The sequence below is a fragment of the Lepus europaeus genome, chromosome Y, assembly GCF_033115175.1.
Source record: "Lepus europaeus isolate LE1 chromosome Y, mLepTim1.pri, whole genome shotgun sequence".
NCBI lineage: Eukaryota > Metazoa > Chordata > Mammalia > Lagomorpha > Leporidae > Lepus > Lepus europaeus.
This window is the reverse complement of record NC_084851.1, coordinates 8,102,813-8,174,901: the sequence shown is the minus strand read 5'-3', so window position 1 is coordinate 8,174,901 and position 72,089 is coordinate 8,102,813. Positions and strand designations below refer to the sequence as shown.

The 72,089-nt window shown below is 38.4% G+C and overlaps 1 pseudogene; it reads left to right on the top strand.

Annotated features, from left to right (window-relative positions):
• The first annotated feature begins 43,456 nt into the window (after positions 1-43,456).
• On the top strand, positions 43,457-45,510 carry LOC133754068 (SRSF protein kinase 2-like; annotated as a pseudogene).
• Positions 45,511-72,089: the final 26,579 nt, after the last annotated feature.

The following is a 72,089-nucleotide window of genomic DNA, read 5'->3' as shown; positions in this document are numbered from 1 at the left end:
TTTTCTTTGTTGGGAGGGTCTTTATTGTTGATTGAAATTCCATCTTGATTTTGAGTCTATTTAGGTTTTCCATATCTTCACAAATCAATTTTGGTAGATTGTGTGTGTTCAGGAATCTATCCATTTCTTCCAGGTTTCCTGATTTGTTGGCATACAGCTCTTTGTAATAATTCCTGATGATTTTTTATTTCTGTGGTTCTCTAGTTAGATATATTTTTTTATCTCTGACTTTATTATTTGGGTCTTCTCCCCCCCCCCCATTTTTTTGTTATTTTGGCCAAAGGTGTATCCATTTTGTTTGTTTAAAAAAACAGCTTTTCATTTTATTGATGTTTTGTATTACTTTTTTCTTTCAGCTTTATATCTTCTCTAATAATAATTATTTCCTTCTGATAATTTGTGGTTTGCTTTGTTGTTTTTCTAGGTCATTGTGATTCATTGATATAATTTATTTGATACCTTGTCAATTTTTTTATGTATTCACCAATCGCTATAAACTTTGCTCTTAACACTGCTTTAGCTTTTCCCCTTATATTTTGATATTTTGTGTTGTCATCTTAACTTATTCCCATATTTTTACTTTCCCCCCTTTTTAAAAAAATTATTTATTTATTTGAAAGTCAGAGTTACACAGAGAGAAAAGGAGAGGCAGAGAGAGAGAGAGAGAGAGGTCTTCCATTCACTGATTCACTCCCCAGTTGGCTGCAATGGCTAGAGCTGTACTGACCCGAAGCCAGGAGTCAAGAGCTTCTTCTGGATTTTCCCCCCAGGTGCAGGGGTTCAAGGAATCTGGCCATTTTCTACTGCTTAATCAGCAAGAGCAGAGAGCTGTATTGAAAGTGGAGTGACCAGGACTTGAACCAGCACCCATTTGGGATGCTAGCACTGCAGGTGATGGCTTTACCCTGTATGTCACAGCACCAGCTCTTGATTTCCCTTTTGTTTTTCTCGATGGCTCACTGTTCATTCAGGAGTATATTGCTCATCCTCTATGTGTTTACATATGTTCTACGAATTCTTGATTTATTGTTTTCCAGCTTTATTCCATTGTGGTCAGTGAAGATGTATGATATGATTTGATTTTGTTTTTCAATTGGGTGTGATTCGCTTTATGTTATTATATAGTCTGTCCTAGAGATTGTTCCATGCACTGATGAAAAGCATGTTGTTTTGTAACAGTGGGGTAAAAGTTCTTAGATACCAGTTAGGTTTATTTGGCTCACAGTGGCAACTTTCTTGTTTGTTTCGTTCTTGTATTTCTTTCTAGTTGATCTATCCATTGATGGAAGTGTGATGTTCAAGTCCCCCATTACTATTATATTGGAGTGTATGTCTTCCTTTAGATCCATTAATATTTCTTTTAAATAAGCAAGTGTTCTGTAATTGGATGCATATACACTTATGTTAGCTCCAATTTCTGTTGGATTGATCCCTTAATCATCACATAATGTTCTTGTTCATCATTTCAACAGTCTTTGTGTTAAAGTCTATTTTGTTTGATATTCTCTCGTAGCCTACAAAGTTTCTGATGAGAAATCAGTTGTAAGTCCTATTTGAGATTGTCTTAAAGTAATCTGACATTTCTCTCATGCACATTTAAGAATCTTTTTCTTTATGTTTTACTATTGAATATTTGACTACAGTGTGTTGTGATGCAGCTCTTTTCAGGTCATTTTGTGTGGAACTCTGTGCTTCCTTTATTTGAATGTCCCTTTCTTTCTCCACATTGGGGACATTTTTTATAATTATTACAATATAGTGGCCTTCTAATTCATTCTCTTTTTTTCACATCTTCAGGAACTTATAAGACTTGTACGTTGGGTCTTTTTTACTGTCATATAAATCTGCAATGCTGTCTTTAATTTTTCTATTTGTTCTTTTTTTGGTCTCTTTGAAAACTTTCTGAGTATTTGTCTTTTAGATGTGATATTTCTTTTGCCTCCCTGAGAATTTTATGGCTTTCCACAACAATTTTTATTTCATCTTTTGAAATTTCTAATATTTCATTTTGATTTATTCTAAAAACCTCAATTTCATGGTCAACAGTTTCCTTCAGGAAATGCTTGAATTTCTTTAATTTGTTGATTTGCTTCTGATTGCTTTTGAATCATCCTATGCTTAATTTTTTGAATTGCATTTCAGTCATTTCATCAACTCTCCATGTTCATGTCCTAATATTGAGATGTTATGTTCCTTTGGATGACTCACATTGTCTTCCATATTCTTTTATGAATTGCTGCATTTCTTGTTAGGCATTTGTGGAGATATTTTTTGGTGTTTTCTTCTGATGCCTTCTATTTTTGATCTATGGCTCTGTCACTTAGTAGAATATCTGCACTTCTAGTAAATACCAAGAGATGTGTTCTGGGTGTGGTCAGAGAGCTCTGGTTTCCCTGGCCAGTGCTCCAGGGTGAGGAGAGTATTCAGGGTAACACCTAAGTTGGATATGCTATATCTCTGTTAACAAGAAGGGGGGAAGGTAACCTCTTTAGTATATACACACCCTCACTTAATCACCTCCATTATGATCAATGCCTGGATGTTAGTTTTCACTGGGTCCATGGTTCCCCTCTGGTCCCTAGATCTCAGCCATGATTCATGCCACATTCTCCTTCCAGCTATGTCACCATGACACCATGGGTTATTGCAGTCCAATACCTCCATCTCCAAGCTGCAATCCTCTCTATCAGCTGCTCTAATCTATCAGCTACTCTAATCATGTGTTGTGTCGGTGTTTGTGCTTTGCGTCCACACCTTCCACACAGGTCCAATGTTCCTCTTTCTTACATAGAATTTCCACTGCACTTTCCTCTGTATTTCATCTCTATGTGCACATTTCTTATGCTTTTTTTTCTTTTTCTATTTATCCCTTGCCTACTGTAGTACATCTTTCCCTATTCTGTCATCTTTAACCTCCTCCTTCAACAGCGTTTTTAGTTTTATAATTTCTTCTTTTTTTTTAGTATGACTGAAAAATTTCCAATAATTTGTATTCCAGCTCAGGTATTCTTTTTTCTGCCTCACTGGCTATTTTGTCAAGGCTTTCCAACACATTGTTTATTTGAATTATTGATTTATTCATTTCAAATATTTCATTTTTATTTCTAAAATCTCAATTTCATGGAAAAAATTATTAATGACATGTATGGATTTCTTTAATTGATTTGCTTATGATTGCTGTTGATTAATTCTATGATTAATCTCTTGATTTGCATTTCAGGCATTTCATCAGTCTCTTCCTATTCACATTCTAATATTGAGAGGTTGTATTCCTTTGGGGCAGTCATGTTGTCTTATTTTTATTTCTTGAATTTCTGTGTTTATTTTTAGGCATTTGCAGAGATATTTGTTGCTGTTTTCCTCTGATGGCTTTTATCTTTGAATTGTACCTCTGTGGCTTAGTGAAATGTCTGTACTTGCAGTGAATGTCAAGGGGTATGTCCTGAGTTTGGCCTGGGAGCTCTGATCACCACTGCTCCATGGTGAAGTGAATATCCAGGTTAACACCCATGTTGGGCATGGTAGAGTTAACAAAAGGGGCATACTGGGGACGGTGCTGTGGCTCACTTGGCTAGTCCTCCACCTGCAGCTCTGGCATCCCATATGGGTGCCAGTTCTAGTTGTGGTTGCTCTTCTTCCAGTCTAGCTCTCTGCTGTGGCCCAGGAAAGCAGTAGAGGATGGCCCAAGTGCTTAGGTCCCTGCACCCACATGAGAGACCAGGAGGAAGCACCTGGCTCTTGACTTCGGATCAGTGCAGCTATGGCCATGGTGACCATTTGGATAATGAACCAATGGAGGGAAGACCTTTCTCTCTGTCTCTCTCTCTCTCTCTCTCTCTCTCTCTCTCTCTGTAACTCTACCTGTCAAATAAATAATTTGAAAAAAAAAAACAGAAGGGGCAGATGGTCAGCTTTTTTGGGGTAATCTCACCCTCACCTCCTGTCTTCCAAAGTGATTGGGTGTCTGGGTGTTGACCCTCACTGGGTGCAATACTTATCTGTGCTTCATCGTAAACTGCACAAAGGATCTGTGCAGCCCTTAGTGTGAGTACAGACCCTACTGTATTGACCCACATCAGGCATTCAGGGAGCCCTGAGCATATGGAGTCACACACAGTGATTGACCAGAAACCCAGCTTCCACTTTTGCTCTCTCATACAGTCACAGAATTCCAATCATCTCTGCACTTAGGGGTCTCACAGTCTCAGGATGCAGAGGATACACTCTGCTCAGCTAGCCTGTCCTATTTACAGAGAGGCTGATTCATTCCCAGAGATAGCTGACTTTGGGTGCTCTGCCCAGGACATTTGATCCCCAGAGCCCTGGAGCCTGTGAGAAGCTGGAGGCCCCTCACAGTTGTATGTTGGTGCCCAATCTCCAGTTAGTCCTCCCAGCCAGACTCACAATTAGTGGAGAGTGCAGGTTTTTCCATCTGGTAAAATCAAAGGATCACACACCTGCACAATACCAGCTGACTGCAGCTTTCCTCATTTCAGAATTGTTTAGGGAAAGTTCAATAGTTTCTGCATCCAGTAGTAATATCAGATTTGCTCTTTCTCCCTGCCTATATTTGAGTCTGTGCATCCAAGTTGCTGTGTTTTCTTTTGCTGGCAAGATGGTCGGTGTCTCTGCCAGTTGCAGTCACGCTGCTGGGTTTTCCTCTGATGTCCAGATGCCAACTTTCCTTGCCAATGGATGAGTGTGTACATATGACCTGCAGCAGCTGCTATCTACTTATGTCCAAAATGGCTGCTCTGTCTCACCCATTTTCCAGGTGCCTCTTTTCATTTTCTCTAGGTGAGAACATTCTGTTCCCCTCAGGGCTCTGGACTGGACAAAGACAGTGTCCTGCTAGGCTCTCCCTCTGCACTGCAGTCTGATCATACCAGGCTCTCCAAAGCTGATGCTTTCTCTGGCTCGGAGTTGCTGATCTAGGGCATCTGCCCTTATTCTACAGCCTTATATGTATAGGTTTAGAATACTTGGAATAGAATTATCATACTTTTTAATTCCATCTTCCACAAATATATTCAAGTATGGGAGACATCAACAATCCATTTATAATAAGAAATACATTTTTGATTTATATTTTATGATAATCATAGTTGGTAGGAGGCCCAGGTTGGAGGCTTATGATGGAAAGCTAGAATAGCATTTTAAAGCATATGGCAATTACAAGTACTTCATGAATTACTGAACATTTGTTACAATTGAATGATCCTTAAAATGATTTCTGATAGGACGGTGAGTAGTTATATAGATCCTCACTGTCCTAAATTTGGTGAAGATCCCTTAAATACAAAACAGAAACCCAACCATCAAGATACTCTGTAAAAGGTCCTAAAGGCCTAAAAGTGGATGCAAAAAAATAAAAATCTGCTATGATTAAGATCATGGAAATTCTATGGCATTTGTATTTAGACCTTCTCTTTCTCTCTCCTTTCCTGAATCTTTTTCAGGAAACTGAAGTCCAAATGTGTGCAGCCAAGAACATTGAGCTTCCTTTTCTTCCAGTTGACTGAATATCTTTGGTGTGGCAAGTCCTCACTATTTCTCCTCCTTTTCCTGGTACCTAACGCTGTTCCCATGCACTGTATGAGTGCAGCTAAGAGGTGGGCCCCAGAACTCTTTTGTGCATATAGACTCCACATTGGGATTGAGAACTCTTGGAATTCTTCATCACATGTGATGTTCGTAGACAGAAATCTGAGAAAATTAAATAGATTTGTGTTTACTTAGGTTGCAGGGATGAGGCTATATTTATGGAACAGTTACAGGGCACTGTGTTCCTAGTTGAAGTGGTAAATGTGTTCTAAATTGGCAGTTATCATTGTCACTTGTATCTGTTAAAACTATGGAGGGGCTGGCGCTGTGCTGCAATTAGTTAACACCCTGGCCTGAAGCTCTGGCATCCCATATGGGCTCGGGTTTGAGACTTGGCTGCTCCACTTCTGATCCAGCTCTCTGCTATGGCCTGGAACAGCAGAAGATAGCCCAAGACCTTAGGCCCCTGCACACGTGTGGGAGACATGGAAGTAGCTCCTGGCTCCTCTCTTCATATAGGCACAGCTCTGCCCATTGTGGCCAATTGGGAGTGAACCAGCAGATGAAGACGTCTCTCTGTCTCTCTCTACCTCTCATCTCTCTGTGTAACTCTGACTTTCAAATAAATAAATAAATCTTTTTAAAAAACTATGGAAATGTACACTCTCAATGGAAAAATTACATGATAACTAAGTTAAATAATATCTCCTTAAGTGATTAATAAATTTATAATTTCAGATAATTTTAAAACATGTATAATTAATTATTTTGAATTTTTAGGTAACACTATATACAGTAAAATTCTAAACTCAGTGCTACAGAAAGTGGACTTCCCATCTTTGTGATACATTCTATATGTAGACATGTCTGAAAATGCAACATATAAACTGAAGGAATCGAATGAATGATTAACTCAGGGAGATCTATGTTTGATGAGGGGGAAAGTGATATGTATCCTACCTATGTGTGGATCAATATAGAAATAATATAAAATTGGCAGCTAATGTGGCCTAGTGAGTAAATCCACCACTTGTAGTGCTAGTATCCCATGTGGGCACTGGTTTGAGTACTGGCTGCTCCATTTCCAATCCAGTTCTTTGCTATGGCCTGGGAAAGCAGTAGATTGCCCAAGTCCTTGGGTCTCTTTAACAGTGTGGGAGAGTCAGAGGAAGCTCCTAGGTCCTGCCTTTGGATCCGTGCTGCTCCAGGGATTGGGGCCATCTGGAGAGTGAACCAGAGGATAGAAGACCTCTCTCTCTCTCTCTGCTTCTAACTCTCTAACTCTGTCTTTCAAATAAATTAAGAAATCTTTTAAAAAAATTATAGAAATAAACATAATCAGACTCTGGACTACATATTTTCATTAGTGATTAATATAAATTGAAATTATATTTTTTGACAGGCAGAGTGATCAGAGAGGAAGGTCTTCCTTTTCCATTGGTTCTCCCCACAATGGCCACTGCGGCTGGTGCACCACGCTGATCCGAAGCCAGGAGCCAGGTGCTTCTCCTGGTCTCCCATGTGGGTGCAGGGCCCAAGGACCTGGGCCATCCTCCACTGCACCCCTGGGTCACAGCAGAGAGCTGGACTGGAAGAAGAGCAACCGGCACAGAACCAGCACCCCAACTGAGACTAGAACCTGGTGTGCCAGCGCCACAGGTGGAGGATTAGCCTAGTGAGCCATGGTGCCGGCCAAAATTATATTTTAATTCTCATAAGATCATTAATCAATTCCACTCTCTGGTCATCATTCTCTTTATGTTTACCACAGTAACTGCATTGTATGCATTTCTGTAGAATTAGTACAAATTAAGAATTAGTAATGTCATTGAGAAGGTGCTTGGAATCATGAATTCCAGTCACTATTTGATCTAGATGGAGGAAGTGAGTTGCCAAAGGGAAGTCAACTACAATTCTGTGTGGGTTTCTCACTCTTTTTTTTTTTTTTAAACATTGAGAGCTAGATATTATACTGTAAAAGCAAATGGCGCAACACTCATGCTCATCACTGACTGCTGTGTATACTACCCCCAAAACTGAAAATACAAAACAGTAAAATGCACCTATGGTCTTATTTGTATGTACATCTATATATTACTTTATTTATATTCTCATATTTACATTTATAAAATGTATATTATACATAATAGAAATGTTATATAAAATATATTTATATTTATAAAATATACATACATTTTAGATATTTTCAGATAGATATTCATCATTATCTTCAAAAGAAATTTATAGCAAGAATACTGAAGAAATGAAAGTCAGATAAGCACAAATATTCTCACAAAGTTCATTATCAGTGATGCAGCTCAACTCTTCCATTTAGTCATAACTAAAATGGTTATAAAACTAAAAATTGGCCAGTGCCAAGGCTCAATAGGTTAATCCTCCACCTGTGGTGCCAGCACAGGAGGTTCTAGTCCCAGTCGGGGTGCCATATTCTGCCCCAGTTGCTCCTCTTCCAGTCCAGCTCTCTGCTGTGGCCCAGGAGTGCAATGGAGGATAGCCCAAGTCCTTGGGCCCTGCACCTGGATGGGAGACCAGGAGAAGCACCTGGCTCCTGGCTTCAGGTCAGCGTGGTGCGCCAGCCTCAGCGGCCATTGTGGGTGTACCAAAGGAAAAGGAAGACCTTTCTCTCTGTCGGAAAAAAAAAAAACTAAAAATTTAGCATAATAATTATCTGTTTAGTGGCTAAAATTGCTAAACTTATTCAATAGAAAAATACTCAAGGTCATTGCATCACATATGTTAAATATCTGCCTATGCTTTCAGTAGCAAATGACTTATGACAGTTGAGAGGGGTGCTGCAAGATCCCAGAGACGTATCCACATCATATGAAAACAAGGCAGGGACCCACATCTCCTGCTGATTTTCACACTATTTCAAAACACTTTATCCAAAATATTTGCAAGTCAAGAATTATGAAAGTATTTCAGTGACTGAATCTTGAATTTGTTTATTTTGTGAAATTCCAGTAGGCTGGAAAAATCAGATTTATGTATTATGTAAATCAGATTATGTATAATGTATATGTTGGACATCTACTTTGGCTCTTTTCTAGGCTGACAGCATACAATGCTAGTGAAGAGTCTTTCTGTTTACCATCTGCAATGGTACATTACAAGCTTTCTAAGAAATTTACAAAAGTTCCACCGTCTGCCCAGTTTATGTATTCATGGCTTTTTCCTACTACCTAAAGGAAGATTAAAAACCATGAGGCATAAAATGAACAGTGGAAATATACAGGAAATTTGCCTGTATACTGTAGAATTCTTGAGGAAGACAAGTAGAAATATTAAAGAAATATTTTCAATTATTTATCCTCATCACACCAGAATATTTTTTCAAGGAGTAAATGTATATACGTATCATTGTCATGACAATGGAATAAAAGAGAATAAGAATGTAGAAACTTTCAATAATATAAATACTTATGGGTATACATTTTTAAAAATCTGAGACCATATTATGAATTTTGGTGAAAAGTTGGATATTAATGATTTATTTCTTTTTTTAATTTTTATTTTATTTTATTGGAAAGTCAGAGTTACACAGAGAGAGGAGAGACAGAGAGAGAGAGAGAAATCTTCCACCCAATGGTTCACTCCCCAATTTACTGCAATAGCCAGAGCTACACTGATCTGAAGCCAGGAACCAGAAGCTTCTTCTGGGTCTCCCATGGGGGTGCAGGGGCCCAAGGACTTGAGCAATCTTCTACTGTTGTTCCAGGCCATAGCAGAAAGCTGGATGGGAAGAGAAGCAGCCAGGACGAGAACCGGCACCCATATGGGATGCCAGAGCTTCAGATCAAGGCGTTAACCTGCTGCGCCACAGCACTGGCCCAAGTGATTTATTTCCTATTTCCTGATTCATTGCTGTGATTTGGAACAAACAGAGGAATGTGTATGAGAGGAGGCATGACAGCTGTTAAGAAAGGTCTGTATGATCAGGGACTTGTTCCAGGTAGTGGGATCCTGGGAATCCCAAAATGTAACCACACACGGTTACAGGTAATTTTTGATCAGAGAAACCTGATCACTGTGCATTAAAACATGTATTCTGATTTAAAAAGGAGGAAGGATATGGACAAAGGCAGAATATTTTTTTTTTATTTTTGACAGGCAGAGTGGACAGTGAGAGAGACAGAGAGAAAGGTCTTCCTTTTGCCGTTGGTTCACCCTCCAATGGCCACCACGGTAGCAGCCGGCGCTGATCCGATGGCAGGAGCCAGGTGCTTATCCTGGTCTCCCATGGGGTGCAGGGCCCAAGGACTGGGCCATCCTCCACTGCACTCCCCGGCCACCAAAGGCAGAATATTTTAGCCAATGTTAAGTATTGAATGATTTCATCTAAATTCTCAGGAGTTTCTTCTTTATATTTAATAGAGGATTTCTTGGATACAAAACATTTGCTTAGCCAGTGCTGCGACTCACTAGGCTAATCCTCCGCCTTGTGGCGCCGGCACACCGAGTTCTAGTCCCGGTCCGGGCGCCGGATTCTATCCCGGTTGCCCCTCTTCCAGGCCAGCTCTCTGCTGTGGCCAGGGAGTGCAGTGGAGGATGGCCCAAATGCTTGGGCCCTGCACCCCATTGGAGACCAGGATAAGCACCTGGCTGCTGCCATCGGATCAGCGCGGTGCGCTGGTCGCAGTGCACCAGCCACGGTGGCCCTTGGAGGGTGAACCAACAGCAAAGGAAGACCTTCCTCTCTGTCTCTCTCTCTCACTATCCACTCTGCCTGTCAAAAAAATAAATAAATAAAAAATAAAAAATAAAAAAATAAAACATTTGCTTTATTTAATACTTCTCCAAAAGCAGCTGCCTGAGGTTAACCATTTTCTTTGGATTATTAAAATAATCATGATTAATTACTTTTTGTAGATGTTGGATAACAGGAATATGAGAAAAAAATGAAGAGATCATAGGAAGTATCTCTATGTGGGTGTTGATAAATGAATAGTAAATAACACCTTTCATTATGCACTATAAATATGAATATTATATATAATATTTTTTATTTTAAATTATTATAGAAATATGCTCTGTTTGCCCATAAAAATAAAGAGATCTCAAAGCTGAATAAGTTATGTCCTTTAGTAAAAGCAGATTCTGTTGACTATTTGTTATAGTGAGTGCCCGATAGGTAAATTTTCTCTTCTCAAAGCTTCCCCATGGAATCTGTATCTCCAATAGCAAAATGAACAATTCCTCCTGGCAGAGGTATGTGATAGCCATCACAAGAAAAACTATCTTTGGGCCGGCACCTTGCTCAACAGGCTAATCCTCCGCCTTGCGGTGCCAGCACACCAGATTCTGTCCCAGTTGCCCCTCTTCCAGGCCAGCTCTCTGCTATGGCCCGGGAGTGCAGTGGAGGATTGCCCAAGTGCTTGGGCCCTGCACCCCATGGGAGACCAAGAGAAGCACCTGTCTCCTGCCTTCAGATCAGCACTGTGCACCAGCCACAGCACGCCAACCACAGAGGCCACTGGAGGGTGAACCAATGGCAAAGGAAGACCTTTCTCTCTGTCTCTCTCTCTCACTGTCCACTCTGCCTGTCAAAAAAAAAAAAAAAACAAAAAACAAAAAACAAAAAAAACCATCACTGGGAAAGCATATGAGTATTCATAATTCCTTGATGTTACTCTAGTTATTTGATCACTACAATTTCATTTATTATTTAAATTAATAGGAATTTGAGACCTAAGTATTAGGGATACAATTGCTAGTATGTTCTGATATAAAGGTACTTGGGTCAGGAATCCGAAGACTGAAGTCTCTTGAATAAAGTCACTGATGGGCATTTATAAGATCTGAAAGGATAAAGCCAGGCAATTCATACCTTATGCAGAGAGCAAATATGTGATTACTGTGGGCCAAGAATCAGCTTCCCAATCACATTACCACACAAGTCTGCATCAAACTGTTCACAGAATCGATATCACACTGACCTGCACTCATTTGACAGAAACAAGAGTAACAGTAGCAGGTTTTTGAAATCTTGGAATTCACCTCTATATAACTTCTGGCTGAAACCAGCAAGGGGAAATCAGATTTCAAGTCAAGCTCTTAGAAATGTAATTAAAATTTCCTTAGATATATGGGCAGAGGGAAGAGAGGAAAGATGACATAGATTTCAAAATGTTATAGATAAGCAAATACTATTCGGTGGAATTTTAAATTTGCAGAGTGATTTTGAAACACACATACCATATTACCCAGCTATATTTTGTGAATAATTACACTAGAATACTTTGCCTATTTGCAGAATCCATTGTAGTTACCCATTGATATCTCACAAGTTATTTTAGTTAATGGGACCACACATCATTTTAAAGAATCAGACAAGAGATGCCAAACAAACATTAGTTTTTTAAGAATTTTAAGTTGGAAAAAAACCTTTTTGATTTTTACCCTCTGAAGTATCTGTAATGAATAAATGTGGGTTGTATAACTGCAATGCACTCATAACAATTAAAAATAAATAAAGCTACAAATATTCTTGCATTTCAATTTATCCATTCATAGCACATTTTTAAAAATGTGAACTGGTCATATCAGTATTTAATACATAATCAAAATTTCCCATGAGTGTCATATGTGTAGAGTTGAGTTCTGATGAACCTACTCTTTTCTTAGGAGGTTGATTATCCAGGAAATATGTAGATCACCATTTGTATACCTGATGGAGATGTGTAGCATCTTGTGGAATGCAACCCAATCTTCCCATGATAGTGGCAGTGCAGATCACTGAGAAGCAGTGCAGGTCACTGGTTAATGTGAGCATGAGCTCCTCCACCCATTCATACCAGCTTCACAGAATTACTGGCTCCAGGGCTCTACTGATGCTTCTTCATCACTCTGGGATATGAGTCATTCCTGTGAGGATTGGTGAGAATGTTGGAGAGGTGGTCTTGGCTTCAGGGTATACTACAAAGTGGGCCCCTGCCTTGAAGAGAGCAGAAATTTTCATAGATTTGGAGTGTCAGGATCAGATATCCAGGTACATCCTGTGGACCTGGATAGGTCCATTGTGTACAATAGTTCAGATCCACAAGTGTGTGTCTATGGATGGCGTGACACAAGATTGCTTTCACAGATTGCTTTATCAACAGGGGCTGCCCTTCCAGAAGGTCACTGTATGCTGCCAAGTGTACAAAACTGGCTTGAGAAGCTATCTCAATAATGTGGCTGATTCAAGATTAGGGGGGTTCAAGTATGTATATCATGGGATATGTGAGTTCAAAGAGTTGGTTCCAAATCCTGTGTAGATAATGTTTCTGATTATAAATGGCTATATGGTGTTGTTGTACATGTGAGATTAGAGATGTGTGTGGGTGCGAATTCATGTTGTAGTTCCATCTTAGCTTACTAATTTCTTCTCTGTATGTTTCCTTTTGTTAAATTTTTATTTAAGGAATACAAATGACATGACTTTCTTTTTTTAAGATTTATTTTACTTATTTGAAAGAGTTACAGAGAGAGGAGAGAGAGGTCTTCCATCTGCTGCTTCACTGCTGTTCCAAAGCCAGGAGCCAGGAGCTTCCTCTGGGTTTCCCACAAGGCTGCAGGGGCCTAAAGACTTGGGCCATCCTCCACTGCTATCCCAGGCCACAGCAGAGAACTGGATCAGGAGAGGAGCATCTGGGACTAGAACTGGCACCCATATGGGTTGCCAACACTTCAGACCAGGGAATTAACCTGCTGCACCACAGCACTAGCCTCATGACTTTCATATATACAAATTTAGAAACATAGTGATTCTTCCCACCCTTCCACCCTCCTGCTGGTACTCCAACTCTTCTTCCTCCTCCCTCTCCTATTCCTGTTATTTTTACAATGATCTATTTTCAGGTAACTTTAGACTCTTAAGATTAACCCTACACTAGGTAGAGAGTTCAATAGTATGAAGAAAAAACAAAATAATACAAAAAACATTGTTCCTCAATAGTCAAGAAAAAGGCTGTCTAAAAATCACTTCTTCACAGTATCTAAGATATATATACAATACTAGTGAGCTGTTCCCAAATTCCCAGAGAAATAATTGTATATTGTGTGCAGACTGACTTTGTGCTCTATAGCAGTTGTATTTGTATAGTTTCATGGTGTCTCTTCAAGTAAAATTTGTGATCTCCCCCTGAAATATGTATCTTCTCTAGGCTTTCTTTCAAGAAACAGGGAATTCTACCAATTTGGAAACAGAGAATCAATTTATGAAACTATTGCAGTCAGATAAGTGATAGATTATGATGGTTTGTGGAAGAGCAGTACCATTGGTCCTGGAAAGGACTGTTTCATTATTAGATATGTTTAGAGAGTACAGCTACTAAGATCATGTTTAACCATCGTATTACAAAACAAGGTATGGAAAAACATTTTTAACTTCCAGATATGTAATGTGAAGCAATATATTTAAGTGTAATTTGTGTTAATTATTTCAGTCACAGTTTGACTATATTTCCATATTTTAAAAATATTTTTGCTTCCTTGAGAACAAATAAGTCTTATCTTTGCATATTTTTATATTGGCATATCAATTCTCTCCATATTTTTATATGAATGTCTAATGAATCTTATTAGATAGGCAAGTTTTCTGTGATAGGATTTGCCATTTTCTTTTAACACTCTTTCTGTGTCATTGAATTTTTTTTTTTTGACAGGCAGAGTGGACAGTGAGAGAGAGAGAGAGACAGAGAGAAAGGTCTTCCTTTGCCGTTGGTTCACCCTCCAATGGCCGCCGCGGTAGCGCGCTGCGGCCGGCGCACCACGCTGTTCCGATGGCAGGAGCTGGGTGCTTCTCCTGGTCTCCCATGGGGTGCAGGGCCCAAACACTTGGGCCATCCTCCACTGCACTCCCTGGCCACAGCAGAGAGCTGGCCTGGAAGAGGGGCAACCGGGACAGGATCGGTGCCCCAACCGGGACTAGAACCCGGTGTGCCGGCGCCGCAAGGCGGAGGATTAGCCTGTTGAGCCACGGCGCCGGCTGTGTCATTGAATTTTAATAAGAAGCTTTGATAATTATGTATTCAGATTTCTCAGATTTCACTTATATAGTTTCTAGGTATTGAGTTGCAGATAGAATAGACATTCTATTCCAAAATTATAAACTGAACAATACATATAGTTCATATTTTTGTGCATTTGGTGTAACTTATGGGTTCACATTTAACTTGCTCTGTATATCTCTTCAGTATTATTTATTTAGAAATCCGTAGGGCTACCCTGTAAACGTGTTGTGTCATCTGACTTTGAAGGTATTTTTAGCTTTCTTTATAATGAGGTTCTTAGGATACCAGAGACATTGAGCTTGGTTATGATTTGATAACCAATGACTCCAACCTCAACAGGGTTTCTATATTTAAGGTGTGCATCAAATCTTTTGAGCTCACAATGATGAAATGGTCTTTACTTGAACTTTTCTGTTTATTGTTGCTACAATTAAAAGATGGCAGTGAACCAAACATGAACTCTTCTGAGAACTGAAACAAATTTTCAGACTTCTAACAGTCTGAATTTTTTTTCACAGTAAGAGAAAGGATATTCTCTCTCTCTCTCTCTTTTTTTATATCGGGCTTTCAAGACAGGTCTTTCTGGTTTTCAAATGTGTGATATTTAAATCATATATTTTTAGGTATACATTATTTATCTTTTAATTGGGTCACATTGAGAAATGTAAAGTATTTGGGACCAACTTACATCATTTTACAGGTTTCAACAATAGTTTCTATGTCCTTGGGGCTGGAGCTGTGGTGTGGTACATAAAGCCTCCACCTGCAGTGCAGGCATCCCATATGAGCACTGCTTTGAGTCCTGGCTGCTCTACTTCTGATTCATCTCTCTGTCATGGACTGGAAAAGCAATAGAAGACCCAAGTCCTTGGGTCCTTGCACCCATGTGGGAGACCTGGAAGAAGCTCCTGGCTCCTGGCTTCCAATCAGTTCAGCTCAGTCCGTTGTAGTCAATGGGGTGTGAGCCAGCAGGTGGAAGACTTTCTCTCTCTCTCTCTCTCTCTCTCTCTCTCTCTCTCTCTATCTATCTATCTATCTTTCTCTCTTTCTCTCCCTGCCTCTGATTCTCTAGTGTAACTCTTTCAAGTAAATAAATAAATCTCTTTTTCAACTTTTATTTAATAAATATAAATTTCCAAAGTACAACTTTTGAATTATAGCAACTTTCCCCCCCATAACCTCCCTCCCACTTGCAACCATCCCATCTCCCACTCCTTCTCCCATCCCATTATTAATCAAGATTCATTTTCAATTATCTTTGTATACAGAAGATCAACTTAGTATATACTAAGTAAAGATATCAACAGACAGCACCCACACAGACACACAAAGTATAGAGTACTGTTTGAGTAGAAGTTAATAAATAAATCTTTTAAATAAATAAATAAATAAATAAATAAATAAATAAATAAATAAATAAATGAAATTTACCATGTGATGTGTTAATATTAAAATGAAGATCTTCCGCCGGCGCCGTGGCTCAACAGGCTAATCTTCCGCCTTGCGGCGCCGGCACACCGGGTTCTAGTCCCGGTCGGGGCACCGATCCTGTCCCGGTTGCCCCTCTTCCAGGCCAGCTCTCTGCTGTGGCCAGGGAGTGCAGTGGAGGATGGCCCAAGTGTTTGGGCTCTGCACCCCATGGGAGACCAGGATAAGCACCTGGCTCCTGCCATCGGAACAGCGCGGTGCGCCGGCCGCAGCGCGCTACCGCGGCAGCCATTAGAGGGTGAACCAACGGCAAAGGAAGACCTTTCTCTCTGTCTCTCTCTCTCTCACTGTCCACTCTGCCTGTCAAAAAAAAAAAAAAAAGAAGATCTTCCATGTCCATGTTTCTTTGTTAAACTCAGCAGCCTGGAGCAACAGGTGCTGCTTTTCCTGTGAAGCTGGTTCACTTACAGGAAAAACAGGCTTAATTTTTCTGAGGGATATGGAATAAAGATGAATATGAATGCAGTCCTTCAGATTCCCAACCAGGTTCCAGAGAAACAGATACTTTATAGTCACAAAAGCACTCTTGGATAGATGCCACTTTCATTCAAAATAGAATTAAGAGACATCAGGAGAGAGAAACTGCAGATTCTCACATGCAGAGAGGACAATGTGCCTGGGAATTCTCAATCAAGACCCTAAAGAAGCAACTCTGGGATTCCCTCACCATGGTACTGCAGGTGTCCTGTCTTTCCACTGATATGGTGATTTTATACCCTGAAATCTCTATTTGTTTCTATTTTATTGCAAATGAGTTTCTAATTTGCACTATCTGTGTCAGGAGTACTTTCTTGCCTATTGATTTGGTTCACCCTCCAATGGCTGCAGCAGCCAGCATGCTGTGGCTGGTACATTGTGCTGATCAGAAGCCAGGAGCCAGGTGCTTCTCCTGGTCTCCCATGTGGGTGCAGGGCCCAAGTACCTGGGCCATCCTCTACTGCATTCCCGGGCCATAGCTGAGAGCTGAACTGGAAGATGCAAAACTGGGACAGAATCTGATGCCCTGACCGGGACTAGAACCTGGTGTGCTGGTGCCACAGGTGAAGGATTAGCCTATTGAGCCATGGTGCTGGCCAAAGTAGCTTTCTAATTCTATACCATTCAGTGTTATTAATGGTCTTGATTTCCAAAGGTGTTCTTGTCATATCATTTCTAATAATTATAAGTTAACCTTGCTAACATTAAGCAATAGAATGCAATGCTTTTAGATGCCTTAAATCCTGAGCATTTGTATTTCTGTTTTCTCTGTATTCTCTACATTTCTTGCTTGCATAAATGGTCTTTTCATTGTAAGCTCAAATTCCATCTATAGTACTGCCAAATTTAGTGAATAGAAGAAAAAGCACATTACTAATATTCTGTTTTCCAGCTCATTTTCTTAAAACTATAATTTTATGAGGTACACTTCCACGTGGGTGCAAGGACCCAAGGACTTGGGCCATCTTCTGCTTTCCCAGGCCATAGCTGGATTGGAATAGGACAGCCGGGACTTTAACCGGCACCCATATGGGATGCTGGCACTTCAGGCCAGTGTTTTGACTCATGGCACCACAGCACCAGCCCTTCTGATCCAGCTTTCCTAGTACCTGGGAAAGTAGTGGTGGATGGCTCAGGTGCTTGAGTCCCTGCTGCATGTGGGAGATCAAGAGGAGGTTCCTGGTTTCAGATTGACCCAGCACTAGCTGTTGTGGCCATTTGGACAGTGAACCAGCAGATGGAAGATCTTTCTCTCTGTATCACCTTCATGCTGTCTTTAACTCTACCTCTCAAATAAATCAAAATTTTAAAAATTTATTGGAAATGTTCATTATATAAACCTGTAGTTTTTGTAAATTTTTCTTTTTAAGATTAAATAAAATTTAATTTAATTTAATTTGATTTAATTTAATTTATTTGAAAGTCAGATACACAGAGAGAGAAGGAAAGGGAGAGAGACAGAGATATCTTCCATCCACTGATTCACTTCCCAATTGGCTGCAATAGCCAGAGCTGTGAAAATCCAAAGCCAGCAGCCAGAAGCCAGGAGCTTCTTCCATGTCTCCCACATGGGTTCAGGGGTCCAAGGACCTGGGCCATCTTCTACTGCTTTCCCAGACCATAACAGAGAGCTGGATCAGAAGTGGAGCAGCTGGGACTCGAACCAGTGCCCATATGGGATGTCAACACTGCAGAAGGTGGCTTTACCTCTTACACCACAGAGCCAGCCCCAAAAACTGTAAATTTTCAATGAATTTAAAATTTTGTGCAGTATAAATGTGTTAGTCAATGTGATGAATTAAAGTTAAAGGAACAATCATTTCCAGGGTTTCAAAATCTGCAGCTTCCTATTTCACATAATTTCCTAACTTATTTCATTTCCAGCAGATAATCTACATAAATGTTTTATCAATTTGTTATTAGGGTAAGATAGCAAACATTAAAACTTTACTTAGGAAAAATGTCTATATAGATGCACATAGCTTTCAGAGTACATAATGTGAATTAAAATGAAAATTTTCATTTTTTATTAAGGTTACTTGATTCTGGATCTGAATCATTTAAAATCTTCTTATTCTCAAATACATAATTAGAAAAGTATTTAAATTCACTGTGAGTTTCATTTAAGGTATAGTGGTGTAAAATGAAGAACTTTTACCAATTGGGAAGTGAACAGTCACTGGACTGTTACTATCAAGTGAAAAATATTTCCTAAGTAGAACAAAAACATTAATCATAAAGTTTAACTCTGTGGTCAGTGCCATGGCTCAATAGGCTAATCCTCCACCTGCAGCACCAGCACCCCAGGTTCTATTCCCGGTCGGTTCTCCAGATTCTGTCCCAGTTTCTCCTCTTCCAGTCCAGCTCTCTGGACTGGAAGAAACAGTGAATTTTAGCCAATTGGGAAGTGAACTTTAATAATAATATTCACCCCTTAATCATTATTAATAAGTTGAACACATAATTTTAATCTAAATCCTCACAAAGTTAACCTTTTTTTTTTTAACAGGCAGAGGACAGTGAGAGAGAGAGAGACAGAGAAAAAGGTCTTTCTTTTCCGTTGGTTCACCCTCCAATGGCTGCTGTGGATGGTGCATCTCGCTGATCTGAAGCCAGGAGCCAGGTGCTTCTCCTGGTCTCCCATGCGGGTGCAGGGCCCAAAGACGTGGGCCATCCTCCACTGCACTCCTTGTCCAAAGCAGAGAGCTGGACTGGAAGAGGAGCAACCAGGACAAAATCCAGAGAACTGACAGGGACTAGAATCCGGGGTGCCGGCGCTGCAGGTGGAGGATTAGCCTATTGAGCCATGGCACCGAAACCACAGAGTTAAACTTTATGGTTAAATTTATTGTTCTGCTTAGGAAATATTTTTCACTTGATAGTAACAGTCCAGTGACTAAACATAGTAGCTAAATTTGGATTATTTTTAGATTTTGTAATCTTACTTGATTAATTGAATTTATTTTTATATATTAATTTGAAAGGTAGTGTTACAGAGAGAGACAGAAACAGAGAGATCTTCCACCCACTTGTTCACTCCCCCAGTGGCCATAATGGACAGGACTGGGCCATTACAGGAGTGAAGAACACCTTTCAGGTCCCTCACATGGTTACCAAGGAATCAAGAACTTGGACTATAATCCCCTGATTTCCTATGTGCGCCCAGGAAAATGGATTGGAAGTGGGACAGCCAGGACTTGAAGTAGTGCCCATATGGGATGCCAGAACTGAAGGTGGAGGTTTAACTTGTTGTGCCACTGCACTGGTCCCATTAAAATTATTTTTAAAACATACACATGACTGCTGTTCAGAAGGGGGACATTAGCATCCCTGTCAGAAAAAAAAAATATGTTCATTTTCAAAATAGACTTCAGAAGAGAATACTGAATCATATGAATAACCTAATACCCTAATACCAGTTGGTCAACAGTATTGGTAGTAGCTCACTCTGTTATGACAGTTGTACTAGTGAATTTTGAAAAACATCTCATCTTAGATATGAGGAAATATTTGATGTGGGGTTGAAGGAGCAGTGTATTAGTACCTGTCGTATGTTCCTTGCAGCACTGCTGAATCACACGAATCTCTCAAATTAGGTAAAGGCTGAGTCAATATAGTAACTGCTTCTCTTCTGGGACTTGTGCAGCCAAATGTGGAGATAGTTACATACCTAGAGATGAAACTGGGTATTTTCTTGTATTCAGCAGGATCTAGAAGAAGAAATATAATATAAGATGACTCTGTACTTACTGGGAAACACAGCTCTAATAATACTCATTATGGTGCTTGAAACCTGGAGAAGATGTGGAAGATCTATCCAGCACACTGTTCCCTGGACAGCAGGGCATAGAGATGAAAACATGGTAAAACAGGGAGTGTAAAATGATCACAGCAAGGTTAATTGAAATGGTAAAGAGCCATTCCGATGTGTACAAATGGATACACAGATTGCAGCCTTCCCCTAGGAAAGACAGGTGTTGAGAACCCTGAATCAGAGAGCAAGCCTGGCTCAAAGTTCAGGACAACCTGAGAGATCTGGAATAACATCCTGAGGGATTATAAGTGCCTCAGGTGGTTTTCCCACAGTCAGTCATGGCATGGAGTGTGAATATGACAGGGCCACCAGGATAAAACCTGCTCTTAGCCATGATTGTATTCTATGTCTCCCATTAACCTTACACACATTAAATAGGAGAGAATGGCACTCCCAATTGCAGGCTCATAGTGATGGCCTGCCCCTGGGAAAGCTATCATACATCATTCTTTGTTGCCTTTGGGTGTGTTCTGGAAAATGTTTAAGGGATGTGCAATGGCAGCCAAAAGTAACTTCTGAAGTAAGTGTTGGAAAAGACTCTTACCCCATGGCCTCCTGAGGCTATATTGGTATATATTTTGTTGCCATAGAGAATATGTTTTTTCTTGAGAACATGTATGTTTTCTGTTACAATATTATCAAATCTAGCCATGAAATCCAAATAAAGTATTTTCTCACCAGGAATATCTCCACTACCAGAGTATCTTTCTGGGTTTTTAATCCACGTTGTGTTTTGCAACTCCCAACTCAGAATTACTACAAAATTCTTTCTGTGTTTCAATCCATTTTATACCTCAGCAGATCTTTTTACCCTTTAAATTAGTTTGAGGAGTGCAAATTATGTTGCTTTTTGAAAGCCTACCAATTGTCAGCCTTGTTTCCTGATAGTAATTGAAGTACAGTCCAATAAAGGGTCTTTTTTATAAAAATATTTCCCAGCCTACACAAGTTCACTGGATCCTAGCATAATTATTTATATGAAAGCCTTGAATGTTGGTACAGTTTACCTCTCACATTCTTAGACAAGCTTTATTGAGGTTTGGAATATGTCATTTAGATCTTGCCTATTTGGTGTAACTCACATGGTGACAGTAATTGAATGGAATGATGTGTTTTCTACAATAATTAGAAATGAAGTTTTTCACATGAGATAAAGGAGAACAACCAGCATCTTTGGTTACACAAATACTTGTATTATTTGACACAGAAGAAGGTCTGCTATTTATTTGAAGTTTCATTTGGTTTAAATATATGTTATGGATTCAGTATTGATAAGAAGATCATTGTAATCAACAACTCAACTTGGTCAACTTAGTTGCACTATTGTGCTGAGTTTGACAAAGCTCTGTTATTGACATTGTGTAGATATTTTGTAGATGTTATTTACTTCTGCCATCAACTAAGTTAGGGAGATTATACTCATTAAAGCAAATTACTCTGTTATGAACCCAGAGTGAACCAATAAATAAATACAGACAAGAAAATGTAAAATTAAATTAGTAATATGCATATCTGCGTGCTCTCTGAGAAATGGAATGTGGGCATAATTAGAAAGCTTATGGGCCCTTTTCTTAAAAATGAGTTTATGGGGTTGGTGCTGTGGCATAGTGGGTAAAGCTGCCACCTGTAGTGTTGGCATTCCATATGGGCACCGATTCAAGTCATTGCTGCTTCACTTCCAATCCAGCTCTCTGCTATGGCCTGCAAAAGCAACAGAAGGTGACCCAAGTGCTTGGGCCCCTGAATGCAAGTGGGAGACACACAAGAGCTCCTGGTTCCTGACTTTAGATCAACCCAGATCCAGCCATTGCAGCCATTTAGGGAGTGAACCAGAAGATGGAAAACTTCTCTCTCTTTCTGCCTCTGCCTCTCTGTAACTCTGCTTTTTAAACAAAAAATAAACAAATCTTAAAAAAGAATGAGTTTATGAAACTGGCACTGTGGCAAGGTGGCTAAACTCATAGCCTGCAGTACTGGCATCCTATATGGGCACCAGTTCGAGTCCCTGTTGCTCCACTTCTGATCCAGCTCTCTGCTATGGCCTGGCAAAGCATTAGAAGGTGGCCCAAGTGTTTTGGAACCTGAATCCATGTGGGAGACCTGGAAAAAGCTCCTGGCTCCTGGCTTTAGATCGGCACATCTCCAGTTGTTTGGCCATCTGCACAGTGAACCAGTGGATAAAATATCTCTTCTTCTGTTTCTTCCTCTTTCTCTTTCTCTTTCTCTTTCTCTTTCTCTTTCTCTTTCTCTTTCTCTTTCTCTTCCTCTTTCTCTTCCTCTTCCTCTTCCTCTTCCTCTTTCTCTTTCTCTTTCTCTCCCTCTCTCCATCTTTGTAAATGTCTTTCAAATAAATAAATCTTTTAAATGATTTTATTATTCAATTATTTAAATATTTGTACTCCGTATAATGAAAATAAATTTTTAATAATGCATTCTAGACTGTTGCTAGAACAGTGCTGTTCATACCACCTATAGGAAAGGACAAGCATTTTCCCCACCACATTGTGGATTGGTATTTTGCAAAATAAAGTAAAATGTAAATTACTAGAAACATGAAATTCTGAAAGGACAGAAAATATATAATCCTGCTTTTTCATTTTAAATCAGATGCTCCTGCAAAATGATTCATTGCTTCACATGATAATTACTATATTTTATTTTTAAACATCTGCAACCTTTATGGTTTGTTGAAGTCTTGGAATATTTAACTACCTATACAGATATAATGTTATTTTATGGGCTATTTTTAGATAACTTCCCTTATCTCCTGGCATTAGTATTGTTTCCAACAAAGCACTCATTCCTTCTCACAGTAAAGATAGCATATTGTTTTTCAATTCATATTTGCAGCACATTTGAATTTTTTGTTCTTTGACTTTCTACCTACCACCTATATGTATCTTTAATATTCTAGTTTAAGTCAGTATTTGCCCATTGCAGTGGAGGGCATCTTACTTGGGTTTTACATTGTGAGGTCACCAGCTTCCTTAAAGTTCTATAGGTTGTCCTGGCAACATTCAAGTACACAGTTTCTGAGAGACCTTAGACTGGGGTAATCATTCACCACTTCCAGGTAATATATTTTGAACATCTTATGGATATTTATGGGACTCTAAATTTCCCTTTAATTGTGAAAGCTAAAGAAGTTGAAGCTGCTTCTGGTGCCATTGACTTTGATTTTTTTCTTGAATCTTTATTTACCTTTTTAATGTGTTGTAATAGTCTACGGCCAATTTCCCATATGTCTTTCATCATTCTATTATATTTCCCACTGGATTTAGTCACAATATATTTTATTTCAGTAAACACCCATTTTTATGTGTCATCTTTCAGATTACTATTAGCTTGATTTTAATATAATAATCTAAGTTTATACTTCCATTGTGAACCTTTGAACAAATTAAATTTTGAATACGAGATCATAAACAATTATGTTCATATATTTTGAGAAGTCTGCATTCCTGATAATTCACAGTATCCATGTAATGAATTTTTAAAGCCATTTTTTCTTGTTTTCTTTTTTCAAGATTTGTTTACTTATTTAAAAGAGTTGCAGAGAGAGGAGAGACAGAGATCTATCATCTGTTGACATACTCTACAAATTGCTTCAATAGCTGGGTAGGTCAGGCTGTAGCCAGGAGTTTCTTTTCATCATCTACATTAGTCCAGTGGGCCAATCACTTGGTGTATCTTCCAATGCTTTTCTCAAGCCATTAATAGGGAGCTGGGTCAGAAGTGAAGCATCAAGGATAGGAACCAGCACCAATCTGGGATGCCTGTTTCACAGAGGGAGGATTTACCTGCTGTACCATGATGCTGGCTCCCATGAAACATATTTTTAACTTAACTGAATTTATGGGACTCTATATTTACTTTCAGTGTATGAGAGTTTCAGTAGAATTGATACGACATTGGCTTCTTTGAATTTTCACTGCTAACTTATTTGATCTTTGACTTCCCTTTTGTATTTTTTTCACCCATTTTCCTTTTTAGGGCAATTGTAGTCATATAGTTTCCAGCCAAATACTTATATCTACTTGTTGTTCTACTATTGTTTCTCTGAAATGATTGTTTCTTACAGTAATTTGATTTCATAGCATCTCTATCTTTAATTTTTATGTTCTTGTAACTATCACCTACGTATATCTTTTTTAAAAGATGTATTTATTTATTTGAAAGTCAGAGTTACATACAGAGAGAAGGAGAAACAGAGAGAGAGGTCTTTCATCCATTAGTTCACTCCCCACCCCCCTTGGTCGCAACTGCCAGAGCTGTACTGATCCAAAGCCAGGAGCTTCTTCTGAGTCTCCCATACATGTGCAGTGGCCCAAGGACTTGAGAGCTGGATTGGAAATGGAGCAACCAGAACTCAAGCTAGTGCCATGTGGGTTGCTGGCATTGCAGGCAGCGGCTTTGCCACAGCACTGCTCCTGCTATGTATCTTTAGTAATCTATTTTCTGCAAATCCTACCACTTTGAAGCTTAAGCTATCCTGCTTGGTGTTTTAATTATGAGGTTATAAACTATAACAAATTTGTATAAATTGTCTCGGCACTTTCAGGTATAATTTTCAGAGTCATTTTAGGAGAATCTTGTCAATACCCCATTCAAGGTATTAGAATCCTGGTAACTGTGAATGTTCATGGAACTGTAACATTGCCTTTGATTTTTTTTTTTGAAATGTCCATAGGTTAGTTCTAAATAGTGATGTCTTCCTGGTGTTTTTATTCTGGCATTCAGTGTTTTCTTTGATTTACATTTCATGAAAGGCTTTCATTTATTTTTCTTTTCACATTAGTTATAATAGTATTCTTTTAAAAATATTTTATTTATTTGAACGTCAGAGTTACAAAGTGAGATGGAGACAGAGAAGCGTGAGAGTAAGAGAGAGAGAGAGGGATAGAGAAAGAAGAGAGAGATCTTCCATCCTGATTCACTCTCTTAATGCCTGCAATGGCCAGGGCCAAGCCAAACTGAATCCACAGGCCAGAAGACTTTTTTAGGATTCCCATATGGATGGAGAGGCCAAGGAATTGATCCAGCATCTATTGCTTTCCCAGCAGGGAATGCTGGATCAGAAGTGGAGCAACCAGGACTTGAACTCTTACCATATCAGATGCCTGCTTTGCAGTGACTTTACGCACTATGTCACAATGCCGGCCCCAATAATCTAGTTTTCAACTGCTTTTTATCTTCTTGTAATTCTGTCATTGCTACTAAAAACTGTTTATTTTTTCATAGTAATCATAAGATGTTTTATTTCATAACATTCTTTTTATTTGCTTTTGCATTTGAGTTCATAACTAACACCTATGTATCTCTTTAACTTTGTACTTTAAGGAGCACTAGCACTGTGAATGCCTGGTCATCCTGGTTGGCTTTTTCATTATGAGATCATCAACTCAATCCAAATACTACACTTTTTGTGTAGTATTTTGTGGACACATTTCTCAGAGGCATCCTGGAGTCCTCTGATAATTTTGATAAGTCATTCCTGCAGATAACACAGTTTTATCTTTTCTGATTATTTGAGACTGCTATGTTCAGTTTTTTTAAAGTCTCCATAGAATAGTTCTGGATACATATTTCCTTTAGAATGATTGTGGTTAAAAAAGAAAAAGAGACTATTGTGGTAAGTTACACAACCTTTGATTTATCTTTCCTGAGATATATTTTTTGTTTTCCCTTTTCCAATGTACTTCTATTGGTCTACTTTAGAGTAATGTCTCATATCTCCTTTTTCTACAGTGTTCCAACTATAATTACTCATTAATTTTAAGAGTAATGGCAAATGAATTTTATTATTTTACTATAAAGATAATAATTTTGATGCAGTTTATAGGTACAATTTGAGGAATACAACCACATTTTCTTTCCTCTCTCCATCTCCCTTCCTTTCTTCCCTTTTTTTTCTTTTGTTTTTGCAATAAGTATTAAAATGTCCTTTACAATCACAGGCTTCATGCACCTCTAAACATAAAGTTCAACAAGTAAATAGAAAAACCATTATTGCACAGGAAAAAGAGAAGCAATATAAACAATGATTATAACATGCTGTCAATTTCATTTTTATGCATTGTGGGTTTTGTATTCTATATTAGAAAACATATAAAGGAAAATACATAATCTCTTTTGTCAGTGGGTTATTTCACTACACATAATCATCTCCAAGTACATCCATTTTTTTAAAAAAATTTCATTTAATAATTTAAAAAATTATTTAATAAATATAAATTTTGAAAGTACAACTTTGGATTATAGAGATTCCCCCCACCATAATCTCTATCCTGCCTGCAAACCATCCCATCTCCTAATCCCTCTCCCATCCCATTCTTCATTAAAATTTGTTTTTAAGTATCTTTATATACAAAAGATCAGCTTTGTATATACTAAGTAATGATTTCATCAGATTGCACCCACACAAATACACAAAGTATAAAGTATTGTTCGAATACGAGTTTTACCATTAATTTGTATAGTATAACACATTGAGGACAGAGATCCTACATTGGGAGTAAGTGCATAGTGACTCCTATTGTTGATTTAATCATTGACACTTTCATTTATGATGTCAGTAATCACCCAAGGCTCTTTTTTTAACTTGTATTTAATGAATGTAAATTTCCAAAGTATGGCTTATGGATTACAATGGCTTCCCCCCCATAACTTTCCTCCCACCAACAACCCTCCCCTTTCCCGCTCCCTCTCCCCTTCCATTCACATCAAGATTCATTTTCATTTCTCTTATATATAGAAAATCAGTTTAGTATATATTAAGTAAAGATTTCAACAGTTTGTACCCACATAGAAACACAAAGTGAAAAATACTGTTTGAATACTAGTTATAGCATTATATCACAATATACAGCACATTAAGGGCAGAGATCCTACATGAGGAGTAAGTGCACAGTGACTCCTGTTGTTGACAGGACATTCTTATTTATGGCATTAGTAATCTCCCTAGGCTCCAGTCATGAGTTGCCAAGGCTATGGAAGCCTTTTGAGTTCACCAACTCTTATCATATTTAGACAAGATTATAGTCAAAATGGAAGTTCTCTCCTCCCTCCAGAGAAAGGTACCTACTTCTTTGATGACCTGTTCTTTCCACTGGCATCTCATTCATGGAGCTCTTTCATTTAGGTCATTTTTTTTTTCGCCAGAGTGTCTTGGCTTTCCATGCCTGAAATACTCTCATGGGCTCTTCAGCCAGATCCAAATGCCTTAAGGGCTGATTCTGAGGCAGAGTGCTGTTTAGGACATTTGCCATTCTATGAGTCTGCTGTGTATCCCGCTTCCCTTGTTGGTTCATTCTCTACCATTTTGTTCTATCGGTTAGTATTTGCAGACACTAGTCTTGTTTATATGATCCCTTTGATTCTTAGCCTTATCATTATGATCAGTTGTGAACTGAAGTTGATCACTTGGACTAGTGCGATGGCATTGGTATATGCCACCTTGATGGGGTTGAATTAGAATCCCCTGGTATGTTTCTAACTCTACCGTTTGGGGCAAGTCAGCTTGAGCATGTCCCAAATTGTACATCCATTCCCTCTCTTATTCCCACTCTTATATTTAACAGGGATCACTTTTCAGTTAAGTTTCAACACTTAAGAATAACTGTGTATTAATTACAGAATTAAACCAATAGTATTAAGTAGAACAGACAAAAAAATACTAAGAGGGATAATGTATTAAGTTGTTCATCAACAGTCAAGGCAAGGGCTGATCAAGTCACCATTCCTCATAGTGTCCATTTCACTTTAACAGGTTTCCTTTTTTGTGTTTGGTTAATTGTCACCTATCAGGGAGAACATATGACAGGCACATGAAGAAATGTTCAAGATCAGTAGCAATCAGAGAAATGCAAATCAAAACTACAATGAGGTTTCACCTCACCCTGGTGAGAATGTCTCACATTCAGAAACCTACCAACAACAGATGCTGGCAAGGAAGTAGGGAAAAATGGACACTAACCCACTGTTGGTAGGAATGCAAACTGGTAAAGCCATTATGGAAGGCAGCCTGGAGATTCCTCAGAAACCTGAATATAACCCTACCATTCAACCCAGTCATCCCACTCCTTGGAATTTACCCAAAGGAAATTAAACTGGCCAACAAAAAAGCAGTCTGCACCTTAATGCTTATTGCAGCTCAATTCACAATAGCTAAGACCTGGAACCAACACAAATGCCCATGAACAGTAGACTGGATAAAGAAATTATGGGATATGTACTCTATAGAATACTATACAGCAGTAAAAAAAATGAAATCCAGTTATTTGCAACAAAATGGAGGAATCTGGAAAACATTATGCTGAGTGAAATTAGCCAATCCTGAAGGGACAAATACCCAAGGATCTTGTCATGAGCTGCCAAAGCTATGGAAGACACTTAAGTTCACAAACCCCGATCTTATTTAGACAAGACCATAATCAAAGTGGAAGTTCTCCCCTCCCTTCAGAGAAAGGTACCACCTTCTTTGATGGCCTGTTCTTTCCACTGGGATCTCACTCAGAGAGATCTTTCATTTAGGTCATTTTTCGCCAGTGTCTTGGCTTTCTATGCCTAAGAAACTCACATGGGCTTTTTAGGCAGATCCTAATGCGTTAAGGGCTGATTCTGAGGCCAGAGAGCTGTTTCTGGTATTTGCCATTCTATGAGTCTGCTGTGTATTCTGCTTCCTAATTTGGGTCATTCCCTCCTTTTTAATTCTATCAATTATTATTAGCAGACATTGGTGTTATTTATGCAATACATTTGACACTTAATCCTATCTTTATGATCGATTATGAACGTAAACTGTTCACTTTAATTAGTAAGATGGGATTGATACCTGCCAACTTAATGAAATTTGGAGTCCCATAACATGTTTCTAGCTCTACCATTAGGGTAAGTCTCAGTAAGCATGTGCCAAACTGTATGTCTCCTCCATCATTTATTCCCAGGGATCAATTTTCAGTTAAATTTAAATAACTAAAAATAATTATGTGTTAATTAGAAAGTTTAACCAATGGTATAAAGTAGAACAGAAAATACTGAAAAGAATAAAATAGTTAGCTGTTCCTCTACAGTCAGGACAAGGGCTAATCAAGTCATTGTTTCTCATAGTGTCCATTTCACTTCAACAGGTTTTCTTTTAGGTGCTCAGCTAGTTGTCACAGATCAGGGAGAACATATGATATTTGTCCCTTTGGGACTGGCTTATTTCACTCAGCATGATGTTTTCCAGATTCCTCCATTTTGTTGCAAGTGACCAAGATTCATTTTTTTTACTACTGTGTTGTATTCTGGAGAGTACATATCCAATGATTTCTTTATCCAATCTTCTGTTGATGGACATTTAATTTGATTCCATGTCATAGTTATTGTGAATAGAGCTGCAATAAAATTTGAGATGCACATAACTTTTCTACTTGCCAAGTTAATTTCCCTTGGGTAAATTCCAAAGAGTGGGATGGCTGGGTCATGTTGTAGGGCTATATTCAGGTTTCTAAGGAATCTCTAAACTGACTTCCATAGTGGCTTTACCAGTTTGCATTCTCATCAACAGTGGATTAGTGTTTCTTGATCTCTGTGTAGATTCTGGTTATTAATTCTTTATCACTTGCATAATTTGCAAATATTTTCTCCCATTCTGTCAGTTGCCTCTTCACTTCCTGACTGTTTCTTTTGCAGTACAGAAACTTCTCAATTTGATGTAATTGCAATTGTTAATTTTGGCTTTGACTGCCTGTGCCTCTAGAATCTTTTCCAAGAAGTCATTGCCTGTGCCTATATCTTGGAGGGTTTCTCTGATGTTCTCTTATAAATTGATGGTGCAGCCCTGAAGGCATTTGGATATGGCTGAAGAGCCCATGAGAGTATTGTAGGCATGGAAAGCCAAGACACTCTGGAAAAAAAAGACGACCTAAATGAAAGGTCTCTGCAAGTGAGATCCCAGTGGAAAGAATGGGGCCATCAAAGAAGGAGGTACCTTTCTCTGAAGGGAGGAGAGAATATCCACTTTGACTATGACCCTGTCGGAATAAGATGAAAGTCGGCGAACCCTAAAGGCTTCCATAGCCTTGGCAACTCATGACTAGAGCCTAGGGAGATTATTGACGCCATAAACAGGAGTGTCAAATTGTTAAGTCAACAATAGGAGTCACTGTGTACTTACATCTCATGTGGGATCTGTCCTTAATATGTTGTCCAATGTGAAGTAATGCTATAACTAGTATTGAAACAGTATTTTACACTTTGTGTTTCTGTGTGGGTGCAAACTGATGGAATCTTTACTTAATATATACTAAATTGATCTCTGTATATAAAGATAAGTGAAAATGAATCTTGATGTGAATGGAATGGGAGAGGGAGCAGGAGATGGGAGGGACACAAGTGGGAGGGAAATTCTGGGGGGCTGAGTCATTGTAATCCATAAACTATACTTTGGAAATTTATATTTACTAAATAAAATTAAAAAATTAAAAAAATAAAGTAAGACTGAAAAAAAATAAGTTGATGGTGTTAGGTCATAGATGTAGATCTTTAATCCATGTTGAGTGAATTTTCTTGTAAGGTAGGGGTCTTGCTTCATGCTTCTGCACGTGGAAATCCAGTTATCCCAGCACCATTTATTGAAGAGACTGTTCTTTCTGCTAGCATTGGTTTTAGATCCTCTTGTCATGAGCTGCCAAGGCTAAAGGATATTTCTAGATACTAGCATGATCCCTTTAATTTTATTTTCTACAATGATGTTAGATCATTCCTTGATTCAGGATATTGAGAAATATTCTGTTTATTTTTAAAGATTTATTGTATTTATTTGAAAAGAGAGAGAGAGAGAGAGAGAGAGAGAGAGAGAGAGAGAGAGAGAGAGAGAGAGAGAGAGAGAGAGAGAGAGAGAGGTCTTCCATCTGCAGGTTCACTCCCCAGACAGCTGTAATGGCTGAACATATGCAAGCCAGGAGTCAGGAGGTTCTTCCATGTCTCTCATGTGGCTGCAGCGGTCCAAGGACTTGGGCCATTCTCCTATACTTTCCCAGGTGTATTATCAGGGATTGGATTTAAATGGAGCAGCTGGCACTCCAACCAGCTGGTGCTGCAGGCCAGGGCTTTAACAGCTTCACCATAGCACAAGTCCCTATATTTCATTAGATGTTATGGAATATCTTTTAACACCAAATGTTGGATTGATTTCTGGTGTTTCTATCCTGTTCCTTTGGTCTATCCATCTGTTTCTGTACCAGTATCATGCTGTTTTGATTACAACTGCCCTGTAGTATGTCCTGAAATCTGGTATTGTGATGCCTACTGCTCTGTTTTTGTGATACAAGATTGCTTCAGCTACTTGAGTTTTCCTGTGCCTTCATATGAATTTCAGCATCATTTTTCCAGATCTGAGAAGAATGTCTTTGGTATTTTTATTGGTATCGCATTGATTCTATAAATTGCTTTTGGGAGAATGGCATCCATTATGTTGTAAAAAATGGGACTGCATTATTTTTATGATTGAGTAGTATTCCATTGTTTATGCCATGTTTTTATTTCATATTTCTAATTCTTTAGTTTTATATTTGATAGTTTGTGTTTTATCTATACATACTAACATTCTTTTTCAATTTGAAAGCATCATTTACATCAGAACTGTAATTTGTTCTGGCAATCTTCATTTATACAAATCTTAGAACAAATTTAGGTCCCACAAATTATTCACCTTTATTGATGATGTTTTTTTTAATTACTTGATTAATTATTGGGGAGCTTTAAATTTTAGTATGATATTTAAAATATGCAATTGAGTACTTCTAAGTACTATCCTCTTGGATTTATTTTTATTCTTAAAGAAATGTGATTTTTTACCTTCTCTTTATTTTTCTCTTTATAAATGTAATAATGATTTATTTTTCCTCAACTGCCTTTACAATTGGTTGTCACTCTATAATTTCTCTTACCAGATTACTCATTTCTTCACAAATACTTAAGTTATGCACACATAAGAAAACGTTTTAAGCCTTCTGATAATTCACCCTTTTGTGTAACAAATTTTTGTTTGTTCTCAAATTTTTTTCTTATTTTTTTAAACTTTATTTAATAAATATAAATTTCCAAAGCACAGCTTTTGGATTACAGTGGTTCCCCCCCCCCCCCATAACTTCCCTCCTTCCCACAACCCTCGCATCTCCCACTCCCTCTCCCATTCCATTCACATCAAGATTCATTTTCACTTATCTTTATATACAGAGATCAATTTAGTATATATTAAGTGAAGATTTCAACAGTTTGCACCCACACCAAAACACAAAGTGTAAAATACTGTTTCAGTACTAGGTATAGCATTAATTCATTGTACAACATATTAAGGATGGAGATCCTACATGTGGAGTATGTGCACAGTGACTCCTGTTGTTGATTTAACAATTGGCACCCTTGTTTATGATGTCAGTAATCACCTGAGACTCTTGTCATGAGTTGCCAATGCTATGGAAGGAAGCCTTGTGAATTCGCCAACTGCAATCTTATTTAGACAAGGTCATAGTCAAAGTGGAAGTTCTCTCCTCCCTCCAGAGAAAGGTACCTCCTTCTTTGATGACCTGTTCTTTCCACTGGCATCTCATTCATGGAGCTCTTTCATTTAGGGTTTTTGTTTTGTTTTGTTTTGTTTTTGCCACAGTATCTTGGCTTTCCATGCCTGAAATACTCTCATGGGCTCTTCAGCCAGATCCAAATGCCTTAAGGGCTGATTCTGAGGCAGAGTGCCTTTAGGACATCTGCCATTCTATGAGTCTGCTGTGTATCCTGTTTCCCACGTTGAATCGTTCTCTCCTTTTAATTCTATCAGTATTTTCAGACACTAGTCTTCTTTATGTGATCCCTTTGATTCTTAGCCTTATCATTATGATCAATTGTGAACTGAAGTTGATCACTTGGACTAGTGAGATGGCATTGGCCATACAACCTTCATGGGATTGAATTGGAATTTCCTGGCATGTTTTTAACTCTACCGTTTGGGGCAAGTCAGCTTGAGCATGTCCCAAACTGTACATCAATTCCCTCTCTTATTCCCATTCTTATATTTAACAGAAATCACTTTTCAGTTAAATTTAAATGCCTAAGAATAATTGTGTGTTAATTAAAGAAAACAACCAATAACATTAAGTAGAACAGAAAAAATACTAAAAGGAATAAAGTATTAAGTTGTTTATCAACAGTCAGGACACAGACTGATCAAGTCAGTGTTTCAAATCAATCAGTGTGCTTCATCACATTATTAAACTGAAAAACAAAAACCATAGGATAACCTCAATAGGTGCAGGGAAGTCATTTGATAAAATACAACACCCTTTCAGGATGAAAATCTTAAGCAAATTGAGTATAGGCAAAACCTCTGCCAGGAACTTACTAAGTGGGGGAAAATTGGGAGCATTTCCACTAAGATCCACAAACAGACAAGAATTCCCACTCTGAAAATTGCTACACAATATAGTCATCAAAGTTTCAGTGAGAGCCATTAGGTAAGAAAAAGAAGTCAAAAGTGTAGAAATTCAAAGGAAGCAATGCAAACTATTCCTATTTTCAGATGACATGATTCTAGATATAGCTTGATTGAGCCAGGGCCACTAAGCAAGAAAAACAATCCAGAGGGATAAAAATTGGAAAGGAGCAAGTCATATTATCTGTACTTGTAGATGATATATTGGGGAACCAAAAGACTCAACTAAGAGACTATTGGAACTCATAAAAGAGTTATGTAAAATGGCAGGATATAAAGTTAACATACAAAAATCAATAGCCTTTTTATACACAGACAATTCCATGGTTGAAAGAGAGCTTTTAAAATTAATCCATTCATAATAGCTACAAAAAGAATTAAATACTTTGTAATAAATTTAACCAAAGATGTCTCTCTACTATGAAAATTATAAAACATTAAAGAAAGAAGTAAAATATATTAAAATGGAAAATAAATCAATGTTTATGGGTTGGAAGAATTAATATCATCAGTATGTTCATACTACTGAAAACAATTTACAGATTGAATGTGATCGCTATCAATATGCCAATAATATTCTTCTCTTATCTGGAAAAATGATGCTAAAATTCACATACAAACACAAGAGATCCTGAACACTAAAGCAATATAATATGATAGAAACCAAGAGGGAGGTCTCACAATACCAGATTTCAAGACATACAACACGACAGTTATATTCAAAACAACCTGATACTGGCATAAACAGATGTGTAGACCAATGGAACAGAATAGAAACTCCAGAAACTGGTCCATGCATCTAAAATCATTTAATTCTGATGATGGAACTAAAATCAATCCCTAGAGCAAGCACAGCCTATTCAACAAATGAGGCTGGGAATATTGGATTACCACATGCAAAAATATGAAACAAGACCCCATCCTGACACCTTACACAAAAATCCACTGAAAATGTATCAAAGACCTAAATCTATGACCTGATACCATCAAATCACTAAATAATATTGGGAAAACACTGCTAGATATTTTCATAGGAAAAGACTTCTTGGAAAAGACCCCCAGAATTATAGGCAAGCAAATTTGAAATTGAGAAATGGGATTACATCAAGCTGAGATGCTTCTGCTCTGCAAAAGAAGCAGCAAAGTGAAGAGACAACTGACAGAATGGGAGAAAGTATTAGCAAACTATGTATCTGATAAAGGGTTAATATCCAGAATCTGTAAGTAGCTCAAGAAATTCTACAAAAACAAAACAAAGTATCCAGTTATGAAATAGCCAAATGACTTGAACAGGCATTTTTCAAGAGCAAATACCAAATGGCCAACAGATGTTTAAAAAAATGTTCAGGATCACTAGCCATTATGGAATTGCAAATTAAAAATACAATACAGTTTCAACTCACCCCAATTAGAATGACTCTTATACAGAAATCAGTAACAATAACTGCTTCTGTGGATGTGAAGAGAATGTATCCTAATTCACTGCTGGTGTCAATGTAAATTGATGCAGCCACTGTAGAAGACCATATGGAGATATTACAGAAACCTGAACATAGACCTACCATTTGTTCTGTCCATCCCACTCTTGAGAATTACCCAAAGTAAAAGAAATCATCATTTGAAAGAGCTAACTGTACCCCCAAGTTCATTGCTGCTCAATTCATAATAGCTAACATATGTCCATCAACTGAAGACTAGATAAAGAAATTGTGATATATATACATACACACACAAACACACACACACACACACACTAAGGGAGTACTAATTAGCTGCAAAGAAATGAAATATTGTCTTTTGCAACAAAATGGATCCAACTGGAAACCATTAGAATTAGTCAAATAAGCCAGCCCCCAAAAGAAATTTGTCATGTATTCTGTGATCAAGGGTAGCTATTAGAGTGCCTAAATGGCAATGTATAGGACTGAAATAGAAATTTTCAGATTTGATGGTCATTTACAGTCTTGGTCTACTCTGTTGAGGAACACTGTTTGTATCATCATACTATTTGTTGAATCATTTTATTTGTGTAGGTTTAACTTTATGGTAATTAAGTAAACTGAAGTAGATCTTTATAAAAATTAAGATTGGGAAAGTTAGAGGTAGGGGGAAGAATGGTTGGAGCATGGGTGGGAATGAAGGAACTATCACTATGTTCCTAAATCTCTATATATGAAATACATGAAACCTCTGTAGCTTAAATAAAATTTTAAAAAATGAAAAAAGAAATACTAGTGAAGAAGAAATAAATTAAAAATAAACAAAACAGCCTAAATTCTGTGAATTCACCTCCTTTTGTCCTATTTCACTGGCAAGGTATCCATAAATTGATAAAGCCAAATATCCTTACTCTGTTTGCCTTATTTTCTGGCTGGGTGACAAAGCCATAACTTAGTATTTGTGTTCAATACATTCTTGGTCTCTTCAGGGTATGGATGAGTTCTGGACTAAAATTTTAGTCTCAAAGAGAAAGACATACTTCAATAGAAAGATGGTTTTCTGAAGTCAGGGAAAGAAATACTTCTTCCAATGAAGCCAGTGTTCCATCTTCCAGGCATTGTGCTTACAGATCTCACTATCTTCAACTGAGGTTCTTTCCTAAAGATCATGCTAAAGGATTCTAACAAGAGGGTGAAGAAACAAGTTGAAAAGTTCATTGGAAATTCTTCATCTGCACAAGCTCTGAACCTGGGAGACACACAGAAATGAGTACTCTATCCTAGCTTAGAAATTGAAATTTAAACCAGCTTTTGACTAAGAACCAAAGATACGAAACTATATTTTTGTGGGATGAAAAATATTGGCCTAAGAGTGAAACAAAACCAAGTGACAGAGCAGTGCCTTGCATTTAAAATAGTCGTTTAGAAGCAGGGGAAGCCTTAGGATGCATCACTGGGACATTTCTTTGGTGTAAATATTCCCATCCAAGGCTGATTTCAAGATGCCAATTTGATCTCTAAGAATGCATTTGGAAGCTTTGGCTCCAAATCTACTATGGAGAGCCCAGATGAGCCAGACTCAGCCACTACTGAGTAGGTACAAGTAAGGAATCTCATAATCAATTGTGATGTTTAAACAACCATTTTGATGTGATCAATTTTGATATCATAATTCCATTGTGATGTCATAAACCAATATAGCCTAGTTGGCCAGCACCATGGCTCACTAGGCTAATCCTCCACCTGCAGCACTTGCACCCCTGGTTCTAGTCCTGCATGGGGTGCCAGATTCTGCCCTGGTTGCTCGTTTTCCAGTCCAGCTCTCTGCTGTGGCCCAGGAAGGCAGTGGAGCATGGCCCAAGCACTAGGGACAAGCACCTTCCTGGGATACCGAGAGGAAGCACCTGGCTCCTGGCTTCCAATCCGTGCAGTGCCCCAGCCAAAACAGCCATTTGGGGGGTGATCCAATGGATGGAGGACCTTTCTCTCTGCCTCTCTCTCTGTCTAACTGTGCCTGTCAAAAAAAGATACAGTTGTCATTTCATAATCAATTGTGCTGTTGTGAATATCTTTATGATATTATAATGATGATAAACCACCAATGCTATTACAAAAACCTACCATTATAATGTCATAATCAATTGAAAACACATAAAATACCTTGTGATATCATAAATATATCATTATGATGTCATAGCTGTGATTTCATAAACCTCCATTATCATATACTTAATTATGTCAAAGAAACCATTACAATTTCATAAACTGATATTTTGACACCATAAACCAACCATTGTGATATCATAAACCTACTGTTATGGTGTCACAATCAAGTAATCACAATTAAAATCTTAAATACACTGTGGCATCAGGGTTAAACGGAAAATGGTGGAATAGGAAGGGAGCACATTGATAGTTCGGCAAGACACAGGTTAATAAAAGTGGAGATACTGCAGGATCAAGGAAGAGTAGGGGGAGAAACAGCAGAGGAAACTCTTCCAGAACTAGTGATTCACAGTGGACCTGCGTGGAGAGCGTGGGAGCCCAAGTTCGGGACACCAGCGGCAGATTCAACGCACCAGTGCTGGAATGCGAGGTGAGCCGAACCTCAATAGCCCGAGACACCAGCGGGCAAGCAGAAAGAGGAGACTAGAGGGAACGAGGCTTGAAACTCTGTGGGAAAAGTTCACCAGGCTAACTAGAAGAGAGAGAGGAAAAAAAAAGTGACCGATATGCACACGAGTTTCTCTCTCCGCTCACCCCTCAAAGGCGAGAAAGACAAAGAGCAGGCGCCATTTTGGATATATGTCATAAGCAGGGTGACCTCAGGACTGCAGTGGCCCTGAGCCTAGCAGAAAAACCTGACTCTTGGGGGAGGGGTGAAATAACAGGAGATTAGGATCTAACTTGGCAACCCAGTGGGAGACTGCATGAGAATTGGAGCCCACACTGAGGGCAGCAGAAATTCCCTGTGTGGTCCTTGGGAAAGAGCTTCTGATCTCTGGCTCCTGTGGGTATATCATTCGCCTGCTAACTACCTCCAATTATGTTCAGCTGTGTGGAATTACTTCCCTTTTGAATCAAAAAAAAAAAGAGAGAGATTTACCACGCCTAACGTGGGAGTGTCATCTTTGACACACCCTCAGCCCTGAGGAACCAAACACAGCTCTCAGTCCACACTCATCTCAAGCCTCTAAGGCTCTGCCGAAAGCAGACAGTCCACTTAATATAGAGCCATAGTATAACAAGAAAAAACACCACAGTGAAGAAACCAAATATCTCCAACATGCCATACAGCAAACATAGAAACCGAGGTAACAAGAACAAGGAAGACACTATGATGCCCCCAAGTGAAAAAGAAACCCCAATTCAAGATTATGAAGATGAAGAGATAGAAGAAATGCAAGAAGCAGATCTCAAAAAATTGATAAGAATATTAAGAGGTTCTCAAAAACAAATTCTTGAACTACAGAAATCCTTAATGGACAAGATAGAAAATCTCTCTCGAGAAAATGAAATATTAAGGAGGAATCAAAATGAAATGAAACAACTAGTAGAACAAGAAAATGTGATAGTGACAAGAAATCATAATGAAATGAAGAATTCAATAGATCAAATGACAAACACATTAGAGAGCCTTAAAAACAGAATGGGTGAAGCAGAAGAGAGAATATCAGACTTAGAGGACAGAGAACAGGAAAGGAAACAGTCAAACCAAAGAAAAGAAGAAGAAATTAGAAATCTAAAAAATATTGTCGGGAATCTACAGGATACTATTAAAAAACCCAACATTCGAGTTCTAGGAGTTCCTGAAGGCATGGAGAGGGAGAAAGGATTAGAAGGCATTTTCAGTGACATACTAGCAGAAAATTCCCCAGGTTTGGAGAAGGACAGAGGCATCTTAGTACAGGAAGCTCATAGAACCCCTAATAAACATGTCCAAAGAGATCCTCACCATGACATGTTGTAATCAAACTCACCACAGTGAAACATAAAGAAAAGATTCTAAAATGTGCAAGAGAGAAACATCAGTTTACTCTCAGAGGATCTCCAATTAGACTCACAGCTGATTTCTCATCAGAAACCCTACAAGCTAGAAGTGAATGGCGAGACATAGCCCAGGTACTAAGAGAGAAAAACTGCCAGCCCAGAATATTATATCCTGCAAAGCTCTCATTTGTGAATGAAGGTGAAAGAAAGACCTTTCACAGCAAACAGAAATTGAAAGAATTTGTCACCACTAGTCCAGCCCTGCAAAAGATGCTTAAAGATGTATTACATACAGAAACACAGAAACACGGTAGCCAAAATGAAGGAAGGTAAAGGAAGGAAATCTCACAGCAAAATATCACAGGAAGCTCAATTTCTCTTTGACATAGAATTAAACTCTGATGCTCTGGTAAAGCAATGTGTTAAAGTAATCTATTATGTTCTCTTGATGTCTGTTACATTCTAATTGTTCAAAAACAGCTGAATTTTTATTAAGAGCTATGGGTTATTTAAATTTGTGCTTATTTTCAAAGATTTGAATAATCACCTTGTAACAATGATCAAATGTGTTCTATGTTATGTCATGATTTTAAGGAATCTTATTTCAACCAAATATTTTGGATTTTGAGCCTTCTTGGCATTCTTGACAGGCATTCAAAAAATCAAAGTTTTAAACAATCTGGTCTCTAAAATTTCCAGTAAATCCTGGACTTTGTTTTTTCCAGTTTGGGCCCAACTGAAAAAATTGAAGGACCTATGTCTCTCATCTTACAGAGACACCAACTAATCAGGCTATTTGGTTTATATTAGAAATACTGTCAAAATGTGATGTGGTACCAAACTTTAAGTTTCTATGATGGAAAATGTTATTAATACAAATGTTTGAGAATTAAAAAGTCTAATGATTTTGTGTTACTAGACTTGATAGTTATCTTAATGAGAAAGCCCCAGAGGCCTAAAGGGTTAAATACTTGTAAAATCCTACAGGTGCTTTCAAAAATACTGTGAAGTAAGCAAGTGCCTCTTGTTGGTTGATGAGTTTATAATGTTAAACATGGCGACTTAAAGTCTTCTTTCATCCATAGTTATATATGATTTGCTGCTCACAAAACTAAAGTGGCCCCTGCCATCGGATTGGCGCGGTGCGCTGGCCGCAGCATGCCTACTGTGGCGGCCATTGGAGGGTGAACCAACAGCAAAAAGGAAGACCTTTGTCTCTGTCTCTCTCTCTCTCACTGTCCACTCTGCCTGTCAAAAAAAAAAAACTAAATTGTTGTTGGTTCTGTGTTTAGCTGCTGGTAAATGTTTTCTTAAGTTGTTATCTAATGGTTGAAACGGTTTGCTAAGTATTCATGTAATATTGCTGTTGTTAGCAAGCGATCTAGGACTTGCTCCCTCATTTCTCTATTCTCTATTCTCTATTCTAAGCCCAACTTGTTCTTTCATTTCTCTATTCTCTTCAAGGTAGGAAACTAATTCTATTATGAAGGAATCTGTAGGATGCACAATTTAATCTTTAGACCTAATAACAGAGATGGCTAATATTTTTCTGTAATAGCATAGTCAAAATAAGAACTTAAATAATAATCTCATAGCTAGATTCACTTCGCCATCAGTGAAGTATACAGTAAATAGAAAAAACCTCCCTTTCAGACCAAAGGGGAAGAAAGTTTTAAAGTGAGAATATAATTTTCCTCATGGACATTGTCTACCTTAGAAAAACTACTACAGAACATGCCTGTGAATATAGACTTGTAGTTTAGGCCACAGAAGATTAGAGATGGGACACGGGCACTCCCTTGACTTGCATCCTCTGGTCTGCTTTAACACAAACCAGGAGGAAAAGAAAGCTCGGCATCAGAAGCAATGGGTGGCAGGCCTATGAATGGCTGATCTGTACAGTGATCTGCCCTCAAGGAGACCCAACAGGCCAGTCCACTGCAGTGGCTTTCAATGTGGTAAGCCTGGGCTTCAGCAGAAGTCAGCATGTGAAGAGCCCTGGCAGCTCTGCCAAGAGTTGGATCACTGGAAATGGACCTGCCCTGGAGTCGAAGGATGCCCAGGTCAGAGCCACAGATCTTATTGGCTCTAAGCTGAAAAGCACTTCACTCAGCCCACCTTCCAAAGTCACCACAGTAGCTGAGGGTATGTTCAAGTACAGTCAGCAACATTGCAGGCAGAACTGTAAATTTCTTGTTAGAGATGCCCCCTGCCTTTACCTGGCCAGCTCTCCTCCCAGGCCAGCCAGGTAATGAAAGTTAACAATGTACCTTCCCCTAGGAGGTTCACACCTCCCTTAGGATGTACCCCATGTGAAGAGATAGATAGGTCTGGGCCTCTTAACTTACAAGGCCTAAAGCCCACCAGATTATTATCAAGCCCCTTCTGTCAGGTTCTATTTGCCTCTCAATCAGAAAACTTAATTGTAGCTTAGACAGCACCTTTCTTAGCTCCTCTAATAATGACTCTGTCCTTTGTTCTAGACCCTGTCTAGCGCACTTGGGCCTCATTCCTTTGTAATCATAACCTCTACTCTACCACCAATGGCTCTATTCCCAACCTGTGTGTACTGATGGTCCTCTTCCCCACTTAATGCTGTATAATTGTTCAAACCTGGTTAATGCCACTCTTAGGATCATTGGTTACTATCCTCACTCTCTCTCTTTTATGACCTTGTCTAAATATGATCAGAGTCAGCAAACTTGGAAGGCTTCCATAGCCTTAGCAACTCATGATGGCAGCCTAGGATGGTTACTGGCACCATAAACTAGAGTGTCAATTTGTTGGGTCAACAACAGCCACTGTGCACTTGCTCCTCATGTGGGATCTCTGTCCTTAATGTACTGTACATTTTTATTTAATGTGATAACTAGTACTCAAACAGTATGTTTCACTTTGTGTTTCTATGTGGGTGCAAACTGTTGAAATCTTTATACTAAATTGATCTTCTGTATATAAAGGGAATTGAAAATGAATCTTGATGCAAATGGAAGGGGAGAGGAAGTGGGAGAGGGGAGGGTTGCGGGTGGGAGGGAAGTTATGGGAGGGGGAAGCCATTGTAATCCATAAGCTGTACACTGGAAATTTATATTCATTAAATAAAAGTTAAAAAATAAAATAAAAAAAATACACTGCGGCATTATGAACCCACAATTGTGACATCAATGTCAGTTGTGATGTATTGTGATATCATAATTTGTTGTCTTGTCATATATCACCATTGGAGTTTATAATCAATTATGATGCCATAAAATCCGTTATGAGATCATATAGCAGTATTGTGAAGCTATTAATGTACAATTATGAAGTCATAAACCAATGATTTTAGTGTAATAAAACTAGCATATGAAGTTATAACTTTGATATAAAATCATTGTTATTTGAAAATCTATTTTGATGTCATAAAACATTGTGTTAAGCTATCGTTCTTATTTCCTAATCAATTGTGATGCAAAAACCCTCAGATTTCATAACCAATTGAAATGTGATAAATCATGATCATGATAAAAATCTGCTATTGTGATTTCATCATCATTGTGAAATCGTCCAAAGCACTGTGGCATCATGAACACATTGTTTTGCCATAAACTGTAATTATGATGTTATAGTAAATTGTGGTGTCATAAACAGCACATGATGTAATAAACCAATATTTTGTGACAAAAAAAGGCCACTGTGGTGTTTAAAGTTATATTGTCAGATAATAATCAATTGTGACATCATAAAATTCCTTTTGATTTATAATCACCTGGGATATCATTAACCACCATTGTCATAAGTTTATCACTGTGATAACATCAATTGTGAATTCATAAAATCTATGAGGTAAGAAATTTATCATTGGACATCATACTTCATTATATCATAGACCACCAGTGTATATCATAATCAATTGTGAATCATATACCAGCAGTATGATGTAATAATCAATTGTGATGTTAGGAAACCTTTATGCTGCCATACAAATATTCTGATCTCATAAAGTCCTATAATGATGTTATAAACTAACCATTGTTCTGTCATAATGAACTATAGTTATAAAACTATTATGACAGCATAAACCAACAATTCTGAAATCACAGTCAATTGTGGTGACATAACCAATTGTGATATCATAGATTTCCATTGTGATTTCATAAAGCCACCATTATGATTTTGTAATCAAATGCACTGACGTGAAAAGAATTGAGAGTGCTGGAGCAGGGCAGCAGTGGTGGCCATGGTGGTGATGGCGGTGGAGGCATTGTTCAGCCTCCTCCACTGGCAGAGTGAGTGGCCTGGCTTGGCTTGGCTTCGCTTCGCTTGGCTCACCTCAGCTCCTGCATGACCTCCGTAGCTGCCACAACCATGAAGCCTGCCACCCCACTTGCACCATGTAGCAGTGAATTCTAGGAAAGTGCTAGCCACTCAGGCCTGAAAATGGAAACCAAAAAGAGAGAAACATCCAAAAAAGCTGGAGCATCAGCAGACAGCTCCTTTATTTCCTTGACCACTGCCACCACCACCACCTTCGCCACCTCTGCAAGACCCCACACCCACAAAGCCAGAGGAAGGGCTCAAATGATGAGGAGCAAGAGGACCCTGCAGACTACTGCAAAGGTGCCTATCATCCAGTGAAAATTGGAGACCTCTTCAATGGCTGTTATGTTATTAGGAAGCCTGGAGGGAGGCACTTCTCTGCTGTCTGGCTGCATTGGGAAAAGATCTGTTGCTATGAATCTTGTAAAAGTGCCCAAGATTATATAGAAACAGCCTTGGATGAAATAAAATTCTGCAAGTGTGTTCAAGAAAGTGATCCCAGTGATCCACAGATATGGTAGTCCAGCTGATCGACAACTTCAAGATTTCAGACATGAATGGAATACATGTCTACACAGTATCTGAAGTGCTTGGCCTCCATCTCCTCCAATGGATCATCAAGTCCAACTATCAAGGCCTCCCAGTGTGCTGTGTGAAGAGTATCATTTGACAGGTCCTTCAAGGGTTAGTTTATCTGCACAGTAAATGCAAGATCATTCAGAGTGACATAAAGCCAGAAAACATTCTAATGTGTGTGGATGATTCCTATGTGAGAAGAATGGCTTCCAATTCCACTGAATGGCAGAAAGCAGGTGCTCCTCCTCCTACAGGGTCTGCAGTAAGTACATCTCCACAGCAGAAGCCTATAGGAAAAATGACTAAAAACAAAAAGAAAAAGCTGAAAGAGAAGCAGGAGAGGCAGGCAATATTATTGGAGAAACCCCTGCAAGAGATAAAAGAACTGGAGTGCAGAGCTGAAAGGAAAATAATAGAAGAAAACATCACCTCAGCTGTATCTTCCAATGAGCAAGATAATGAATACTGCCCAGAAGTGCAACTAAAAGTGGCAGAATTGGAGGAGGCTGCCGAGGAGGAGACCGCAAAGGACAGTGGTGAAGCTGAGGACCAAGGTGAGAAAGAAGACGCCAAGAAAGGAAACATTGAGAAAGATGAATATGTCCAACAGGAACTTGCAAACCTAGATCCCACATGGATAGAATCCTGAAAACCAACTGTATAGAGAATGGACCCTTCTCACTGGAGCAGCAGCTAGAGGAGGAGGAAAATGATGAAGATGACTGCCCAAATCTCAATGAGTATAACCCTGATGGGCCAAATGCAGAAAGTGATCACACATGGAGCAGCTCCTATGAACAGTTCAATGGTAAATTGCCAAATGGAACATAAAATTCCTGAGTCACAGCTTCTGGAGTTTCCTACTTCCCTGTTCTCAGGGCCCTAAGAACCTGTGCCCTCAGCTCTGTCCTGTCAGAGGTATCACCACTGACCAAGCAAGAGGAAAGCAGTCCACCCCATGACAGAAACAGGACTGTTTTGGCCTCCAGTACTGGGGATTTGCCAAAAACAAAAACAGGCAGCTGACTTGTTGGTGAACCTCTGGATCCTTGAAAAGCAGATAAAATTATAGTAAAAATTGTTAATCTGGGAGATGCTTGTTGGGTATGCAAACACTTAGTAGAAGACATCCAGACATGGTAGTATAGGTCCATAGAGGTTTTGATAGGCACAGATTACATAACACTTGCTGACATTTGGAGTAAGGTGTGCATGGAGAACTGTGGCACTTCACCAAGCTGAAGCCCTGGAGCCTGTTTGGTGTACTTGTGGAAAGGTATGGCTACTTCCATGAAGATGCTGCACAGTTCCATTTTCCTGACCCCAAAGTTAAAAATGGTTCCAGAAAAGCAAGCCTCTGCTGGAGAATGCCTTTGGCATCTGTGGTTGAATTCTTAGCAAATTCTACAAATATAGCATTCTGTGCTAGCAAATGCTTTCCAGTACATTGGAGCTAAAAGATGACTCTCATTATTTAACAGGATTGCAAGTGGGCTGACTTCATCCTCAGACCTTTATTTTGCTTTGAGGTACTGTTGTTTGAGATTTTTCTTTTTGTGCACTGTGGTCCTGAGTAAGGGTAGTCTTTTTGTCTTCAGCCAAGTTGTTCACTGCCCACTCTCTTCTGGTCTCTAAGCATTGTTTCCTATGCTGTGTGACATTCAGGTGTAATTTATCTGAATAAAAAATACTTTCCATTTGTGTTTTGGCAGGTTTTGTAACTATGAAGAAATATTTTAGCTGAGTACTCTATAACTTACAATCATAAGATATTATCGGGGGCTGGCGCCGTGGCTCACTGGGTTAATCCTCTGCCTGTGGTGCTGGCATCCTAAATGGGTGCTGGGTTCTAGTCCTGGTTGCTCCTCTTCCAGTCCAGCTCTGCTGTGGCAGTGGAGGATGGCCTAAGTGCTTGGGCCCCTGCACCTGCATGGGAGACCAGGAAGAGGCACCTGGCTCCTGGCTTTGGATTAGCACAACTCTGACCATTGCAGTCATTTGGGGAATAAACCAATAGAGGGAAGACCCTTCTCTCTGTCTATCTCTCTCACTGTCTATAACTCTACTTGTCAAATAATAAAAAAAAAAGATATTATCAAGTTGGAACCAAGAAATAGCAAGGAAATGTACAATTTTGCCTTCTGGCAAAGGGACATCATTCCTCTATTATAGTGTATGTAAATGCACTCTGTAAATGTTAATTTTCACTAGAAATGGGATGGAGACTCAAATGCAGCAAAGCTACCAACTCTTGAATGCTTTATAGCCTGAGTTGCATGTAGCAGATTTAACTGCTCCAAGGCATTGTGCAGACTTTTCATTCCATAACAGTCCTTTTATATTGGACTTGAAATGAAGTGGCTCTGGGTTACAAGATGCCATTCCCCATATGGCACTTTAAAGACATGCTTCTCATTCCAAAATATGCATTATGATTTAGCAGTCCCATTCCTATTTTTTTTGCATATTTCTAAAAGTACTTTTAAAGGAAAAGGGTGATTTCCCTTTAAAAATGTGATGGCTGGGTACCATGTGGTGAAGCCTCCTCCAAACAGTTAACTAAAATACATAGATTAAATTGGACAAGAGAGAAAAAAGGATTGATAGTTAAAAATTAACTGTGATAATATAAAAGACATGGTGACAGCATAATCTAAATTTCTATAACATAACATATTGTGACATAGTAAAAAAATACTTTGATGTCATAATTAATTCAGATGTGATAAACCACCACTGTGGTATTATATTCCTAGCATTGAGCTTTCATTTTCAGTTGTGAAGTTATAAATCAAATGTTGTCCCACAAACCTATCAATTTGATGTCATAATCAATTATGATATCATAAACGGCCAATAGGATGCTAACATCATTATAAAAACCAGTGTGGTTACATAAACCAAATTATGACATAAAAACTTTGTGATATAATAAAGCTACCATTATGACATCACAATCAATTATGATGTCACAAAATCATTGTGATGCCATAAAACAGTACTGTGGCCTCATATGTAAATTGTAACATCAAATCAATCATGGACTCATCAAAATTGTTACACCATAATCTACTATGATGTTATAAATCACCATTGTGATTTTATAGTTAATTTTTGTGTCATAAAATCATTTTGATATCATACAGCAACCATAGTTACAATCAATTTTCATTTTATAAACTACCATTGGTTTTAAGATAAAATCAACTTTGACATCATAAAATAATTGTTATCTTAAAGTCTATTGTGATGTCATAAAAATCTAGTGTGATATCATAAAACTACCATTGTTACATCATAATAATTTGTGATGCAAGAATGCTTTTGATGTCATAATTTATTGGGATATAACAAACTGCCATTGTGATATCATAAGCCTAACATTGTAATGTCATAGTCAATTGTGATGTAATAAACACCATTGTTAAGTCAAAATCTACTGTGATGGCATAAATGATCATGGTGACTACAAAATCAATTGTGAAATGAAAAAAAATCAGTGTATCATAAACCACAATTTGTAGTAGATTTGTAAGTCAAAATTGTAATAGCATAAACCACAATTATGTTATGTTCTATTGTGATATCATGAAATCCATTGTGATTTTATAAACAAGTATTATGACATAAAATCAAGTCATCATTCTTACTTATTAATCAATTGTGAGGTTGAAAAATCAACTGAGATGTGATAAACCATGATTGTATTAGAAAACTATCATTGTGATTTCATGAGCACTTGTGAAATAAAAAACTATGAAATTATAAACAAGGGTTATGGAGTCATAATGAATTGTAATGTCATAAGTCATCATTGTGGTTACAAAACAATGCCTAGAAGACTACTATTGTGATGTCATAATCAGTAGCAAAATTGTAAAAATCATTGTGGTGTCATAAACCTATCATTGTGGTATAGTAATAAATTGTGATGTTATGAATAACTTTTATGGTGTCATAATAATCTTTGTGATGTTATAAAACTACCTCTGTGGCTGATGCCACAGCTCACTAGGCTAATCCTCCAGCTGCGGCACTGGCACCCTGGGTTCTAGTCCCAGTTGTGGCACCGGATTCTGTCCTGGTTGCTCCTCTTCCAGTCCAGCTCTCTGCTGTGGCCCTGGAGTGCAGTGGAGGATGGCCTAGGTCCTTGGGCCCTGCACCTGCATGGGAGACCAGTAGGAGGTACCTGGCTTCTGGCTTTGGATTAGTGCAGTGTGCCAGCCACAATGTACCAGCCGTAGCGACCACTTAGGGGGTGAACCAGTGGAAAAAGGAAGACCTTTCTCTCTTTCTCTCTCTCTCACTGGTTAACTCTGCGATTCAAAATAAATAAATAAATAAATAAATAAATAAATAAATAAATAAATAAATAAAACTACCTCTGTGAAGTCACTGAACCAGTTGGGACATTGTAAACTTACATCGTGATATCATAATCAATGGTAATGTTATGAACCTCCATGCAATGTCAAAATCTATGATGATGTGAAAACTATTCTTATGTCATAAACCAGTGTTCTGATGTCACAAATATTCTGATGGCATAATAAATTTTCATTCACCATCATCCTCATGTTGTAGTCAATTCTGATGTCATAAAATGATTGAGACGTATATTTTTGTGACATGTAAAATCTGTGATTTTATAAAATTACCATTGCTATGTTACAATCAATTGTGACATCATCAAAATCATAGTGATATAATCAATCAGGATTTGATAAATCACCATTGTGACATCATAATCCAACCACTGTGATGTTATTATCAATTGCAAAGTCATAAAAGCCATTGTGATGCCATAAGTCCAATGTTGTAACACCAGAATCAATTGAAATGTCATAGGCCATTGTGGTGGTACTGCAATTGGTAGTGATGTCATAAAACAATTATGTCATAGATCAGTATTGAGCTGACATTAAAATGCCTTATACTGCAATAAACCTACCACTGTGATGTCATAATAATACTTATGATTACATATGCCAATAATTCCTGTATCATAAACCTGCCATTATGACATTATGATCAATTGTGATGTCATAAACAACACTCGTGTGGCCATAATGATGACTGTGATCTCACAAAACTACCCTTGTAGTCTCATAATCAATTGTGAACTTGTTGAAATAACTGGGACATCATAAACTTACCATTTTGACATCATAATTAATTGTGATCTCATAAAGTAATTATTATGATGTCATATTCAATTATGAATTAACAAAACCATTGTGATGTCATAAATGTATAATATATCTTAGTCAATTACTATGTCATAAACCACCATTGTGATGGCATAAACCACAATATTAAAGTTATAAAAAATTCTGATATTATGAAAACTATTTTCATGTCATATACTAATATTGTCCTGCCATAAATATATAGAGACCAATCATAATGTGGTCATGATGAAATGAATATCATTCTGATATCATAAAACTATCATCATGAGGTAATAATCAATTGGGATGTCATAAATGACCACTGGGTGGACATACATGAATTTATATTGAGATGTTACCATCAACTGTGAAATCATAAACCAATATTTTGATATCCTAAACTTCCATTATAATGTCATAAAACTACCAATATGATGATATAATAAACTATGACATAATTAAAACCATTTTGATGTCAACAGATATCAGTCACGTCATAAAAAACCATGTTATAAATGAGAAACCTATCATTATATCATAATCAATTGTGATTTCATTAAATCCCTTGCAATTTTCTAATCAACTAGGATGTGAGAATCCATCATTGTTATATCATATATCTATCATTGTGATGTCATAATCAACTCATAAAGACTATTGTGATGTTATACATCTACCAATCTGAAATCATAATCAGTTTGTGTTGCCATAACCCACCATTGTGATATCATAAGCAATTATTATGCCATATAAACCATTGGGATCTTGTATCACTTCTGATGTCACAATTGATGATTATCATGTTATAACCAATTAGATGTCATAAAATAAATTGTGATGGAATAAACCAATATTGTGATGACATAGCATACTATTGTTGTCATAAAGCTACCATTGTTATGTTATAATCAATTGTGATGTCATAAAATCTCTTTTGTTTGCATAATCAACTGAGATATAAAAAACAATCATTGTGATGTCATAACCCAACCATTTGATGCTATAAACAATATGTAGTCTTTTTTAAATTTAAGTGATACAAGTTTCATATATTTCATGTATGCAGTTTTAGGAACAAAATGGAGCTTTCTCTCCTTGCTTCACATACACCCTTCTCGGATTCCCATTCTTAATTTTGATGATGATCTATTATCAATTTACTTAGTGATCTTATAATTAGCCCTACTCTATGTAGAAGATTTCAGCAAACAACTTGAAGAGAAAGAAAGCAAAACTGAAGATTGTTCATCAATGGAAGAAACAAGGGCTACAAACAATCATCCATTCTCCACATGGCTGTCTTGCTTGAATACGTTATGTTTCAGGTATTCTGTCAGTTGTATCAGATCAGGGAAATCATATGGTATTTTTTGGGGAGCGGGGCTTGCACATTTAACTAAGTAAAATGGTATAGAGTGGTGATCATCTTGTTGCAAAATAAAGGATTTCATTTTTTTATTTGCTTTTACAGCTGAGTAGTACTCCATAGTGCATATATACAATAATTTCTTTATTCAGTGCCTAGCTGATGGACATCTGGGTTGATTCCACATCTTTTTTTTTGACAGGCAGAGTGGATAGTGAGAGAGAGAGACAGAGAGAAAGGTCTTCCTTTTTGCTGTTGGTTCACCCTCCAATGGCCGCTGCAGACGGCGCATCTCGCTGATCCGAAGCCAGGAGCCAGGTGCTTCTCCTGGTCTCCCATGCAGTGCAGGGCCCAAACACTTGGGCCATCCTCCACTGCCTTCCTGGGCCATAGCAGAGAGCTGGCCTGGAAGAGGGCCAACCAGAATAGAATCCGGCGCCCCAATCGGGACTAGAACCCTGTGTGCCAATGCCGCAAGGTGGAGGATTAGCCTGTTAAGCCACGGGGCTGGCCTGATTCCACATCTTAACTATTGTGAACTGAGCTGCAATGAACCTGGGGGTACAGGTATCTCTTTCATGTACTAATCTTTTGGTTTGGTTAAATTGCCATGCGTGGAATGGCAGGATAATATGGAAGGTCTATACTCAGGTTTCTGAGTTATCTCCATACTGTCTTCCACAGTGGTTGTACCAGTTTACATCCCATGAGCAGTGGATCAGAGTACCTTTTTTGTCACATCCTTGCCAGCATTTGTTGATTATTGTTTTCTGTATGAGAGCCATTCTAACTGGAGTGAGATGAATCTGATTGTGGTTTTGATTTGCATTTCCCTGAAGGCTGTGAACCGGGGCTTTTTCCCAAGTGTCTGTTTCCCATCTAAATTTCCTCTCTTGAAAAACACTTGTGTATGTTCCTTGCCCATTTCTTTATTGGATTGTTTATTTGTGTTGTTTTTGAATTCCTTGAGCTCTTTATATATTCTGGATGTTAACCCTTTATCACTTGCACAGTTTGCAAATATTTCCTCCCATTTTGTCAATTGCCTCTTCATTTTGCTGAGTGCTTCTTTGCAGGGCAGAAGCTTTTCAGCTTGATTAATCCCATTTGTTCATTTTGGTTTTGATTACCTGTGCATCTGGGATTGATCCAAGAAGTCTTTGCCTATTCTAATGATTTGCAGAGTTTCCTCACTGTTCAATAAAAATTTGAGGATATTGGGTCATAGATTTAATTCCTCTATCCATTTTAGTGGATTTTTGTGTAGGGTGTAAAGTAGGGTCCAATTTCCTACTTCTATAATCAGAGGCCCAATTTTTCGAGCATCATTTGTTAAAGAGACTATCCCTGTACATGGATTCATTTTTGCTATTTTATTAAACATAATAATATCAGAGCTTTCTGTAGACACATTGATTGAATTTGGGAGTTTCTATTCTGTTCCATTAATTTATATGTCTGTTTTTATGCCAGTACCAGGCTATTTTGATTATCCTGTAGTTTGTCTTGAAATCCAGGATTGTGATGCCTCTAGCTTTGTTTTTGTTGTATAAGATTGCTTTAGCTGTCCAGGGTCTCTTGTGTTTCCATATGAATTCTAGCATCATTTTTTTCTGGATCTGAAAAGAATGTCATTGAAATTTTGATTGATATCGTATTGAAACTCTAAATTGATTTTGTAAGTATGGATATTTTGGTGATGTTGATTCTTCCAATTCATTAATGTGGAAGATTTTTTTCATTTTTAATGTATTCTTCTGTTTCTTTCTTTATTGTTATATAATTTTCATCACAGTAATCTTTGAATTCTTTAGTTAACTTTATTCCAAGATATTTGATGAATTTGTTTCTTTTTTGGTGCTACTGTGAATGGTACTGATCTTAAAAATTCTTTTTCAGCCATAGAATTGTCTGTGCATACAAAGGCTCTTGATTTTTCTTTGTTGTTTTATATAGTGCCACTTTACCAACTCTGTTATGAGTTCTAATAGTTGCTCATTGGAGTTTTTTGGATCTCTTATGTATAAGATCATGTCATCTGCAAATAAGGATAATTTGATTTCCTTTTTTGCGAATTTCCACCCCTTTGATTTTGTTCTTGCCTAATGGCTTTAATTAAAACTTCCAGAATTATATTGAATAACAATAGTGAGAATGAACATCTTTTTTGGTTTTCATATTTTAGTAGGGGTGTTGACAGCTTTTCTCTATTCAGTAGGATGCTTACCGTGCATTTGTCTTATATTGCTTTGATTGTGCTGAAAAAATGTTCCTTCCATATGCATTTTCCTTGAGGTTTTCATCATAAAAGGATGTTGTATTTTGGGGCCATTGTTGTGGTGCAGATGGTTAAAGATCTGGCCTGAAGCACTGGCATCGCATATGGGTGCTGGTTCAAGACTTGGCTGCTCCACTTCTGATCCAGTTCTCTGCTTTGGCCTGGGAGAGCAGTGGAAGATGGCCCAAGTCCTTGGGCCCCTGCTCTCATGTAAGAGACCTGGAAGAAGCTCCTGCCTCCTGGTTTTGGATTTGCACAGCACTGGCCATTGCAGCCATCTAGGGAGTGAACCATCAGATGGAAGACCTCGTCTTCTATAAAGCTGGATGAGTGGCTCCATTTTTCTGAGTCCTCTGGCTGCATGTTAGCACATTAGCACTCACCATGCAAGTTCAAGCCATTACCATTCTCAGATGAGGCTTCCCAGGCAGTTTTCTCTCCACTTTTCCACCAAGTGTTTACCACCTACACTATTCTCCTCACTGTTTTTTTCTGGCCCTGCAAAGCATGTCACTCCCTAATCAGCTATAATATATACTTGTATTATCATAAAGCTACCATTGTTATGTCATAATCAATTGTGATGTCATAAACATCCTTGTGATGACATAATCAACTAGGATATCACAATCATTGTGATGTCATAATCCAACAGTTGATGTTATCATCAATGTGATGTCTTAAAAGTTATTGTAGTGTTATGAAACTATCATTGTAACATTATAATCAATTCTTACATCACTGACATATTGTGATGTTATAAAGCTACCATTTTGATGTCATAGTCAGTATTGAACTCATAGAAACCATTGTGATGTCACAAATCTATCTTTAAGTAGTTATAATAAATTGTGATGTTATAAACCACCATTGTGATATGGTATTAAGTGCAGAATTAAGTACATCTATGTGGACAAATTTTGGGAAGCAAGAAACACAGCCAGAGCTGTGCGTGAAAAGCAGAAATTTGACATGATCAAAGACAAATTTTTAAAGTCATGGCACATATTGATAAACAATAGAGACATGAACAGTATACTCCCCTTAAGAGCTGATGTATAGAAAAGATAACTGGTCTTTCTCTTGATGAGGTCTTCAACAAAGGAAGAACAGTGACTGTGTCATTTACATTTTTACCTCCATCATGCTTCATTTTGTGTTCTTTTGGTTTTCATGTTTTATTTTTAAATAGCATATTACATAAATATTGCAGATTTTATTACAACATTTCCTAATAAAACCATTTGATTTAAGATATTTTTGAAAATGTTTGCATTAATGATTACTCATGGCATGAATTTTCAGGATATGAGAAAATATATTTTGGGAAATTACCTGAACAAATAAAGGTTTTGATATAAATTCAGTTCATTGTACTACATGCTAATACTGACACAATGCATGAAATTTTGAAGAGGGTCTAATTGATAAGTGCTGACAATATAGCCTCCAAGAGATAGTTTTCTCTTTTACTCCATTCTAGAGAAGTTAAGACTCAAGTCAGGCACTGAGTTACTTGAAGCAAAATGAAATATTTTACTTCAGTGAAATCACTCCAGAGTCACGAAATACTAGACAATTGCTTTAAGTATTCATTTGACTCATTGAGACTGACCTGAAGCTTCAAGTGTTTCTGTTAGCATTTTATTAGTACCTCAAAGATTTTCAAAGTACTCATGAGATTGTTTAAATTTCTGTAGAAACACTGTAGTTCTGTAAGCACAAACTCTTACAGCAGATAGTTGTTTCACAGCATCCTTTTCAGGATAAATGTTTTAAAAAGATTAAGTTCCCTAAGCTTTGTGGCAGTGTAGCACAGTGAGCACACCTATTACTTTCCCATTTTCCTGCTATTATTCTCCGTGATATGAAGCAACAGGAACAGAAAGATCAAAGTTAAGGTTATTTTCTATTTCAGTCTCAGATTTTGTTTTTCGGAGACAATGGAAGGATTATAATGTGAATTGGGGTTTTTAGGCAATAAACCAAAACTAAATGTTTCAGTTAAGACATAACAAAAGTATTATAAATAAGAGCTTACTGTTTGTAAAAGTATCTTTTTAAATATTTCTTTCACACAAGAAAGAAATAGTGTGGCTGCTAAATCAAGTTACACTGTTTATTATGATTATTTTTGATTGTTTAAACAGCTATGACTTAAATGTAAAAGTATTCTGGAGGGACTGGTGCTGTCGTGTAGCAGGTAGAGCTGCTGCCTGTAGTGCCAGCATCCCATATGGGTGCTGGTCCAAGTCCTGGCTGCTTCACTTCTGATCCAACTCTCTGCTGTCACCTGGAAAAGCAGTGGAGGATGGCCCCCGCATCTGTGTGGGAGACGTGGAGCAAGGTAATGGCTCTGGGTTCAGATCTGCACATCTCCAGTCATTGCGGACAATTGGGTACTGAACCAGCAGATGGAAGTCCTCTATCACTCTGCCTCTCCTCTCTCTGTGTAACTGTGACTTTCAGATAAATAAAATAAATCTTTAAAAAATATTATTGAAAACAGGCTTAAGTTTTCAACTTATTTCAGACCTACTATAGCACAATTTGCCTATCTAATGTAGTTTTTTGCAGATCAATTCAAATGCTGAAACTTTTGCTTATCTCACACTGGTAAAATGTGCATGTATTCATTTTATTCTTTGAGTTGAAATGTTTGTATGATGTTAAATGGAATATAAGTTTACACATGGACAAAATAAAATAAAATATAGATGTTGCTGAGAAGGGAATCAGCAAACAGATCACTAATGCCAAAGCAATGGGCAGACAGAAAGGGACTAAGATGGAGAGTTGAGCTGAATATGGATTTTTAAAGCATGACACATAATGCTCAAATGCTTCAAACTAAGGTTTTAAATAATGGCTAGTGGTCATGTTTTTATTGGGAATACATTACTCTGAAATGGATATTTACAGATGGAGTGTGGTGAATAATAAAACAAGAGTGGAAAATAAGGGCAATATAGGCCTCAACTAAAGAAATATATCCAGAAATATTTAGAGTCAAAATTGTGAATACCTGCTGTAGAATGATTTTTATTAAAGTGTACATAAGGAGAATAAACTTGAAAGTAAATTTTGTCCCAAAATGATTTTTAAAAAATCCCACGACTGACATATTATGAAGCCATGCAGAGGTGCTCTACAGTTGGGTTCTCAATTCTTCTATAAATCTTCAGTTGTTATTGTTGTTTTCTCGTATATTTAGCTAATAAACACACAGTTGTAATATTCAAATTTTCTTAAGTGTCAAGCCCATCTGTCCAAATGTTGTGCATGTTATCTGATTTTGGTCATGCTTTTGGCATACAAATAGATACTTTTAGACTTTCAAAATGCTGTAACTTAGATAAGTCTTCATAATGAAGGTCATGTTGTCAGAATTGTAAACTAAAATGTTTGAAAATAAGTTTTCATTTCACTTCAACAAGTTTCCCCTTTGGTGCTCAGTTAGTTGTCACTGATCAGGGAAAACAAATGATATTTGTCTCTTTGGGACTGGCTTAATTCACTCAGCATGATGTTTTCCAGATTGCTTCATCTTGTTGCAAATGACTGGGTTTCATTGTTTATGACTGCTGTATAGTATTCTATGGAGTACATGTCCCATAATTTCTTTATCCAGTCTACTGTTGATGGGCATTTGGGTTGGTTCCAGGTCTTAGCTATTGTAAATTGAGCTGCAATAAACATTAATGTGCAGATGGCTTTTTTTGTTTCCCAATTTAATTTACTTTGGGTAAATTCCAAGGAGTGGGATGGCTGGGTTGAATGGTAGGGTTATGTTCAGGTTTCTGAGGAATCTCCAGACTGTCTTCCATAGTGGCTTAACCAGTTTGCATTCCCACCAACAGTGGGTTAGTGTCCCTTTTTCCCCACATCCTCTCTAGCATCTATTGTTGGTAGGTTTCTGAATGTGAGCCATTCTAACTGGGGTGAGGTGAAACCGCATTGTGGTTTTGATTTGCATTTCCCTGATGGCTAGTGATCATGAACATTTTTTCTGTTGGCCATTGGATTTCTTCTTTTGAAAAGTGTCTATTGAGGTCCTTGACCCATCTCTTAAGTGGGTTGTTTGTTTTGTTGTTGTGGATTTTCTTGATTTCTTTGTAGATTCTGGTTATCAACCCTTTATCTGCGGCATAGTTTCCAAATAATTTTTCCCATTCTTTTTTTTTCCTATATAAACACACAAATTTAAAGTTTTAATGGAACATGAACAAATTGTAAGTACATGTGTTAGCTACTTTTCTTCAACATTATGGTAGTAAATGTTGTTTATTTAGTAAAAACATACAGAATGTATAAACCTTTAACCACATGTAATGTTGAATAACAGGTCAACATTCTGTTTGGTTTCCTATTCACTTTCCTAACTATTTCTTTTGCAGTACAGAAACTTCTCAATTTGATGCAATCTCAAATGTTAATTTTGGTTTTGACTGACTGTGCTTCTGCGGTCTTTTCCAAGAAGTCTTTGCCTGTACCTATATCTTGCAGGGTTTCTCCAGTGCTCTCTAATAATTTGATGGTTTCGGGTATAGATTTAAGTCTTTAATCCATGTTGAGTGAATTTTTGTGTAAGGTGTAAGGTAGGGGTATTGTTTCATGTTTCTGCATGTGGAAATCCAGCACCATTTATTGAATAGACTATCCTTATTCTAGGGATTGGTTTTGGATCTTTGATCAAATATAAGTTGGCTGTAGATGTTTGAATTGATTTCTGGTGTTTCTATTCTGTTCCATTAGTCTATCCATCTGTTTCTGTACCAGTACCACTATAAGAAACAATGTCCTGATCAGCTCTTGTCCTGACTGTTGATGTACAATATAATACTTTATCCTTTTTAGTATTTGTTGTTGTTGTTGTTGTTCTAGTACTAGTGGTTGAGCTCTGTAATTAACACACAATTATTCTTAGGTGTTTAAACTTTACCTGAAAAGTGATCCCTGTGAAATATAAGAGTGGGAAAAAGATGCCTAGCTTTCTTTTCCTCCTGGTTTGTGTTAAAGCAGACCAGAGGATGCAAGTCAAGGAAGTGCCCATGTCCCATATCTAAACTTCGGTGGCCTGAACTACAAGTCTATAGTCACAGGCATGTTCTGTAGTAGTTTTTCTAAGGTAGACAATGCCCATGAGGAAAATTATATTCTCACTTTAAAACTTTCTTTCCCTTTGGTCTGAAAGGGAGGTAAGAAAAGCTAGGCATCAGAAGCAATGGGTGGCAGGCCTATTAATGGCTGATCTGTACAGTGATCTGCCCTCAAGGAGACCCAACAGGCCAGTCCACTGCAGTGGCTTTCAAAGTGGTAAGCCTGGGCTTCAGCAGAAGTCAGCTTGTGAAGAGCCCTGGCAGCTCTGCCAAGAGTTGGATCACTGGAAATGGACCTGCCCTGGAGTCGAAGGATGCCCAAGTCAGAGCCACAGATCTTACTGATGTGAATGGAAGGGGAGAGGGAGCAGGAAAGGGGAGGTTTGTGGGTGGGAGGGAAAGTATGGAGGGGGGAGACATTGTAATCCATAAGCTGTACTTTGGAAATTTATATTCATTAAATAAAAGTATAAAAAAAGAAAAAAAAGAAAACAACTTTTCAATTATTAGCTAGTAAACAATATAATTCTTAGTATATGCTTTTCATCAGAAAAGCTGTCCCATGTCTTCTCTTTCTCAACATACAATTGATACATGGCTCATAGTATTTTAGATATCCTATACTTATCATTCACCCATTTTCTCATTTTATGTGAATTTTATTGTTTATTATTACTTTGATTGGCTCAGGAATCTTTACCATATAATTCATCTTTAAATGATGGCTTTTTAAAAAAATAAATAAAATTCATTTTTTACCTTTCATTTAATGAATATTAATTTCCAAAGTACATCTTATGGATTACAATGGCTTCCCCTCCCCCCCATAATTTCCCTCCCACCTGCAACCCTCCCCTTTCCTGCTCCCTCTCCCCTTCCATTCACATCAAGTTTCATTTTCAATTCTCTTTATATACAGAAAATCAGTTTAGTATATGTAAAGTAAAGATTTCAACAATTTGCCCTCACATAGCAACACAAAGTGAAAAATATGGTTTGAGTACTAATTATAGCATTAAATAACAGTGTACAGCACATTAATGACAGAGATCCTACATGATATTTTATAAAATTGATTAATATTTTATGTGATTTCCAATTTAACCCCAAGTTTTTTTTTCATGTTCAATTATCTTTACATACAGAAGATTGATTCAGTACATACTAAGTAAAGATTTCATCAGTTTGCACCCACACAGAAACACAAAGTGTAAAAATACTGTTTCAGTACTAGTTATAGCATCACTTCACATTAGACAACACATTAAGGAGAGATCCCACATGCGATGTAAGTACACAGTGACTTCTGTTGCTGACTTAACAATTTGACACTCCTGTTCATGGCGTCAGTAATCTCCCTAGGCTCTAGTCATGAGTTGCCAGGGCTATGGAAGCCTTTAGGGTTTGCCGACTTTCATCTTATTCCGACAGGGTCATAGTCAAAGTGGATATTCTCTCCTCCCTTTGGAGAAAGGTACCTCCATCTTTGATGTCCCTGTTCTTTCCACTGGGATCACACTCGCTGAGTGTGATATTTTTCTTCTTCTTTTTTTTTCCAGAGTGTCTTGGCTTTCCATGCCTAAAATACTCTCATAGGCTCTTCAGCCAGATCCGAATGCCTTAAGGGCTGATTCTGAGGCCAGAGTGCTGTTTAGGACATCTGCCATTCTATGAGTCTGCTCTGTCTCCCACTTCCCATGTTGGATCGTTCTCTCCCTTTTTGATTTTATCAGTTTGTATTAGCAGACATTAGTCTTGTTTGTGTGATCTCTTTGACTCTTAGATCTATCAGTGTCATCAATTGTGAACTGAAATTGATCACATGGACTAGTGAGATGGCATTGGTACATGCCACCTTGATGGGATTGTATTTAAATTCAAATGTACTCAAAGCAGTGTGTTTGTTTTAGATATGAGCTTGAATGCAACTTTTAATGAATATGTCACTTTAAACTTATTAACATGAGACTTCCTTTCTTAAATGAACCAATATCTTCATTGTACACATTTTATGCATTAAATAACCATGAAAAATTTAACTCAATAATAATAGCCTTATATAAAGCAATCATGTCCATGAAATAATAGGATAATTCTAGATCTATGCAGCTTCAAAGGTAAAATAATGCTATGAGACAGAAAATGGATATATAACAAACATATTTTCCCTTATGAGCAAAATTATAATATGTAAGATTTTTAAGGGCAAGTGGATAAAAACATTAAATATACATGCAAATTTAAAAATAATTTCATAATCAGAGATATCTTTATTTTCTAGTATCCACAAACCTTATATAGGCTTCAAAATGATCAACCTAATTTCTCATCTCAGAATCTCAAGAGTTCAAGTTATGTTCAGGGGACCAGGAGGCTACCATTGCTAAATGTTCTCTGCATATTTACGGTATTTCTCTTGAAAATGCCTAGCAGAGTGTTTCACAGACATGATTTTCATAACACCATTAACTCTATTCTTTAATGGATTTTTCTAATTGTTATTGAAATGCACAAATATATATGGTTGCATTTAACAGATTCAGTTCTAATATTTACAAATACATTGTGTTTTTTATTAATTAGTTTTTAAGGAATTCAAATTATATATGTACAACTTTGGGAATATAGTTGTTCTTCCCTCAACATCTGCCCCTCCCATCCACACTCCCATCTCTCCTCCTCTTTGTCCACTTCCCAGTCCCTTTATCCATTAAGGATTATTTTCAGTTAACATTGTACACAGAAGATCAACTCTATACTAAATAAAGATTTCAATAATTTGCACAGAAACACCCACACATACATGCACACAAACACACACAAACTGAAAACAAGTATCCCAGTCAACTCTTTGAAGACAGAGGTCCTGCATGAAGTTAGTGCTCAGTGACTCTTGCTGTTAATCTAACAAGTAACATTCTTATGCATGATGTGATTGACCATCTGAGGCTCTTGACATGAGCTGCTTAGGCTATGGAAGCCTTTTGAATCCACAAATACCACCAGTATTTAGACAAGGCCATAACAAATTGGAAGTTCTCTCTTCCCTTTAGAGAAAAGTACATCCTTCTTTGATGGCTACTTCTTTCCATTTAGATCTCACTCACAGAGATCCTTCATGTAGAATATTTTTTGCCACAGGGCCTTAGCTTTCCATGCCTGAAAGGCTCTCACAGGCTCTCCGCCAGACCAGGAAGACTTACTGGCTGATTCTGAGGTCAGAGTGTTACTTAAAGCAATTGTCATTCTATGAATCTGCTAACTGGACGTTTTCCCATGTTGGAGCATTCCCTCACTTTCAATTCTATTCTAATTTTAAAACTGAGTCTAGAGTCTGTCCCATGTAGATGTTTGAGGTATGCATCATGGCTCATTATTTGAGGCAGTGGGAGCCAGAGCCTGAGCCTGAGCATGAGCTGGAGGACAAGCCAAAGTTGGGATGAGCAGAACTTGCTCTGACTTAGTGGCAGCCAAGCAGCCATATAACAGTGTGCAAGCCTGGACCCAGCATGAGCCATCACCATGGCCAGCACTGAGGGTGATGGCTATGAGTTGTAGCTGGACCAGAAATGTGTAGTGGGTTGGCCTACGAGCAAGCTTGATCTGACCTCTTTCAGAGAACACAATTCTCCCATCTCCATTAGTGGGCAGCATTGTGTGCAAGGGTCCTCTGGAGCTGCAGTTGGTCATGATGGGGTGGGGCAAGGGTTACTGCCAAGATTAAGGCTGAGGAGGATGTGGTGGTTCAGCTTGGGAACAAGACCTTACGCCATATGGGAACAGAACACCTCATTTTGCATTTTCAAAACATCTTTGACATACCCAAATGGAGGTCTCTTTTTCACCTCATACTATGAACTCTGTTTAACTTTTTCAGGCAGTTTGAGTTGCTCCTCACTCTCCAATTAATTTCCAACTATGCATTAATGAGATCTTATCATGAGATAGGCTATCATTCTTCTACCCATAATTCATTATAAAAATTAATCATAAATTTGGAATTAGGCATAAAAAGCAGTTTCTTTAAGCCATTGAATTTAAGATTTTTAAAATGCTAAGATATATTTTCTTTATTCATGTTATTGTGCAGGCCAAATTTTCTTTCTTTCTTTCTTTCTTTCTTTCTTTCTTTCTTTCTTTCTTTCTTTCTTTCTTTCTTTCTTTCTTTCTTTCTTTTTTCCTTCCTTCCTTCCTTCCTTCCTTCCTTCCTTCCTTCCTTCCTTCCTTCCTTCCTTCCTTCCTTTCTTTCTTTTTTTTTGGAAGGCAGAGTGGACAGTGAGAGAGAGAGACAGAGAGAAAGGTCTTACTTTGCCATTGGATCACCCTCTAATGGCTGCCACAACTGGCGTGCTGCAGCCAGTGCACCATGCTGATCCGATGGCTGGAGCCAGGTTCTTCTCCTGGTCTCCCATGGGGTGCAGAGCCCAAGCACTTGGGCCACCCTCCACTGCACTCCTGGGCCACAGCAGAGAGCTGGCCTGGAAGATGGGCAACCGGGACAGGATCGGTGCCCTGACCGGGACTAGAACCTGGTGTGCCATTGCCGCAAGGTGGAGGATTAGCCTATTGAGCTGCGGCACCAGCCATGCAGGCCAAATTTTGCCATAATCCCAGTTTCATGAAACTCCCCTCTTGTATCCTGATCCCTCACATATACATCAAAAATTCTGGCCCTACCTGAATAAACATCTTATGAAGTCAACAGATGTTAGAGCAATTTTGTTCCTGATAACAGGAATAATGTAGCTTCCTAAGGAATTGAGAAGCCAGCTCAGTCCTGATAGGTTTTCTCTATCTGTGACAATCTGTTACTTGAAACAATTCTCACTCATTGCCTACTGTACTAATACAGACAGTATTGAGGAATAAAAAGGACCTATTGAAATGCAATAATGATTGTGGTGAATTAGAATATGTGTACATTATAAAAGGAATAGCAGCTAACCAGCTACAGTCAATTGTTTCCCTGTGGTTATGTATCCAGCATGGTCAGACCCCAGTCACTTTCAAAGATGTGTTCATTAGAAATGCAGTTATGGATTTAGAAGGAGAAACAGGGGAATAAAAATTTCTATCCACCAATTCTCTCCACAAATGTCCCTAATAGTCTGGGCAGGGCCTGGCCAATGCCAGGAACACAGAACTCCATTTGGGTCTCTCACTTGGATGGCAGTGACCCAAGTACATGGTTTTCCATTGCTGCCTCCCAGGGTGCACACTAGTAGGAAGCTGGATAAGAAGTAGAAGCGGGCTGATGCCATGGTTCACTTGGTTAATCCTCTGCCTGAGGTGCCAGCACCCCATATGGGTGCGGGGTTCTAGTCCCAGTGGCTCCTCTTCCAGTCCAGCTCTCTGCTGTGGCCCAAGAAGGCATTGGAGGATGGCCCAAGTGCTTGGGCCCCTGCACCTGCATGGGAGACTGGGAGGAAGCACCTGGCTCCTGGCTTCAGATCAGTGTAGCTACGGCCATAGCAGCCAGTTGGAAGGTGAACCAATGGAAAGAAGAACTCTCTCTCTCTCTCTCTCTCTCTCTCTCTCTCTCTCTCTCTCTCTCTAACTGTCTAACTCTATCTGTTAAATAAAAAAAATAGAGGCAAGATTCCAAACCAAGCACTCTGAGATGGGATGTGGATGTCTCAGGTAACCACTTAACCCACCATCACAAAATCCAACCCAAGACCCAATTTCTGAAATCTGCAATTTAATATGAAAGGTCCAATTTTTTAATTTGCAGGCAAAACTCAATATTTTTGCAAGACAAATAAAATATTTATGGCTCATGGCTCTAGTATTTTCCTTATTACTGTTTTATTTAATAAAAGACTCAGCTGGGGCCAGCGCCATGGCTCACTAAGCTAGTCCTCTGCCTGCGGTGCTGGCACTCTGGGTTCTAGTCCCAGTTGGGGTGCCAATTCTGTCCCAGTTGATCCTCTTCCAGTCCAGCTCCCTGCTGTGGCCTGGGAAGGCAGTGGAGGATGGGCCCTGCACCCACATGGGAGACCAGGAGGAAGCACCTGGCTCCTGGCTTTGGATTGGCGCAGCATGCCGGCCATAGTGGCCAGTTGGGGGGTGAATCAATGGAAGGAAGACCTTTCTCTCTGTCTCTCTCTTTCACTGTCTAACTCTGCCTGTCAAAAAAAAACTCAGCTGGGTATATGCACAAAAGAAATGAATAATTATATTACACAGATACTTCAACTCCAATATTTATTGTAGTGCTGTTCACAATAGCATGATACAGAATAAGCCAAGATGTTTATCACAAGATGCTTAAAGAAAATGTAGTATATATTCACAATGGAATATTTTCAGCCATAAAAAGAATGAAATTGTGTAATTTTCAACAAAATGGATGGGTTTGGAGAACATGATGTCAATTGAAATATGCACACCCCACAAAGATAAACACTATGCTTTCTTCTGCATGTGTTGAAGCTAAAAAAGTCATTCTGAACATAAAATAGTGATGACTATAGGATGGTAAGTGTGTAGGAGGTAAGAGGGAGGTTGAATAATGGGTACCAAATCAGCGTTTGGAAGAAGTTCCTAATGTTACACAACACAGTGGAGTGACTTTAGTTCACAATAACCTACTAGATATTATCTGAGCAAGCAGGAGAGTTTCAATAAGCTTCAATCTTCAAGTAAAGGAAAAGAAAATGTTCATGACCTGATTTTACCAATGCAAATGGTATACCTTTGCTGAAATATCACATTACACATCATAAATGTGTAGTTACTATTGAAGTCATTTTAATGTTTAAATACTATCTTGATGTGTCCAATTATTCTGCCATGCCCAATAAATATGTACAATTACAACAATTTTAAGAAAATATTATTCTAAAACCATTTTTACAGATATTTATTTATTTATTTATTTATTTAAGAGGTAGAGTTACAGAAGGGTGAGGGAGAAACAGAGAGAAAGGTCTTAAATCCACTGGTTCACTCCCCTAATGGCTGCAATGGACAGAGATGGACCAATTCAAACCCAGGAGTCAGGGGCTTCTTTGGGATCTCCCACATTAGTGCAGCCATGGGGAAACATTTGCATCATCTTCTACTGCTTTCCCAGGCATAACAGAGAGCTGGATCAGAGAACAGCAGCCAGAACATGAAACAGCACCCACATGGGATGCCGGCGCCAGAGGAGCAGGCTTAGCCTATTATACCACAGCACTGGCCCTTCCAGAAGCATTTTTAAAAGGACTTTCCATTTGAGTAATTAGCCAAAATAAGATAAAATTTAAGAAACAGGCATTTGTCCTAGCAGTTGATGTGCCTGCATTCCATGGTGGGATGCTAAGTTTGATTCCTAACTCTAGCCCCTGATTTCAGATTCCTGCTAAGGTGCACTCTGAGAAGCAGCAAGTGATGACTCAAGTAGGGTACCTGGATTGACTTCTCATCAGGAACCCGCCTCACTTGAGTTATTGTAGGCATTTGAAGAGACAATATGTGTGTGTGGGATGTCTCTCTTTTTGTATCTATCAGTTTGTCTTTTCTCTCCCTCTTGGACAAAAAAATAATTGATGAAATGCTAAGATTTACTGTGGTACCACAATAAAACCTTTGTGCTGATATTTTTCGATGCACAGATTTTTTTAAATGAAAATAATTGAAGGAATTATATAGAAACTAATTTGTCTAGATAAAATAAAAAACTGTATGATAAAAATCATACAAGACTACAAAAGAAATATTAAAGCATTTCTATACCCAAAACATATGAAAAGGTTACAAATGATAATACTTTCAGGATAAACACTTTTTCTATCAATTATCACATGGGTTGGGATGCTTGAGTTCCATCAGAGTGCCTGGATTTGAGTCCCAGCTCCACTTTGAACTATAGATTCCTGCTCATGTGTGCCATGGGAAGTGGCAGGAGATGGCTCAAAATCTGGATTGCTGCACCAAGTAGGAGACCTGGATTGTGTTCTGAGCTCCCAGTTTAGTCCTGGTCCAGTTCTGACCACTGTGGGCATTTTGTAAGAGAACCAGCAGATGGTGCTCTTTCTGATTATCTGTATCTGTCTCTCAAAATATCAATTTAAAAATAATATGACCATTGACCTATTAAAACAATAGGCCTTTTCTAACCAAATTATTTGATATAGAATTAGATACACTTAAAATTCAGTTGTGAATGATTATTCTAGAATATTTATTGTATCAAGTATATTTAATCACATTATTACACCACATATTAGAAACACAAGAAACATGTGCAGACTAATTCATTTCTCTATTTTTTAAAAAGAGGTCTTTGTGTAGATCCTGATTTATGGAGGGGCATACCCAAGCATCACTGGATCCATTATCGATGGAGAAAGTCATGGAATGCTGCATGGAAGAGAGCCCATCTGAATTCAAGGAAACAACACCCACTGAGGGGCTGTGATGATCGCCTTCCCATCCACCAATGGGGTCTTCTAACACCCTTTATAGGAGTTTCGTGGGGACCTGATAAAGGACTTGTTGCACCTTCCCCTCCTCTTTCTTCCTTCTCCCCACTCCCTGTCCTTACTTCCTCCCTTTTGTGGTGATCCTTTGTGGCTAACCAGACCCTTCTTAATTACTTGCAGTGCAAATGGCAAAGCACATGAGCTGCATAGTGAAGATGTGAAACAAATAAGAGGAAAATTTTCTGAGACTTCAAAGATTTCCCTATACTTCTGCCAGCTGCCTTCTATTTCCACCCCTCAGTGGTAAATTCCCTCATTAATTGGATAAAACACTGAATCCCAAATTGGCCCAGCGTGCTGTCTCTGTGTAAGAACAGATTGTTGCCAACCTCTTTACTTCCCAAAAGGCAACTTGTCTCTGTTGAGGTCAGTTTCCATCTCCTTTTTCTGTCTCTACTTTCTGGGGATACAAAAGGCCAAAACCCCAAACTATTCCTTGCTTAACACATGACATGAGTTGTGATCACCAAGTCTGTTCAGGTCATCTCAAGACCAAAGGACTTCAAATCAAGGTACCAGCTGGGAAGGACCTGCAGAAGTTGTTGTGGACTAGTCAGAGATGAGGAAAGGGCTGAATCAAAATAAATGTGGGAACCTGGAGCCTGAAGACCAACCCTCAACAGCTGCTGTGGGGGCAATCTGTGAGGGAGGACTGTGGGTGCTCAGAGGACTTGTAGCTTCTGGATACAATCCATTCACTCTAGAGGTGCCCCAGCTCCAATCTGGGGTTACTGATTGAACCTCATCTGGGCCATGGGTCTAAATCGCTGCTATGTGAAGTTCAGTGAAATGGCACAACTAGTACAGCCCCATTATGCAGATGCTTAAATGTCCACACACTGGCACTAGAGGGTGGCTAGCAGAGTGACGTGATGTCATCCACTTGGACCCCTAAAGCAACTCTGCACCCTTCCTGGATGTAGCCTTGCAGGTTTTGAGGAAAGGAGAATTGCTGCGATTGATCTGAACTAGCATGGTGGTGCTGGGCAGGCAACAATTGAGAGACCTGCTATAGCAAATACATTGCCATGGCTCGAGTGCCAAGTCTGCCACAAAATGGCCCTAAGTATCTATCATGCTGCACATCCTGAACCTCCAGGCCAGCTGCTGCCAGTGCTCCATGGTGCCATTCATGTAAGGGCCAACTTCTATGAATGAGTGTTGAGTTTTCACCACCAAGGCCAAGGTCATGGCCTCAACTTGTAATCAGGCACTGGTGTTTTAGTGTTTTGGGAATTGGCCCTTTGCAAGTTCCTTGGCAAAGCAACAGTAGCCCCTGTCATCTGGGCAATGTTCTCTGCAGCCTACAGGCTGTGACCCCATGACCCCTGAGTATAAGTACTGTGGATAGCAACACCAACTCAGAGGTACCCCTGTTGACAGAGCCCATCTATGACCTGGACTGTGTGGACTGTGCCCTAAATACTTTTGGATTATTGTGGCTTTTCCCCCCATAACCTCCCTCCCAACCTCAACCATCTCCTCTCCCACTCACTCTCCCATCCCATTTGCATCAAGATTCATTTTCAATTATCTTTATATACAGAAGATCAACTTAGCATATACTAAGTAAAGATTTCAACAGTTTGCACCTACAAAGAAACACAAAGTATAAAGTACTGTTTGAGTATTAGTTATACCCTTAATTCACATAGTACAACACATTAAGGACAGAGATCCTATGTGGGGAGTAAGTGAAGATACCTCCTTTTTTGATAGCCTGTTCTTTCCACTGGGATCTCACTCACAGAGATCTTTTATTTAGGTCATTTTTTTTTTGCCAGAGTGTTTAGGCTTTCCATGCCTAAAATACCATCATGGGCCTTTTAGCCAGATCTGAATGCCTTAAGAGCTGATAGCCTAAAAATATTGTTGATATTCCTTCAGCAAACATTATTGTGCTCCTGCTAAGTGCCAGGTTCTGTCCTTTATTCTAGAGATACAAAGATAATCAAGACATGATTCTTGTCCTCAAGAATATACATAAAAAATATATTCTCATCACAAATTCTCTGCTCCCACTTTCACTGTAACCAAGTAAGGTTAAACTAACCCCAGGAGGTTACTTCATACTGGCTGCAGTCTTTTCTTATTAATATTTTCTTTCCTGTAATGCTGGTCACACAACAAAGTGTGTATTTCTTGATCAGTTGAAAAGATTGCAGAGAAATCAAGATTACTCAGTTATTATTAGTTTAATCAGAAAAATAACATCTGCTTGAAAGTTAAATGAAAAATACAATCAGTAGATTCCTCTTCTTGTCCAATCTAAGGAACATTCGTGATGCAGTAAAAATTTATCTTGATTTCTCCCCTCGGTATAATCCTCAGTTTCTGATGCACCTCCACATCAAGTTTTTTTCTATTCCAGCATTTACCCCAGGACTTCCTTAGAGTCAACAGCTTCTTCCTTTTGAAATTTTTAGGTGATTCCCAAAAAATTATTCACTCCATTCTGTTAGCTAATTTGTCATGGAATCATACCCACAGGAAAATGGAGCAAGCAGGAAGAGAAGGTGCCCACCATTAGACTGACCTATTAGGATGATGGTGGGGCTTCAGTCAGGAAGCTAAAGCACATTGTTCACGATAGTTTAGAAAGCTTCACCTATAATTCAGACCACCAGGCATCCAAGGAGTAGGAGTAATGAAACATGGAAAAGAGAATTAATGGGGCAGGTGTTTGACATAGCAGTTAAAATGATGTTGCTTGGGATTTCTGCACCCTATAGTGGAGTGCCTGGATTTGAGTTCCAGCTATGCTTCCAATTCCAGCTTCCTGATATTGCACATTCTGTGAGGCAGCAGGTGATGGCTCAAGTAGTTGGGTCCCTGCCACCCACATGGCAGATCTGGATTGAGTTTGGGGCTCCTGACTTTAGCCCTGGTTGTCACAGACATTTGGGGAGTAAACCAGTGGATGGAATATTTCTCTCTCTGTATCTCTCTGCCTTTCCAATCAATCAGTCAATCATTTTAAGAAAAGACAATCAAGGCAGATGATTGCTGGAGATTGACAACATATGAGTCAAGTGCTAGCAACAAATGGATAGTCAGAATCTCCTTACAATGTTTTCTCAGAACCTACCTATACATTAAAAATAGATGGGACATGTCCATTTAATTTGCTTTTTAATCATATATAGGTGCATATCTGAATGGGATTCTTGATAATGTTGGATGAGAGCAGTAATGAGGTGACAACTTCCATCTGACCAAGGTTGAAACTGAATATATAAATGTTTTTCTATAATCGTCAGTAACTATTGTAAGAAAAAGAAATCTCTCTTCTCCAAAAGTATAACTAGACATAGAACAATAAAACTAAATTACTATTTGATGTGTAAGACTTTTTTTCTCTGAATCTTGGAGAGATCCCAGAGTATTTTTCCCTTATCAAGCTGTTACAGACCTTGAATTTCTAGTCTGATTCTACAGGATGACTAGTGAGGAGGACATGAATCCCATTCTTTTATCTATTGCTAATTCAATTACAATCATCAGTAAATCCTTTTACCTGAATCTGTCTTTAATCTCAAGATAAGAAGGTTAAACTGTGATTTCTAAGTGTAACTCTGGTACACACTGAGCCATTCTTTTTAATTTTTTTTTATTTCACAGAGAGAGAGAGAAAGAGGGAGAATGTTGGCTCACCCCTAAAATGGCATCTATGGCTGGAGCTATGCCAAGCCAAAGCCAGCAGCCAGGTGCTTCCTCTTGGTCTCCCATATGGGTGCAGGGCCTAAGCACTTGGACCATCCTCCACTTCCTTCCCAGGCCACAGTAGAGAGCTGGACTGGAAGAGGAGCAACTGAGACTAGAACCCAGCACCCATATGGGATGCCAGTGCCACAGGCAGAGGATTAACCAAGTGAGTCATAGTGCCAACACTCACACTGAGCAATTCTTACCACAGGCAATACAAGACTGGATGCTATCCTTTCTTAACATTGGTGACTACATTGCTTTTCTTAAATCTCTATCAAGTTACTTTAGAAGAGAGGATAGGAGCCAGCATTGTGGTGTAGAAGGTTAAACCATTGCCTATAGTGCTGGCATCCCATTTGGTTGCCGATTCAAGTCCTGGCTGTTCCAATTCTGACCTGGTCCCCTGCTAATGCTCCTGGGAGTGCAGTTGAGTATGCCCCAAGTGCTTGGACCACTGCACCCATGTGGGAGACTGTAGGGGGCTCCTGGCTCCTGGCTTCAAATATCCTGCTCTGGACATTGCAGTCATTTGAGGAATGAACTAGAAGATGGAAGTCTGTCTCTATGTCTCTCCCTCTCTCACTGTAACTCTACCTTTCAAATAAAGAAAATAGGGGCCAATGCTGTGCCATAGAGGGTAAAGCTGCTGCCTGCAGTGCTTGCATCCCTTATGGGTGCCAGTTTGAATCCCAGCTGCTCCACTTCTGATACAGCTCTCTGCTATGGCCTGGGATAGCAGTGAAAGATAGCCCAAGTCCTTGGGCCCCTGCACCTATGTGGGAAACCCAGAAAAAGCTCCTGGTCCTGGCTTCAGATCGGCACATCTCTGGCCTTTGAGGCTGACTGGAGAGTGAATCAGTGGATAGAAGTTATCTCTCTCTCTGCCTCTCTTTCTCTCTGTGTGTAACTCTGACTTTCAAGTAAAATAAATAAATCTTTAAAAAAAAGATTTTCAAATAAATCTCTAAAAAAAGATGACAGTCTTCCAAATATAAGAAAAGGACTAACATTTCTCATATGTAATCTAATTTAAATGTGGACAAATAGAGTAGTAAAGTGATTCCACAAGGCTCCACACACTTCCTGAACTGGAAGCCAATTTATGATATAATGAATATCAACTGGGACCCTTTATTAAAACTCCAAAATTTGATTTTGCTAGAACTATGCTTTCTCATGGAGAAGAATGCTTCATCTGAAAGTTAGCCATGGGTACTTTCAGAATAGATTTATCTGCAAGTATTTGAATGAGCAACCTCAATCAATTTAGGATTACTATTTTATCAAGAGGAGAATACTACGGGGTAACTATATTTCTGATAATACAAAAGAAATAAGGTGTTTAATTGTAAAACAGTATTTGCTTTCAACACTTATTTTTAAATCATTTACTTGTATCATTGAATTTGGAAAATAGAAGCTGACTTTAGCAATACTTCATAGCCATGTGACAGCTTTATTCAATGTTAAGTGGAAGATTGGGGAACCATACAAACAAACCTAGAGACTCTATTTTCAGAGCCTCAAAATCAACAGGATTAGATTGGAAAATCCAAGGGTCTAGCCTTGTGTGCACAATCCCTTAAGAATAACAGTTTAAAAAGTTAAGATTAGAATGAAGAGTAGCTGGAGAAGGACTCAGCAGGAAGGGGGATTGATATTTCATTACTTTTAAATCACTTGTAGGCTCCATATGAAAATGGAGTTGAATTCCCAAATGAGAAGCCAAACTGGTACCATGGGGCCTGACATTCGGTAAGTGCCTTTACCTACATCATGATCTGTAGTCTACTCTGTAACACTCTATGAAGAAGTTACCCTTTGGTTCTCACAGTTCACACAGGAAGATAATTGTGGCTCAGAGCACTCAAGCATTTAACAAGG